A 72,089-nucleotide genomic window follows, 5' to 3' on the forward strand; every position below is an offset into this window, starting at 1 on the left:
TATTCGACACTTGTTGGAATTTATAAATCCGTACTATAGTTTGTATGGATGTCATACGCGAATCCAAGGATTCAAGAATACCTCCTAGATGAATTTTTGGCCAACCACAGAATCTGGCACGTGAAAGTGTCATTGATCATGTTTGCAACTGTCGAGATACACGAATTTAACTGAGCTATGCAGCAGTTTGAGTGTACACTGTATTCCGCCACAACCTTAGAAGCTCGATGACTTGCACAAGATCGACTTACGGGGGAAAATAGACGAAGATTGGACAACATTCCGCAAGAAGTATATCGAGATTTGGCAGCAGGGGTACAATTACTTGCCAATGTGTGAACTATTTCTTGAGCTGGATTTGGTGACAGCTCCGGATTACATGGATTGGTCTAGACATCACGAGAAGTCGTATCTACTTTCGGCTTCAAAAAGTAGCCAACATTGTCGTATGAGGCCAAGACAAATACCCATCAATCTCAAGTTGGGAGGAGATGTTGCGGAGGGATTGACATGTCCGCCACATGCATACAAGGACCCGATTGTCGAGCAACATCTTGGTTAGTATAGTTTATTTATTCTTATCACAAACCCTTTTTATTTCATACCATCATCACAGTACACATAATCATTCCCTGCATCAACACATACAACACCGATTTATTTTACATGAGCACCATATCACGCACAATCGTTCCCTGCACCAACACATTCATCACCACTTTATTTCACATAAGCACCATTACATGAGCAATCTTTCCCTGCACCAGCACATTCATCATAAGTTTATTACACACAAGCATCACAACACGTGCAACCATTCCTTTCACTGACACAACCATCAACAGTTTATTTTTCACAAGCACCATAGCATACACAATCATTCCATGCACCGATACGTTCTCCAACTCTATATGTCCTATAACCACCACCCACTGCATCATATTACATGCCTCATGTCCAGCTGCACGAACACATCTCATATTGTCGATAGTGTCACAAACACCCTCAGTATCGTTATTTTTTCGATTTGGGTCGTCCTCACACACACCTACTTGATCGAAAGGGATGTACTATCAGTAACTAGAACACATTCACAATCATCCATATAGGAAGAAGATGAGATCATCGATCAACCCCGAAGTACACATGAATAGGAGGTTGAAAAGGAGTCGTCAGCCTCAATAGTGTGACGAAACCCTAAGCGTGCCAGACACGCACTCGATTGTAGCACACATTTGGGACATCGTACACCATGAAACCCGGGTCATCTCATCGAACGATGTTCAAAGCTTGACCATTAGATCCACTTTTCTCCAGTTTAGTGAAAATGGGATCTGGTTCTGAAATCACTGTAATTTTCGTACCATTTGATCTGGAATCCTCTATTGGGTCATTATTTATTACTTTATCATCATCGACCTTCTCAATCTTGCTCTCACCGATTGAGGTTGTTGAGAGTAGACCATCCATTCTTATAAATTTGACGTCAGCCTCAAAATCACTTCTTTTTGACCTATCCCGGTAACTTGATGATGTACCCACTTGAGTGTTACTGGTGTTGATCATCGACATCCTAAAGTTAAAATCAAAGGCACTGACGGAATGTTATGCGGGTGTGTCATACACCCGATAACCGAATACACCTAACCATTTTCTAAAATTGGTGTCAAAGGACGAAACAGATGAATGTCTCGCTATTGACGATGGTTTTAACGGTATGAGCTCTGCAGTAATGATGTGAACCCACCGCACAACCATGCGGTAGGACTTTCAGCTCCTTGAATCGGGGTAGAACTTAACAGACACTATGCCATCGAGCTTTGGCCACATTCGTCCTCTTCGACAAAGTAGACATAAAACTCCAGTACAACACTCCCACTAGAGTAATGGGATTTGATCACTTGCTCTAGATCGTTGTCCCTCATGACCTCATAGATGGCATATCTAACAGGTTCTTATGAAGACATATATATCTCAATTTGAGGCTCAAAATTTTTCTCTAAATCCCTATTTTGTGCCTAATCCTTATCCGAAGATCTTTCAATGTTAGGCCGCGGTTGAAAGGCAGATCTTCAGATTGTACTAATACAAAAACGAGGCCAATCTTATTCTCACAATTTTGACTGTTGTAATAGATAACTACTCTGACTCGTCTGTTCATTTCAACAAAAATATTGTATTCCATATGTTTAAAACCAATGAAATAGTAAGAAAACACAGTTCCCATCATCCAAGACCGTAAACTTACATGTAATTTAAAGAATTACATTTGCTTCGACAACAACGTAAGAATGAAATCTAAGCTTGTATGACAACGCTTATTGCTCGTAATGCCAAGTAACCTTCAAAAATTTACTTCAAAAGCCTTATGAAAAACCAAATGCTTGTATTATGCTTATAGAATTTTAAAGGGTAGAAAATGCTGTAACAGCCCAGTTTTAGTTAAATCAGAACAGTGGTTTTGGAACTACAAATCTGAGGTCAAAAAATTATTTTAATATTATTTTTGGTATTTACAACATGTGATTATATATGTGTGAAAGTTTCATAAAGGAATTTTACTGTTTGAATGCTTAATTTGGTAAAAAAGACTAAATCGCGTAATGCGTAACAGTTGTGTTCTATAAGCTAAAGGTGTCTAATAGCTATAGAACATTAAAGTAAAGGTCTTTAAGTGGTAAATAGGCCATTTGTAAGTTAGTGGATGATAGTGGAGTGGCATTTGGTGTAATTACTAATGTTTTTAATGGTAAAATAGTAAATAAGTAAATTACTGATAAAATAAATAAAACCAAAGCTAAAATTTTATCCATCTTTTCTTCCTTAGCCGAATATTGAAGAAGAAAGACACCATTGATGAACACTTAGGGTTCGACACACACATAGCTTGATTAAGGTACGGTTTGAGCTCGATTTTTGATAATTTTTACTTTTTTGAGATCGTTGCTTCGTGTTCTAGCTAGCCCATGCCCTAATTTTTGAATTTGGTTGATGAATTTGTGAGTTTCCATTGATGATAGCTTGATGTTTTTGAATGTTGATGATGTAAAATGAATAATTATTGATAGATTAAAATGTTTTGTGAGTTTCCATTGATGATAGCTTGATGTTTTTGAATGTTGATGATGTAAAATGAATAATTATTGATAGATTAATATGTTTTGTAAAGTGACTTTTGACAAAAATGTCAAATAGGGATTAAATTGTGAAATATGCAAATTGAGTGGTTGAAATGTGAAATAAATAAAAGTTTTGGGCTGCTAGGGGCACTATAGTAATTCAGCTAAGCTTGGGTTATATTGAATTGTGTGAATTTTGTGTATTTGTGAAATAGGGACTAAATTGAATAAATGTGAAACTTTAAGGGATAAAGTGCAAAAATTTCCAAATAGGTATTTTTGGATGAAATTGAATGAATAGGTGATTAAATGAGTTAAATTTGAATTCATATAGATAAAGAAAGAAAAAATCAGATTTAGATTGGGGGAAATCAAAAGTTGACGAGTAATTAATCTGATCCGTTCGTTTCCGTACGAGGTAAGTTCATAAGTAAATAAATGTTTTTGAATTCAAATGTATATGTTTTATATATTGCTGAATTGATTTAAATATAGATATATACATTTCCGAATTGATTTGTATATGTATACATATATATTGCCGAATTGATTTAAGCATTGGATGACTGGTTTCGTACATAAATTGATTTAATTACGAAGTCAAAAGCTCCGAATGAATCTTAGGAAATGTATAGGATACTGATGTCATGATATTAGGACTTCCGAGGTGTGATTTCGTGTAAGACCATGTATGAGATATTGGCATCGAGTGAGAAAACGTGTAAGATCCTGTCTGGGACAGTGGCATCGATATATGTTAATATGTAAGACCATATCCAGGATATGGCATTGTACGAGCTTTATATGATTTCCGTGTGTTCTTAACAATTCCGAATGCGAATTTGAGCTAAATGGTTCAGGTATGTGTGAAGTTTATATCTTTATGAAATAATAAGGTAAGTTTAGTACTTAATGTGATAATATGAATTTATATGATATAGTTAAATGTATATGTGTTTGAGATTTATTTAAATTCGACCTAGTTGAATTGAATTATAAATATCATTAAGATGATTTATTTGCTTATGGCTTACTAAGCTTCCAAAGCTTACTTTGTGCATCCTTCCATTGTATTATAGAGATATATAAAGCTAGCTCGAGCATGGGGATCGTCAAGAATTATCGTCACACTATCAATCGCCATTTTGGTATTCTGAAAGCTTGATATTATGGCATATGGCATGTATAGACTATGGCAATTTTTGAATTGTATATAAGTTGTCATGCGAAATGGCTTGTTAGAGATACTAATTTTTATGTATATTCGGTCATGTTATAAGCTCTTTTGGGAAGTATGTTTCGAGGTATATATGTATGATAATGTTTGGTTATAAGATTCAGCTTGAGTAATGATTTAGTTGGTGGATGTGTTTTGCTATAATGTAATATGATTCGATGTATGTTAGTTGGTTCGAAATTTGAATAGTAGAATGGTTATGACTTGGTTAAATTTCAATGTATGAATTGTATTGTGAAATTGGTTTGCACGGAAAAGAAGTATGATTTGTATATGAGATATGATTAGTAGACATGAATTGTGATAAATGACTGTGTTAGACTGTGTTGTGTTAGGTAATGCCTCGTAACCCTAATTCGGTGACGGATAAGGGTTAGGGGTGTTACAAACGCTCCCACATAGGTTCATTTTTTAGAAATAATAAATTTTATCCCGAAAATCTCGGGTTAGAGAAAACCTCAAAGAGAAAACGCCCCTTATAAGAGGTGTTTTCAACTAATATGTTAGAAATAAACTAAAAATGCCTCCTATAGGAGGCATTTTCCATTAAAAAATGCAAAGAGGAAACGCCTCTTGTAGAAAGCGTTTTCACAGCAATGTCAAACGAAAACACCTCCTGCAGAGAGCGTTTTGCCTCTAGGGGTTTCAACTCCAACCAAAGCTAATGGCTTCTGTGTCTAAGACCTGCAACTTAGGATTCTCGGGATAAAAAATTCACATTTTATCTCGTCTCATTCCCTATATAAATGCACTAAACCTAAACCTAATCACTCATATCTCTAAATGTTTTCATTCTTTCTCCCGTGTCTTAAAAGTTTTGGGTTTGAAGATTTATTTCCCTTGCTTTGAGAGAGACATAATTTTAGTTTTAAGTTATGTTTAGGTTCATGGTGATGTTATGTAGCTAGGTGACCTACAAATTTCACATGTCGTGTGAGCATCAAGCCATCACCCGAGAAGCCAAGATCACATTGCAACTCGAGGTCCAAGTTGGCAGTGATTATACCGTCTTGAGTTGAATTGTAAATAATGCTTCAAGTTTACAAATGGTATGCTGCCAAGGGACGGAGCATAGCTTTGGCCCCAGTAAGTGGTGGTTATACGGACATGAAAACAATTTTTTTCATCATCAAAAAAGAAAGTTATTCGCCACAAAAACATAAGTATGAAGAAGACAAATGCAGTGACATTTTAGTATAATCAAGTAATTCGGTGGACATGGATAAAAAAAATTACTTGATTGTATTAAAATGCCAATGCATTTGTCTTCCTCGTATTTATGTTTCTGTGGTGACTAGCTGTAACACCCCTAACCCTAAACCGTTATCAAAACAGGGTTACGGAGTATTACCGGACAAATCAAATATCTTATAACTAGTTCACAAATAAATAACAGACATAGCATCATTGTATCAAATATGTCATATTAGTTCCATTTCAGACTTGTAACCAATTTAAACATCATTCTACAACCATAATCACAAGACTATTATTTTTAACCTATACATCACCTAGATACATGCCACATTATCAAAAGAAAAGTACATCACTACAATTTTTCTGAGGTCGGGATTGCTCGGATCTTTGGATCGGACAACGGTTTTCTACTAACTCATATCGAAAACAATCGTATCTTTGAGTATAAGTATACTCAGTGGTATTACCATAATTCAAATTTATAACATTAATCAATAAATTATATACATTCAATTTATGCCTACAATTATTCATTAATTATCTCATACTTTAAATCAACTTGATCATTAATATCAATAAGCAATATTTAACTATCTTAATTTCATTGGATTTTCCACATCTCATTCCAATAGTTCATTTCAATTTATATACAAGTCATTCAATTTATCACTATATTCAATATCAACTCTATTGCAATTTGTACTCATTAATATCATATAACAAAAATTTACTCTTAATTAAATCATGAACTTTGGGTTCATGTCTTCAAATCTCATATCTCGATTTCCAATTCACATATCAATTCATAATTTCACTTTCTCATTTCTTTCCATAGCTCAATCAATCACACTTTTCAAATTTTCTCATTTCAATTATTTACCCCTATTAACTTAACTCGGACCTTGGCGGATACACGGATCCAACCAAACACACCAGAATGGCACCCAGTACCTCATCGGATAGTTCAAAGCAATAAAGTGACACCCAGTGTCTCAACGGCAGAGCCGGAGAAAGTTGGTACCCAGTACCTCATCTAATCTATCTGAAGAAATATAGTGACACCCAGTGTCTCATCGACTCGAGGTCGAAGTATCCTTAAACACTTCCAATCCTATGGAATGCCAACTATATCCGACTCAGCCCGACTAGTTAATAGGGTATTCAAATCATTTTTCTATTTCAAATTCACTTTCGATTCAATCACAATTCAATTCAAATTCACTTTCCACTTTCTAATCAATATACAATTCAATACCAATACATTTTCCACTTTTCAATCAATGTACCATCAAATGCTCATATATACATATATATATATATTCATACTTCATTTCAATTTCATTCAATTCACAATTTCTCATGTTCACAATTCAAATCAATTTCTCAATCCTATATGCATTTCAATACCACATTAATTCTTTTAATTCAAATCATATCACTAGTAATTTCCATTCAATTCACATACAATTCAATATCATTAAATTCAATATCGATTTTCACTTTATTTTATTTACTAAACATATTATTCAAAATTCAACAATTGCTATTAATAAATTTAATACCAATACGTATTTATCATTCAATTCAACCTTGATACTTACCTCAATTTGCTTATCATGTATATTAATTTAAATTTTAACAATTAATAATTAAATTCGAATTATGGTAATACTAACCGAAATTTCTCTCGAGTCACTCATTGTCCACCTTCTCCTTTCTTTCTTGGTCAATGACTCTTGCGCGACATTAGCTACGTAATTAAACAATTAAAAATCATTAATACCCAATTTCATTTAAATATTTTCATTTATTCCTAAACTTTACCTAAATTTTAATTTAATCCCTTATCAATACTAATTTTATTTTTCCAATCTAACTCCATATTCTCTCTTAATTCTTACTATAAACTCATTTTAACTCTTCAATTTCACCATAAATCCCTAATTTTGAGATTCTTTCAATTTAGTCCTTACTATTCAAAACTTGCACTTTATTTTACAATTAAATCCTTTACTAACTTCTAATTTGAAATTAAATCAATTTAACCCCTAATTCATCATCTTTCCCAACATGAACCATGTCTAAAAAAAATCTAATATCTTACAAAATTTCAACATAAATCCAAAAATACTTTGCTCTAGGATTCCAAAAATATCAAAATTACAAGAAAAGAGATTAAATTGACTTACCAAATTACCTTTGAACCTTGAAACCCCAAATTTTCCTTTATCTTTTTCTTTCTTTCTTTCTCCCCTGTTTCTTCTCTGTTTCGTCCGTTGCTATTATTTCTTTTCTTTTAGTTTCTGTTTATTTCTTTTACTTAGTTATTTAAGTTATACATATATATAATATAATATAATATAATATAATATAATATAATATAATTAAAATAATACTTGTTTATTAAGTAAATAAATATACTATATATTAACTAAAATATTCAGATATTTCTTTTGTTATGCCGCCTCAATTTAGGCTGATGGCATAATTACCTATTTGGTCATTTTAACTTTTCTTTAATCTATTATTCAACTTTCACCCCTACTTCAATTTAGTCTTTTTCCACAATAACTCCTAATTAAGTCAAATTTACTTAACCAAAACCTAATTAATCACACAAATAACACCGTAAATATTTTTAATAAATATTTACGAACCCGTTTCACTAAAACGGAGGCCCGATAATTCACTTTCCAATGCCTGCACTTTTTAGGTCGTTACACTAGCATCCTTTCTTGATGATGAAAAACTCATTGTTGTGCACGCATAACCACTGCCAACCAGGGCCCCATTTATGCTCCATCCCTTGTGTGACACTCATAACCTGTTTCCGTCACCGGAATAAGGTTACGGAATATTACTGTATATAACAAAACATTTTATAGCCAATAACAATTAATTTTAAAATTAATTTAATAAATACATAAGAAATTAGAAATGGAATATATCATGCATTTACGGGCTGAAAATCGAGTCTACGTGGCCTTAAAATAGCTTTCAAGCCATTAGTGACCAAATTGGAACAAATCAGAACATTTCAGGAAAAACTGAAAAATTTCACCTACAGGGGTCACACGACCGTGTGATAGAGCCCAGATCGTGTGGCTCCAAACATGGTTGTATGGCTATCCCACACGCCCATGTGAATCCACAGACGCATGTCACGCTCAGGCACATACAGTGTGTGACACCTGCTGCAGTGTGATGACCAAAGTGTCTCAAGCCATCTGTGCCCAAAAAATGACCAGAATCATGCTATTTCCTCACCCAATTTCATAGGTACCTAAACCAATTCATAATACATGTTCACAAGTCTATAAGTACACTTTAAAAAACCAAAACATGTCATTTTCAACTACTTAAGATCACATTATAAGGCTCATACCAAAACATCACCTAGCTATCAGTTACAAGTCTCAACATGAATACAACAAACCACTTCAACCATTTTATACCAAGTTAGAATCACACATACCATTTGTAACACCCCCTAACCCCAGACTGTCGTCGGAACAGGGTTACGAGGCATTATCGGACATCTCGAACAATTTACAAATAATTCTTAAATAAATAACAGACATATATAATGTAATCATAAATTCTTACTAATTGACTTAATTCAATTTTTTTTAAAAAAAAAATTCAATATAACCCCTTTATAAATATTGAACCTTCCCTGCAAATTTCAAATCGCAACCAAATCAATTCCAATAATTCAACCAATGCATTTATATACTCACATATACTTAAATCATACTAGACATATTGACTTAACAACTTAATTAATGAAAACCCTATTATCATTTCTAATTAACTCATAAAACTATTCAAGCCATTTCTATTCAATACCAATGCCATAAACAATTATATCATTTAACTAATTTAATCATCAAAACACCAAATACCTTTCTTTCCAACAAAATATATAACATACCAAAATAACCATTATAATCCCTATGTACATGCCACTTTCACTTAATAGAAGAAAACATCACCAAAATCTTTATGCCGAAGTCGGGATTGTTCTGGATGCTGAACCGAGACTCTGAACTCCTTTCAACCTACGCACGGAAACAACTGTATGCTGAGTATTTTATACTCAGTGGTATTACCATAATTCAAATTATAATAGCAATAAAGAATTATAATTACCAAACATGTAACTATCCAATTTCTTAAATATCAATTAATTCTTAAACTTTCATTAATTAACAATAACAATAAATTTTTTTTAGCTATTTTTTAATTTCAATCACATATCACATGTAACAATTTCAATCACTACATGAACATTAAGTTCATGCCTTTCATTTTCAATTTCAATTTCAATCCACAATTTTAAATTTTCTCATATTCAATACTACAATCGATCAAATTCATTTGATTTTCTCATTTCAATTATTCACCCTATTAATAATCTGGACTTTGATGGGATACACAGATTCCAACCCAAACACACCAGTATGACACATTGTGCCTAAAACGGTACATAGTACCTAATCAGTATGCGACACATAAGTGCCTGAAACGACACACGATGTGCCTGATATGACACACGAGGTGCCTAAAATACGACACATAAAGTGCTTAATCGGCAAGGCCGATAAATCTCGTACTCTTCCAAATCCTATGACATGCCAACTATATCCGACTCAGCCCGACTAGTTAATAGGGTATTCCAATTCTTAATTAAAACTCAATTCAGTCACAATTTCTCACATTTTCAATTGAATCATTTTCCATTTTTCAATCAATTTTCAATTCACATATTCCTAATTCAATACACTTTCTCAATTCAATATGCATTTCAATTATTCACATATAATCACAATTCAATTTTCACTTTTATTTCAAGAATTCATTTTCAATATCAATTATATTTTTCCATTCACTAATCAAAACACAATTCAATACCAACACATACTTTTCTCATTCAATTTAATTTTCCAAATTCAAATCATTATCATAATTCAATTCCAAATTTATTTTTCCATTTTCAAGTCAATATTCATTTCATTTATATAAATATATATATATATATATCCATTATTCAATTGAATTTCTTCCAACTTAATAATAGTACTTACCTTATTATTTGCTTACCATACACATAACTTAAATTTAACATTAATAATAAATAATTTGAATTATAGTAATACAAACCTGAATTTGCTCGATTATTCCTCAATAACCTTCTCCTTTCCTTTGTCTGTCGATGCCTCGAGTTCCTTGTTAGCTATGAAAATAATAATAATTTACACTATTAATTACAACATTAATTTATAATAATAGAATTTCTATCTAATTTATACTTTAATTCCAATTTAATCCTAACTAAATTTATTTATTTTTCTAATTTAATTCACACTCTAGTTCTATTCAAATTTCTTCCAAACTCAAATTTATCTGCTAAATTTTCAGCATTTTCATTAATTTCAAACTTTCCTCAATTTAGTCCCTACAACATAAAACTTATAGTTTATTTTACAATTTAACCCTTTTATCAATTCTAACTAGAAATTCTATCAATCAAACCCCAAATTTAACAATTTGTTCAACATAAATCATATTCAAAAATCAAAGAACTTTCAAAATTTTAACTTAAATTCAACAAAAATTTGTTTTAAGACCTCTAAAACATCAAAATTAAAAGAAAATGACTTGATTGACTTACCAAATTAAAGCTTAAAGCCTCAAACCCTAATTTTTCCCTTTTCTTTTCTTTCCCCTTTCCTTTCTTTCTTTTTCGTCTGTTCTCTGTTTCTTTTTACCTATTCTGTTTCTATTTCTCCTTTTCTATCTTTTATTTCTTTTATTTAATTAGTTTAATATAATTACAATAATATAATAATATAATATTATATACTTAAATGATAAGTAAATATGTAATAACTACTAATATATGTATTTCATTTTTCCACATGTCATCATATGCACCATACATTTGTCAACTTTTTTTGTTTATTTAAAATATAATAACATAATATAATATATTTTATAATAAAATAATATATTAATATATTTAAAACATAAAAAATCTAAGATTTTTATCATACTTATGCGCCTCATTTCTTGTTAATGGCTTAATTGCCATTTTAATCCTTTTTATTTTCTATTAATCTATAATTCAACTTTTACCCCCAATTCAATTTAGTCTTTTTTCCTAATTTCTCTTAATTAGACTAAATTCATCTAATTAAAACTTAATCGGACACATTACTAGACTCATAATTACTCCTAATAATTATTTACGAACTCGGTTTACTAAGACGGAGGCCCGATATTGCACTTTTTCGATGCCCGTGAATTTTGGGTCATTACGTTTCTCCCCCCTTTAATAAATTTCGTCCTCAAAATTTACCTGAGAAGAGATGAGGATATTGCGCTCTTATAGTTTCTTCTGGTTCCCAAGTTGCTTCTTCCACATTATGATTTCTCCATAGCACTTTCACTAGAGGAACCCGTTTATTTCTCAACTCTTTTACTTTTCGAGCCAACATTTGAACTGGCTTTTCTTCATAAGTCAAATCAGATCAAATTTCAATGTTTTCAGTAGGAATAACATGAAAAGGATCTGATCTATATCTCCGAAGCATCGAAACATGAAAAACATCCTGAATCTTCTGTAATTCTGGAGGTAAAGCCAATCGATAGCCAACCGGTCTGATTCTTTCCACTATTTTATACGGCCCAATAAAACGTGGACTCAATTTACCTTTCCGGCCAAATCTCAAGACTTTCTTCCAAGGTGACACCTTCAGAAATACTTTATCACCAGCGGAATATCCTATATCTCGTCGTTTCAAATTCGAATAAGATTTTTGTCTATCGAAGGCTGCCTTCAACCCATCTCTAATCTTCTTAACTGTTTCCTCTGTTTCTTTAATTAATTCAAGCCCAATCGCTTTTCTTTCATTCAATTCTATCCAACATACAAGCGATCGACACTTTCAACCATATAAAGCTTCATAAGGAGCCATCTGAATACTAGATTGGAAACTATTATTATAAACAAGCTCGGCCAATAGTAAGTAATGTTCCCAACCTGATTCAAAATCAATGATACAAGCTCTCAACATGTCTTCCAAAATCTGAATTACCCGCTCGGATTGTCCGTTAGTTTGTGGATGAAATGCAATACTAAAATTGAGTCGAGTTCCTAGCCAATCGATAGCTCTCAACATGTCTTCCAAAATCTCGATGTAAATCGAGGATCCCGATCTGAAATTATCGTCAACATGTTCTTGATCTAAAATAATAGCTTCATTCAATTAACTAAATCAATAACAAAATTAAGTCATTTTATGTAATTAAGGCTTTTTTGACATTTTTATAAATTTACCCTAAACATTTCACTTTTATTCAATTTAGTCCATATGCCCAAAATTCACAATTAAACCAATTTATTCAAAACCCATCCTAGCTGATTGTCAACAACCCCCCAATTTAGCCTATATTTGTGATTAGTTCACAAGTCCTTGAAAGTTTATCACTTTAACAATTTAGTCCTTAAACATTAAAATCATCAAAAATTACTTTACAAAATAACCTTAACTAACAATCAAACTCAATAACCATCCATCAAACTTTAAAAACAATCCAAACACATTAATGGCATAATCTAAAACATTTGACAGTTTTACAATTAGTCCTCGGGTTAACTAGATTAAGCTAATACGAGCTTAAAAACATAAAAATTACTAAAAAAAGACCAAGTTTCACCTACCTATTGATGGAACAAAGTTAGCCGAATGAAGTTCTTTTCTTTTCTCTAGGGTTTCGACAAGATAGGAAAAAAATAAAGGAATATGGTTGTAACACCCCAAACCCGTATCCTTCGTCGAATTAGGGTTACGAGGTATTACCGAACAAGACATAGTTTATCACGATCATTTATTAAAATTCATGCACGAAATTATAATGACTTCTTTACAATAGTTATCAAATTCAAACAGCAACCATTCACTTATTCATATATGTCAAATTCATATATATATATATAAAGCACATAACCAATTAATTCAAACAAGCCTTATTAATCATATCACAAATACGAACCATGCTTCAATTTCCATCAACTCAATATACTCCATTCAATCAAAATTCTTGAACCATATGAGCATCACATTCTTGGTATTTGACTATCCAATTTAAACCAAACAAATTTTATTCCAATAACAATCACATATATCACCTCATTCTTTAGTATACATCCATTTCAATGACTAATTATTATACGAACCATTTTATATACCTATGCATTTTCACATAACAAGTTAAAACTAATTATATTATATCATTTATTAGTTAACCAAATATGATTCATTAGAAAACATTAACAAATGGTTAAATATAATCTTTATACTTTACCGATTATCAAAATTTCATGCTTATCAAAATGAACCAAATACTATAGCCGAATAATTTATCTCACCTAATGATCAAAGAAAATTTTCATCATTTACAAAACAACTTACAAGGCAATTTACACATCAAAACATAAGTCATTAACAAGCATTTACACTAGGTAATCATAGGAAGCATGTCCTATTTTGAACAGCTTTGATTTGCGACATTCATACATCATTAATTCACAAATATTTGGACAACAGTAAAAACATTTGGACAACATTGACTTGTACCAAAAAGGGACAGCATTAAAGCACTAATTTGGACAGCATTAATAATATTTGGACAACATAGATTTGTACCAAAAATGGACAGCATTTAAGCGCTAATTTGGATAGCCTTATTATCACACAAGATATACCATATAACATACTTCCAAAATGAACTAATTACATGGCCTAATAGACACAAACATTAAAATCATTATCAAGCCATTTTCGCATGGCTACATATATACCAATCAAAATGAACCATATTGAAACTAGCCCATACATGCCATAAGTCGAAAGTACAAACTTATAAGGTACCGAAATAGCGATCGATAGTGTGACAATGTTCCTGGACAATCCCCGAACTCGAACTAGCTTTCAAAATCTATATAACAATGAAAAGAAACACAAAGTAAGCTTTGAAAGCTTAGTAAGTCATAAGCAATTAATTCATCACAAGAACATATATAATTCAATTCGAATAGGCCAAAATTTAGCTAATCTCATACACATATACAATCATTCATCTCAAATAATCCAAATTACCATATTAAGTAACTTCACTTACCTTATTTTTCAATGAACATGTAAACCTATTACGTACCTGACTCATTTAGCTCAAATTCACATTCGAACTCGTATCGGCATTGCCCGTTGAACCATCCGGAATCGTTAAGGATACTCGGAAACACATATATCACATTCAATGCCATATCTAAGATATAGTCTTACATGTTATCACATCTCGATGCCACTGTCCCAGACAAGGTCTTACAAGTAATGTCATATCGATGCCAATGTCCCAGAAATGGTCTTACATAAAATTATACCTCAGAAGTCCTAATGTCATGACATACGAATCCTATACTATTCCTATGGTTCGTACGGGGCTTTCGGACATCGTAATCCAATCGATTCAAGCTCAAACAAGTTATCCCATGCTCAGATTTATTACATACATTTAAATTTAAAAACATTAAATTACTTACGAACTTACCTCGTTCGGAAACGAACGAATCAGAACGACTATTCGACAACTTTCGACTTTTCCTGATCTAACTCTGATTTCTTTCTTTCTTGATCTAAATCAATTCAAATTTAAATTATTTAAAGACATATTCATTCAATTTCATCCAAAAACACATAAATGAGTATTATTCACTTTAGCCCCTAACATTTCACATTTTTACAATTTAGTCCCTATTTCAAAACAACACAAAATACACAAAATTTCAATAGACTCATGCTTGACCGAATCTTCCCTATGTCCATAGCAGTCCATTAATTATATTTATTTCACATTTTAACCCCTCAATTTACAAATTTCACAATTTAATCCTTAATAAGCATTTTTATCAAAAATCACTTAATAAAACATGATAATCTAACATCAAATATTTATTTTTTATCATCAAACAACAAAAAGCTTGAATATTCATCAATGGAATTTCACAAAATCACCATCAAATTCAAAAATTAAAACTTGGGCTAGCTAGAATACAAAGCAACGATCTCAAAAACATAGAAATTATCAAAAACGGAACAAAAATCACATACCAATTGAAGCTCCAAGTGACCGAACCCTAAATAGCCATGGATGACCTCTTTCCTTCTCAATTTTCGGTAAAAACAAAGATGAACACCACTAATATTTTGTTTTATTTTAATTTATTAACATTAATTCATAAATTACTATATTAACCTTTATTAATTCATTTAAAATCCACTAACATATTTCCATCCATGTCCATTTACTAAAATTATGGTCTAATTACATAATAAGGGCTTTACATTTAATTAATCATAGCAAATAAGCACTTAAACAATTAGTATGCCACTTTTGCATTTTACGCGATTAAGTCCTTTTATCAAATTAAACACTCAATTAGTAAAATTAAATCACGAAAATTTAATACCATCAAATTCACATGCTGTAAATGTAACACCCCTAACCCGTATCCGTCGTCAGATTAGAGTTATAAGGCATTTCGAACATAGCATGATAAAATACAGACATTGAACATTCAATGGACATGAGTTCAATTCAAATTTTATTCGAATAAGTAATAATATGATATGAACATAAATATCTTTTCTATTATTTACCATACAAAACCATTTCTTAACAAATCCAAACATTAACCAAATATATATATCCTTATATCCATTAACACCAAATAGTTATTCAACAATATAACAAATCACAAATCAACTCTCAACCACTTGCATATTCGAATTAAACATAATTTAATACGCTCCATATGTATATTCATTATGTCCAAATATTTAATTAGCACAAACATATTCTTAACCAACTCACGCAAATTAAAACTTGCATCTTCCAATTAATTAAGCAAACCCAAATTTATTTTGTATATTATTTACTAACTTTAGGTTCGTTAAAAGGCAATCATATAACATTATATATAAACCAAAACATGTTTATTTATCTATCATAATCTTATGCATATAAACTATTAATGAGCCATTTCTCAAATAACAATATTTATTTATCATGAACAAGCTAAGTAGTTCTTATTCAATCATTTTATCACATTATTTATAACATATTTATACTATATTAACATTCATCAAATCACATACTTATCAAAATAAGTATAATCACTAAAACCAAATCAAGTTAACCTATACTTCTAAAGTTGTATTCACCCAACTAAATTAATTATCAAGACTATACATACAACTCATATTATGTAACATATAAAACGGCTAGAGATAAGTTATTAAAACTAACTTTAATATGTACAATTATAAACTCTATTTTAATGACTATTAAAACCATATGCATAGACACCAAAATAGATCAAACAAGTAAGCCATTTTTCACATGACTTTTGATTACATTAATAAGTACTTAAACCAAAATCAACCTTTCAACTAAACTATACATGCCATATACTCAAAAACAACTTAGTGAAATACCAAAAGAAATTGTCGATAGTGTGATAAACTTTGCTGACGATCCCCGAGTACGTAGCAATCTCAAAGAAAAATCTATAAAACAAAAACAAATAAAAGACAATACAAAGTAAGCTATCTTGACTTAGTAAGTCTTGAGCAAAATATAATATATTTTATTGAATGAAACAATTTCTTAGATATTTTAATTAAAGTCGAATACAACATATAAGCATTATCAAAACATTCATTAATCTTACTACATATCAGTCATAACTATTTCACATTAAATAAACTTTCAATCTTGCACCTGTCATTAGCATAATGCCGCATATATTCGTCAAATATATATACACATATAAGTATCCTTTTGTTAAATACAATCAACCAAATGTACTTACTTAATCATCAGATGAGTTTAGACATAACGCATACCTGATTATTATACCTCACAATCCCTTTTGACATCGCATTCACATTAAAAATTTCTAAGCACGTATCTTTAAATGACATACCAACACGAAGTCTGTTAAGTCTAAAGCTTACTGAAGTACACCAGCATGAAGCCTGCTAGACAATAAGTCTGAAATAATTCACCGGCATCAAGCCTACTAGACATAAAGTCTGAAGTAATTCACTGGCATCAAGCCTGCTACACATAAAGTCTGAAGTAATTCACCGGCATCAAGCCTGCTAGACATAAAGTCTGAAATAATTCACCGGCATCAAGCCTGCTAGACATTAAGCCTGAAAACCAATTATATTCCAATATTCATAACCAACATACATTCGAATAACCTAACAATAGTTCATACCACTAAATTCAACTCATCAAACTCAATATATACATTTGGTCATTATCTATCTATCTATCTCTATCTATCTATCTATCTATATATATATATATATATATATATATATATATATATATATATATATATATATATATATATCTTATACTATTAGCTTCAAATTATAAAACTCAAATCATACTTTGGCTAGCATACATATAATTTATATAATTAATTTCACCCTTTCGAATTCAATATATACCTTCGAATAACATATATGATATTCATAAAATTTCTTCCAACTTACAAAACACAACACATATATTCGGTTAAATATATATATATTTATACAATTCATACATTTTACTTTAACTTAAAAATTCAAAACATGTTGATATATATATATGTACATTCGGCTAACACTTTTACACAATTCAAACTATTATATTTTTACTTATAGAACATATATATACTAATGCAATGATTTTTAATTTCCATTAGACTTACCTCGGATATCGACGGACACGATTGACTACTCGATTACTTTCGTTTTTCCCCGATCCAAATTCGTTTTCTTCGTTTCTTGATCTAAACATATTCAAATTTAGCCTTTTTAATTATTAACACATTCAATTTAGTCCAAAAATACATAAATGGGAAAATTACACAAAATACCATTTTACCCCTAATATTTACATTTTTTCAATTTACTCCCTATTGCATAAAACACAAAATACACAAAATTTGCCCATACCACAAAAGAGCGGAATATTCATGGTTCTCATACAAGTCCACGCATTTCATTTATTTTACATTTTAGTCCCCATAAATTTAAATTTCACAATTTAGCCCTAAATATTCAATTTTACCAAAAATTCAAATACAAAACATATTAATCTTTCACCTATCTTTCATATTTCATCAACAACTAACAAAAAGCTCAAGTATTCATCAATGGTAAAACTCAAAATCACCATCAAATTCTAAAATTAAAACATGGGCTAAATAGTACATGAAACAACGATCACAAAAACATAAAAATCATCAAAAAACGGGACCAAAATGTACCTCAATTAAACCAAGCAATTGTCGAAACCTTAAAGGCCATGGTTGAGTTCTTCCTAGCTTAGTTTCGGCTTTGGAGAAGATGAATGACACAAATTTTTGACTTTATTTTAATTATAAACCTTAATTTGTTAATTGACCAAATTAACCTTATTATTATGTAATATGCCACCCACTAACTAGTTTATGGACTAATTACTATTCAACTCCTTCCACTTTAAAAGACAACCTCGTTTTAGTACTTTTAAAATTTAACTTTTAAATTTTTATTTTACGCGATTAAACCCTTTTTATCAAATTGAGCCTTCAAATTTTCACACGAAATTTTCACACGAAATTTAAACACATATAACTTAACATGCAATAGACATTAAAAACATTATAAAAATATTTTTCTGACTCGGATTCTTGGTCCCGAAACCACTCTGTCCGATTAGGGTCAAAATTGGGTTGTTACAGTAAATGCCAAAAATAATATTAAAATAATTTTACAATCTCAGATTCGGGGTTTTGAAACCACTATTCCGATTTAGCTAAAATCAGGTTGTTACAATGGTGATAGAATTCATCTTTGTTTTAGTTTAATTAAAATTTATTTAAGTAATTACAACTTTGCCTTTTTTAGTTTGACTTGATATTTTAGCTAAAATAAAGCTAAAATCGCCCACTCACCTCCATAATGGTGTAATTACCATTTAAGTAACTTCCTTTACTTATCAATTATCATCTTGAACCTTTAATTAATGGAACTCAACCTTTGCAGATTTTACAATTCAGTCATTTTTACTTAATTAACAATCAAAATTATCAAAATGATAAAATTTCTTAACCGAACTTTAATACAACACTAATGAACATATAAATATTATCTAATTAATATTTACGAACCCACACTATGGATTTGTGATCCTGAAATGACTATTTTCGACACCATTGAAAAACGGGTTGTTACACATTGATAGGCATAACCTTTGTAAAATTGAAGCCTTAGTTACACTTCAACCGGAGACCGTATAACCACCGTCAATCGGGTCCTTGAGTTGCAATGCAATCTAGCTGCTCGATTGATGGCTTCATGCTCCCATGCCAGATGAAATTCATAAGTTACTCAGCTCCACGACACCACTGTAAATTCAAACATACCTTAAAGCTATAACAATGCTTATCTCGAACATGGGAAAAAATAAATCTAAAAGCTTCTAATTTCAAATTGCAAGAAAAAATAAGAAAAAAAAAGTAATTTAGCAAAGTGAAAAACTGCCCTAGTAGGACGTGTTTTTCTTTTCTCTCTAAAAACAACGTAGATTGGTAAATTTTAAGAAAAATAGCATAGTTTTTCAAATAAATTTTCCAGCATATTTGGGTAAATTTGCCCACAAACGGAGATGTAAAATTTAAGTTATTTTACATTATTTTATATTTTTTATAAAAGTAATATTTTAACGATTCAATAGTTAATTTTTAAGATATTTGTACTTGTCATGCATATAAAAGTTTCGATATTTCTATCATATCAATCTAAAATATTATTTATATTAATATATATTTAATAGTTAAATTCTTTTTTACATAAAATAAGTAGTTAAGTTTTTTAATATATGCCAAACTTTACATCTATGATCTATATAAATGGAGCATGAAATATGACGATTGAATTATTAAAATAAAAGTTACGAAAAAGTGAAATCATTTAAATTTTATACCGATATAAGTAGATCCTCTAAATCTTTTAATTATTTTAAAATGGAAATTAGATAATAAACCCTTAAAAGTATGCTATATTACTGTCAGCTTAGTCATTATCTAAAACATTCAAATGTAATTGAAATTTAATATGAAGGATATATAATGTGTGCAAATTAAATTTAAATATGTATATATTTATTTCATGAATAATATAGATTTTACGAAAAAAAGTAATCATTTTAAATTTTATATATATTTATAATCTGATTAATGTATTTTTTAAGGGTAAAATATCTCAGCTGGTCATCTAACTTTTAAGGTATTTTCGTTTTGGTCACCATAAAAAATTCTTGTAATTTCGCTACCTAACTTTTAGGACGATTTCATTTTAGTCACTCAAGTGTTAAATCCTTAATGGCGGTCGACTGTATGTGCCAAATTACGTCCACAGTATGTTTGCATTTTCATTTTGGTCACCCAACTTTTAAGTCGCTTTCATTTTTCACCAAAGAATATCATTTTTTAAAGCTTTGATCTAGGTAAAAAAAAAATTAAGGATTAAAGTGGAAAAGTGGTAAAAATTAAAATAGTGCATTAAAATTTTGTCAAATCGTACTTGTTTATCCTATAACCGAAAATTCTAAAAGAATTTCAATATTGAAATTTTAAATTTCAAAACATCAAAATCAGTGTAATGAATTGTTGATTTTTATTTATCTTTTCATAATGTCAACTGATTTATTACTATAGTGTTAAAATTAATTAATTTAATCTCCTTCGGATTTTAAGTTTTTATTTTATATTTCCAAATTATCCTTAATCAAATCAACTCATATTTAATAATTGTCTGCGAAACTTAAATTTCTTTTGATTATATAATCTCGAATATTACATAACATAAAATTTTAAATTTTAGAAGAGGATTAAATTAATTAATTTCAATATTATAGTAACAAATTGACTGATACTACCAAGAGACGAGAAATTTTCAACAATTTATTTAATTGATTTTGATGTTTTAAAATTTAAAATTTTAATATTGAACAAAAAAGGGGAAATTTAGAACTTTCATCAAGGGTAAACAATTACAAATTAACAATTTTTAATGGATTATTTTAGTTTTTATCGTTTTTCACTTTAATCCTTAATATTTTTTTTACCTCTCAATCAATACTTAAAAAAAGAAATTTTTTTGAGTAACCAAAATGAAATTGTAAACATAATGTGGCGTGTATAATCAACCGTCGTTAGAGATTTAACACTTAGTTGAGTAAAATGAAAGCGCTTTAAAAGTTGGGTGATGAAATTACAAAAAGTTCTCATTGGGCAAAATAAAAGCGCCCTAAAAATTGAAAATAAATAGTTTAATTTTATTTTTAAATATACTTCCCCATCAAATTTGAAACAATACTTAATGCTGAAAGGCTAAACTAAGATTATGTTTAATAAGTGTTGAAAAAATGTTTGATATTTTATTTAAAATTAAATACTAAATAGAATTATATTATTTGATAAAGAAGTTAAATAAAATAAAAATCATTGAATTTATTCTCTATTAGGTGATAAGAATGTTCTATGTACATATAATTTTTGTAAAAGAATCTATCTAATAATTTTGGAAATATTAATTTCCAATTGATAAATTGTTTCAACAGTTAATTAAAAGATTGGATTGAAGTAATACTATTATTTTGAAGATTATTAATATAATTTGAAAATGTTTGATGTAACCTAAAATTGTAACTTTAAAATATAATAATAAAAGCATATAATTATCATTGTGAAATTTATGTTGAAACAAAAAGAAGAGATTGAAAACATGCGGACAAATTAAAAGCAAATCGATATTTCATGGAAAGAATCTTATTGCTGCACAAATTGATTAGAACAACACATGAGATGAGCATCCCAACTTTACTTTTCACCTTTCTCCCCTTTTTTAAGCAAATTATAAAATAATTCATCATTAAGATCATTTATTTAGTGATGTAACATCATCATTAAATGATGATGTGTCATCCCCATCATTCACATCATTTAATTTTAACCTTTAGATTATAAACAAAAACACACATAATTTACTGTGCAATAAGCTCTAATTTCCTTTATTCATGAAAGAAAAGATTAGAAAGGGGATCCCACCAACGCCGCCGGTGGTCTCGAAAGAGATTGTCGAGAACTGAAGTTCACAAACAACAACGAAAGCACTAAAATTGATAGCGAAGAAGGAAGCCCGGAAGCCATCTCCCATAACCAAATCCCATCAACCCATACTATTGTTGGATCGCCGGCACCCCTATAGCGCAGCGAAAAAAATAAAATTCGGCGATCCTAACCAAGGATTCATGTGTGAGGAACGAATCGGGGTGATAAAGGTTACGAAATTACCGAATGTTTATTCTGAGTAGAAAGCAGCGTCTCAACAACGTGTAGTCAGATCTACTGTCGAACCAAACCGCAATCTATCGAGACCCCGACCTCTACGTAACCCACCCAGTTGACTACGAACGGAAGAAATCAGAAATCCCCAAAACAATTTTGAGAGTGATTTTTCTTTGACGGCTGCTAGACCCAAAACCAAGAAAAACGGGATTCTTATATATCTTTTTATTTTAGGGTTTTTAGGAATTAAAAAAATATAATAATATTTTAAACCGAAAATTATAATTACATTAATTATAATATAATTTCGGTAAACCATATATTTATTTGAATTCATATGCTAACCAAATTCATGTCCTCATTATGCGTACAACAACATTGTACATAATGTGTTGGAAATTTGATCACCGAATTAAATTAATTCTATAATTAATTTAATTCAAGCGACCCCCAAAAACAATACCAACTATGGTTTATTCCGTTCATTTCAACTATAGGGTGTGACCCTGTAGGTTCCTGTAACGTTAGCAGTAATACTAGAACGATTCCAATGTTACAAACAATGAGTGGCATCTAACAATGCATCATTGCTACTTAAGTCACAAGAGATCATGATTCGACATAACTTTTTTATGATTAACCTTTTATGCAATAATCCTTAAGTCCTTTATCTCTGGATTGGACACAAGTCATGGAATAGTCACACTTGCATAATGCATTCCATGTTCTTTGATATCTTAAGCAAACTACGATATACAAATAAGTATGACATCTCATATAAACTTATTTGAGCATGGCCATGCATTTCTAGTCTCACTTAATCAAGTGGCCTAAGATATTACTCCCATTATGTAGGAGGGACTTATTCTATATCGACCAACCATATCCCTTTACATCGATTATGGTATATCCAACATCAGCCTTTATAGAACAACCGATTCACGATGTCGTTTGATATATCAAAATATACTACTCACGATGTTGGGATTATGATGATCTCAAGTCTGAGGATCATATACATATTAATCACTATGAGTAATGTCGTGACAATTACATAATAATCCAAGAAACATACTCATAATGGGTCAGTCCAATATTTTGTTCTCTAACACATATATTCATGCATCGATTCTGACATTCCATATCAATGACAACTCTTTATCATCAGTCAACTACATGTTAGTCTTAATGCATTATCGTTGTCCTATCCAACAATAATACTTGACTAAGGATATTTTAAGAATAATCATATTATTCTTAGGACATTATTATAAAACAGTTTATTTATACACACAGAAAAGAAACTGAAATAATAATGGTAATTCCTTATATTAATAAACATGATAAATCTAGTATGTTATTACAACCATCTCATGATTGATCTTTGGGCATACTCTAACAACTATCTGCTAACTATCAAAACCCTTCACCACCACCACCCATCATCTTCATTTCATCCACTAACACCTTCACCACTACCATGACCTTATTCATGACAAACCCAACAACATCATCCCTTCACCAAATAAACCCATGTCTAAATCAATCAATAACCCAAGCAAACAACCATTAATAAGCCCCAAAGATTAGACTTGCAACAAAGAAAAAGGGTATAAAAGAGAGAAAAATAGAGGAAAAAGAGAGGAGTTAGATTCGGGTCAAGGGGTTGGAGGTACTCCGGCAACTTGCTTGCCAATCCTAACAGTCAGGAAGGAGGTATTGGTGAGAGGAGCACATATCAGAAAATCGGGCTGATTTAACGGCCGATGACAGAGATTCGATCTTGGGTAGTTCAAAAGTTGGGGGTTTTTGATATGTTTTCGAATGCTCTAAATCGAGAGAAGGGTAGAGGAGGAAGAGATCATTTTGATGGCCTCTGATTGGAGCTCCTATGGCGGGTTCGACGGCAGCAACTACAGTTGTAAAGGGAAGACGAGAGAAAAGAAAGGTGGGAGAGTGGGTTTTTTACCCAAATATATTTTTAAAAAAAAATTTAAATACCTAAATAGGTTGTCAACTAAATTAATTACCGAAATAGTATATTTTCTTTAATCGCGCCTATTTGACAGGCGCGAATGAATTTTTTATATTAATTTTTTAAAAATAAAATATTAATTTTTTATTTTTATTAAAAATATTTAAATATATATACAGGTAAAAATACGGTCAATGGGTCAAAATAAGGGTAAAACACGGGTCGAGCCTGTCAGATAGGCGCGACTAATCGCGCCTGACAGGTAAGCGCGAATGGTGCTATTGCAACCCCCTCCCCCGCTCCATCTGCTAGCAGCTGTTGCTGCTACTGCTATCCCTTCAATGGTAAAAAGTTGCAAATGGGAGACCTTATAAGCATGGTTCCCCAAACCCCATCCGGAAGAGAGAAAGGAGAAGAAAAAAGAAGAAGAGAAGAAGAAGAAGAAGAAAGAAAGAAAAAAAAGTAATGTATTATTTTAGTAAATAGTTTTGTTTATAATTTAAAGAGTTTAAAGAGTTTATTATTTTGTACGAATGTAATTTTTTTAATTTTATAATTATTTTAAAATTAATTTGTTAGTAATTTAGGATTATGTTATAAATTTTTGTGTTTGTAATTATTTTAAAATTAATTTATTAGTAATTTAGGATTAAGTTATAAATTGTTGTGTTTAGTTTAGTATTTGATGAGTTTAACATATAAGTTTATAAAAAATTAAAAATCATTTCATTTTGAAAATGAATTTGGACAAATGATGTTTAAGCTCATTTAATTTTTTAAATTCTTTATTAAGTATTGGTATGTTAATAGTTGATGTTAACTCATTTAATTTTTTTATATCAACTTGGATATCAAATTGTCCAAGTTTAATCATAATACCCACAAATATCAATGTTCAAAGTTAAATGCATGTACATGAATTAATTTTATACATGAACATATTGTTGGCATAAGTAATTTAAGGAGAAAAATCATTATCAACCTTGACAGATTGTGTAAACATTTTTCAATCTATATTAGTTATGTGTTTTGTGTTTTTTAGTAATGTATTTTAAAAATAATAATTTTATAGTTATTTTGTTAGTAATTTATGATTAGGTTATATAAATTGTTAGTGTTTAGTTTAGTGTTTTGTGATTTTTAATGTAATTTTTATATAATGTAATTTTATTTGATTTTTATTTATTTAACAATTTTATTGATTTATTAAAATGTTGATTAAATTTGTTGTTATATAATTTTGTAGGTTGTTTGAAATAAACTACTCGGTATGTATCTATTTCTATTTTTATTTTTTAATTGTATGTTTTTATGTTTAAATAGTTTATATTAACTTTAATTATATTATTATTGTAATCTAACATAAATTTTTTTTATTTTAGGTAAATTATGGAAATTATTAGATATTTATCGTGCTTTGTTTCGAAATTTGAAATAATTTATTGTATTTTTAAACAAATTAAATGAATTCATTTTTTAATTACTGATTTGCACCAAATGGGTTCTTTGATTAATAATAATAATCACATATCAAGTACTATTAATGATATGGTAATAAAATTTTTATTTGATACTCATGTTATTTGCTGAATTAAATTATATTGTATTAACTATTTTGCTAATTTAATAATGTCAGGGTTCGTACCACGTATTGAGGGGTCATGTTAATAGTGTAGGGTTTCTGCCAGATGAATGCCTAATACCATACTTAAAGTTAGTCGGTTTCTGCCAGATGTTACACTACAGCTCGGGCTTCCCATCGACGGGAATGCGGTCACGGGCGTAAGTTCAATCTCTAGGCCGGCTACCATTTGCTATGAATTACTTGGACGCTCGCAAAGTGAGGGGAAATTTACCAGTTTGAGATTTTCATGGCTGAAGGCCAATTTTCAGCATTTACTGAGTACTGCCAATGAATGGGAGGTGATGGAGGCCGTTCGAGCTTACATTATGCACCTTATAGGGGGTGTACTCATGCCGGATGCAAACGGCAGTACGGTCCACTTGATGTACTTACCCCTATTATCCAATTTGAATAACACCCGTTCGTACAGTTGGGCGTCCGCAGTTTTAGCCATGCTATATTGCGAACTTTGTCAGACGACAGATCTTTCTACGACGGACATAGGCGGATGCCTCATACTACTGCAATCGTGGCACTTTACCGGATGCCATTCTTGCCATCTATTAGTCACCAATCATATATATTTCCACTCGTTAATAGGTGATGAACTTTTACTCGTTATAAGAATTAGTTGACTTTTTTCAGATTATATTGTTCTAACAATTTATTTTCGTAGATGGAGTACTAATTCGAGTATCAGGAGGTCATACACGATTTCGATATACCGTCTGATGATTGAGAATCATGCTGGAGAGGGGGTAAGTTTTCCAATATAAACTTAATTTTATTATTTTATCTCACTCGACCCGCGTTAATATAACAATGTTATTACCTGTGAAGTTCATTTGGATGTCGTATTCTGTTCCAGAAATTATGGTAGTTATTCCCTCATCTGCCCACGTTTACTCAAACCTATGGTGCATTAGCGCACCCGTTATCAATTTTTAGGTAGTGGAGTGGTATCATGGCAATCAAGTACTCCGGCAGTTCAATTGCATACAGTATATCCCGATTCTACTAGTACGATTGGGGGAGATCCATGGGATGAGCAGAAGGGGGAGGTATGGAAATGATTGGGGAGAATTGCATGAAGAATATATTACGATGTGGAACAATCGATTGGGGAGGGTACCTCAGATGGATCGTGCTTTGGATTTGCAGCCCTCGTTAGAGTACATACAATGGTACTGTGAGATAGGGAAACCATTTTTGTTTGGTGGGTAGTCGATGGTAGTCCCTCCGCATATGACACGAATTGGGCAACCCTTCTAGATTCTCATTATGCACCTGAGCCAGAGCCGGAGGCAGAGACGGAACTACATTCTAGGGTTAGTTATTATCATCCAGATTTAGGGAGCGATGACTATTTCACGGGCTCGTATCCACTGCCGTACTCCACTCCTCCCGGCTCAAGTTCATCGATGGTATTTGAGACATATGGTTTTTCATCTATGTTTCGCACACACCTACATACGAATGATGAGAACGTTGATCACCATAATCGCCCGCAACGTGAACGTCGAGCTCCATAAAAATATACCCCTAGAACCATACTATCAAGCCATCAATTTTAGGGGGTTTTGTAATATAAATAACTTCATATTTAAGTAATGAATTTTTTTGGTATTTTATTTATCAATTTAATTTTATTTTCAATTTAAATAGTCAACACTGTATTTATATAATGACTTTTTTGCCATCTTATTTATCAATTTTATGGTTTTTTTTATTTTTCAATTTCAATAAATAAACTTTATACTAACTATGTAAGTCAAATTAGATTAACTGCAACAAAATGTAAACAAATTTGTGATTAAATCCTCTCAACATGTAATGAATTACATCTTAATTTCTACCCGATTGAGACGATTGTCCAACATGATAGTTTCAGAGCAGGCATTTACTCCAATTATAACCGTCTAATCTGCATACGCCACACAGCTTCGCATTGGATTTCTCCCTAATGTCCATTTCGTTATGGATTCTGGATGATTGCGGACGACCTTTCTAGTTCCTACGCAACCCTTTATCTGGGACAAGCTCGAAGGTCGTTAGAGGTACCTCCCAAGTAGATAGGTCAGGAAGCACGGAGAACTCGTTCTCCCATACACGTAACGTATGTTTGATGGTATGCACTCCATCGATAAATTATTCTTCAATGAGTGAGACTTTACCACAAACTGCCACGACATGTGCACATGGATAATGAAGTGTTTGAAACCTCCTACAGTCGTACCGTCTGTTCGGAGATCAACTCCGTAGGACCTAGGTGGTATACCGAGTCAACAACCAATGGTCTCTGTAACTCAAAATGTTTCATTACGTTGTGAATATATTTCTACTGTCATCGACCTCGCCATCCGACGGTTTGCAATCACTGCATCCCTAACATTTTCGACAAACACGTGTCCCGCCTCCATCTGGTTGACTTGTTGCTGACCCATTCTTGGCATTAAGGTAGTCAACCTGTAGAACGTAGCCGAGAAGACAGATGAAATCGGAAGATGTTGTGTTTTTAACAACACAGCGTTGATCCCCTCCACCAAGTTTGTGGTCATTTGACCATAACAAAAGCCCTCGTCAAAACTTTGAGTCCATTGCCACGGCTTTATAGTACCCAACCACTGTCGGAAAGATGTGTTCGTTTGACCCTCCATGTCACTCTCAAGTCGGGCTATTCTTTGGCGAAAAATGTGTAGCTCTAGCTCGTGCGCTGCATATATATAAAGAAAATGTAAGTTACAGTATTGCTTTAAATCATTAAAACTTATATTGAAAAGATAAGGTAATTATTTACCCATTTTCACAACTTGTCTCTTCCAGTTTACATTCTTATAATCTCGCTGAAAGTTAGCCCCGATGTGCCAGATGCAGTAAACGGATCTCCATGGTACACCGGAACGCCTAATGGCTGCAATTAATCATTTTCCTCTATCGAAGATGATACAAATATTATCGTTGCTAATAACATACCTCCGTAGGTTGGTAAAGAAGAATTCCAACGATTCTATGTTCTCCTTATCGATAATGGCAAATGCTATCGGGAGTACGTTCCTGTTGTCGTCTTGAGCAACCGCAAGAAGTAAGATTTGTGTGTATTTTCCATATAGCCAGGTTCCATCTACTTGTACAAACGGTTTGCAGTGGAAAAATGCGCGCACACATGATCAAACGTCCAGAACATTCGATGGAAAATTCTTTTTCTCGATTGTAGTTGGTCATCCGGCCCGTAATAAGGTCGTGTCTGCAACTCAATAACAGTCCCCTGCACGTGTTCCCTCATAGCGGCTATCCATCCCTGTAACTCATTGTACGATACATCGAAATCTCTGTACAATTGTTCTATTGCCATCTGTTTAGCTATCCATGCCTTCCGGTATGATACTCGATACTGGAATCGTACCTGTATTTCGATAATCAGTACCGAAACTTTAATGGTCGGCATATCTTTCACCATTGGCATGATGCACGTACAGATAGTTTTGGAGTCAAGTTTTCGATGATCTTCTGTCATACGTGTTGAAGTACATGTGTGAGGCCCAACAAATTTTTGTATATCCCACATCTGCGACTTCTGGATAAATGCAACTCGTATCCGCCAATTGTAAGCTTCTGCCGACCTCCAACACTCTCTAATATATAATGTTGGTTTAGACACGACAACTTTGTAGTCTGCTGATATATTCATGCTATACCGCTTAATGGCAAATACATATTCTTCCTTCCTTTTGAATCTCTGGCCTACGAACAACTCTTCAATATTAGAATATACGGCCATCCAGTGAGCAGGTAGTATTTTAGGGTACTCTGAAAACTCGACTGCCCGCGTCACATTGAGGTCTATCCGAGACATGTGTGCCCCAGGATTATTGTGTATCATAATATGACGAATCTGGTTTCCGACTGAAGACGCGTTAACATTTTCATCCTCATTCACGCCTTCGTTGTCAATATCATCTGGGACCTCGTCCACATCTGGATCACTCTCACTATCGACTTCGTGATCAGCAGGATCACTACTATAGTATACATCATCACCAACCACATCAGTCTCAGGTGTAGCATTAAGATCAATATCGATCCCGTGTATAGTTGATAGACTATCAACATACGATATCAGAACCACCATAAACGGCTCTTGAACTCCATCTTCTTCACCTAATGGAGTGGGATCTTCAGTTGCCTCCACACCAGCTAACTCAGCGAATAACTGAATCGGTGCATTTTGGTTGCTCCGAGTTCCACAATAAAGAGCGACCATTGTCTTCACGTCTTCATCGTCTACAAGTTCCATTTCGGTAAATTTTATTGGATTCGTCGAAACTGGAACCTTGTAGAAAAGTTTTGATATCCTTTTCCCACAACGTCTATAAATTTTTTCACTAATTTTTTCCTTCATATCATCAAACTAGATATTTCTATTAAATCTCATTGCTACTTGTTTGCGACATTCAAATATACATTCCACGGTTGTTGTCAAAATTTCTCCATCGAAATAAACGCATACAAAAAACTGGTTCTCCATCTTCAATACTAGATCTGTTAAAGAAACTTCAAAATTCTTAAAACAGTTTTGAAATGCAAAAAAATTACATAAAATTTTTAATGCAAATTTTTTCATTCAGAAGCTAACAAAATTAATAACCTAACAAAATAACTTTCAAGTAATAAAATTACTAACAAGACTCAACATTCTATTTAAAAAGAAATAAACCAAAATACCTTATCATTTTTCTTGTTTTCCTTTTTTTTCTTCTCCCTATCTTCTTATTTCCATTCTGCTAAATTTTGTGTCTGTTCCTCTGCTAAATTTTATGTCTGTGCTCATTTGATTTTCGGGGGTATATATAGGGAAAAAAATAAGCAGCAGTGGGCTCCACCATTCGCGCCTCTGAGATAGGCTCAACTAGTCGCGCCTCTGAGATAGGCTCAACTAGTCGCGCCTATCAAATAGCCGCAACCTGTATTTCATATCTATACCCGAGTTATATACTGATTCGGGAGAAAAATTAATAATATTTTATTAAACGAAAAAAAATAATATAAAAAATTGATTCGCGCTTGTCAAATAGGCGCGATTAAAGAAAATATATCATTTCGATAATTAATATAACTGACAACCTATTTAGATATTTAAATTTTTTTTAAATATATTTGGGTAAAAAACCCTTGGAGAGTCGAGAGTAATGAGAAGCAATAGAAAGACTTAGAGAGAAAAAAAGGGGAATAGAGTAATTTTTTTTAAATGTTAAAAAACATGGTAAATTATGTGGTGATGACGTGGCTAATACATCAACCTTTAGTGGTCTAATTTGTGTCACATATAAGATCACTAACTTCAAATAAGGACAGAGTAATTAAAATGTTAGTAGTCAAATAAGATGGGGATGTAAATCTCAGTGCTATGAGAGGATACGAATAGGTGTAAACCCAATTAGTCGGAAGGGTGAACAATTGGTCCTTAGCTTCCAATACTTGGTTCTTTTGGACTTGGACCTTTCTCTCCGTTAAGGTGACAATTATTGAAAATTCCGATAATAAGTACCGTATACGGATCATAGACTTCCAAGTGTATTGTTCATTACATTTTGGAGAAAAGCTGTCTAACTGCAGTTCTGGTCGATACCCATTTAGGTCCGTATTTGGCCACACAATAAGCGTCAGTAGTTTCACGTCCAACTCTTGACTTCATTGGAACCAAAACACTGGCACCTACAATTCCCAACTCCAACACACCAAGTGCTGGTGGCCACAGCCCGTTAAATGTCGCTCAGTAATCGCTGCTGCAATCAAAGGATCCATCGAATACATGATAGCCACCATCCAAAGATATTCTCACGTTAAGCTTACTAGCAAACTCTAGCTCCTGCACCACATCTCCACCTCCCTCTAGATTGTACCATTTTGCACCAACTGGTTCAGGCAGTCACCTTATGTAGACCTCGGATAGATGAATCATGCACCTTCCGAGGCTAATGGCTAATTTCCTCATTGTTTTTATCTACCACGGTCAGAACCAAATGATCATAGAAGGGCTCTGCTGCAACAAACATCAAATCTTCGTTCCATCTAGGATTCAATGACTTGTCTGCCGAAACTCTAGTCCTCAACTTCACATTCCCAAGAGTTCCCTTGACATAAACCTCCGAATTACGATTCTTGTCTCCAGGCACTACCAAATCCTGTGCTTCAATTATATTGACTCTAAGATACCAAAGTCTAGGTGAAAGGTAGACCTTGGAACAAGTATTCATAATGCTGTCACCAGTCCAGTAACAGTGGCTATATATGAATGCCATGCATCAATGAACACTTCATCAGCTTGTCCATGTCTTTGTCCTCCAATTTATACCACTCTAGGGCAAGTGGACTATCCAGCGGAACTTGAGTGGGAATGTCAGACACGTTAATCGCAATCTTACCTATAAACTCATTGTTTACAAATTCCTTTCCTTTTCTCTCACGGTGATCTTCACAGATAACGACTGAATTCGATCTTCTGTGAAGGCAAACACTTGGTTCCATTCTGGGTTTGGTTTATTCATCTCCAAGTACTAGGTGCTCCCCTTACAGTTTCCAATCTTCATTTCAACAAACGGGTGACAAGCATCACCACCGGCGTTGCTCTTCCCCCACCAATTTTTGGCTTGGTCTCCTTCAAGGAAAAACCTTCCTTCTCTTCTGCCGGCATCCTGCAGTTATTACCATTTGCTGTAGGATTGCGCCATAAGCGTTTTGAATAAGCACACACACATATATATATTATAATTTGCAGTATTCATTAATGTTTTGAATCGTTACTTGTATAAATTGAGTAGCTTTTTATAACATAAGAATCGAAAGAAAAAATAATCTATAATTTTGGCGATGAAAGAACTGCTTTAAAACTATGTAACCCTAAAGCCTACAGAATATAAAAAACAACCAAAAGATCATATGATTAAAAACACAAATAATTGTATACTAATATTGTAAAAGAACAAGAGCCCAAGAACACAAAGGAAATTGATTTACCTGACAAAAAATAGAAAAGAAGCAAAAGTTGAAGGAGGCAAACCACAAATTAAGCTTATGGTTTTTCTTTTTCTAACATAATCATAATGTAAGATACAAATATATAGCTACAAAGGCGTTAAATAGATTTGGAACCTGTTTTTAAAAAAGAAGTTAGTGAAAAAAAAACTCTGTTTCATCCTCACTTGAAAAAATCTCTAGCGATTGAGATTAAAAATTGGCATGGATGGATGCAGCAAATCAAGCAAAAATATCCTCAGTAAGTAATGATTGTTCAAAATCACCAGAATTTGTAGAGGGCACTTGAAGCTGTTCATAGTTGAGCTGTCTTGAAGCTTCATACACAGCAATACCAACACTCACAGAGAGATTCAGACATCTAACATAAGTCTCAACCATTGGAATCCGTATGGTTCCACCACCAAAGGTTTCACTTTTGCAATCTAACAACACATCAGGAGGCAGGCCACAAGTTTCTGAGCCGAATATCAAATAATCACCTTTTCTATACGAAAAGTCCTGCAACACACAATGTCAAGTTATAATTAAAACTAACCCTTAGGATGCAAAATTAACTTTATCATAGTCATTGGTCGCCTAAGAGCATAATTTAACCGGAGCAGTCCATCTACTATAAACATGAGCAATTCAGCTTTAAAGTAAATGGGTAAAATTTCAAATGAAAATAACCTTAAATGGTTAAAAATGCTTATTTTCATGTTTTGACACAAAATAGAAAAAAACCCAAAATTCTAACATTTCTTAAGACAAGACAACTACTAAATTGCTTAATTATTTTCATGTCACTTAAAACACAATAAATCAGCAATTTTAATGTTCAAAATTACAATTGCTTACGATTTTCCTATTTGCTTTAAAATTAAATGTACAAGAACTAGGTTCCTCACTTTCATAGTAGAGTGACTGATTTTGCTCCTAAGCCTATAGTGCAGAGACCAGCTAGTTAGTTAAGTTTAACCTAAATTTTCCGACTCTCCTTTTATCTCGTCAAAAAGGTAGAGAAACAAAGTCAGTGTCATATTTTCACATTCATTATCTAGCAGTTGCAGTGAATTCAATGATTTTCTAGTTACAGAAAATTGTCATTTGGTAATGATAATCAAAGTTAGATCAGTTTATTCCAAGTCATGAAAGATTGGAACACTCGTTGCAACCAAGAACAGACTAGCCCTTGTTTGAATTCATTGACAACCAATGCCTCTGCAAGATTCCAATGACTTATAATAAGCACCAATATAGTACTTAGATGGCTGTCGTCCAACATAGGATAAATGCATAGATAGATCAAATTTAGCACTTTGATTGACCTCTTTACAAGATATTTAAACGAGGGCCATAAAAGATTTAGAGACTCTAGGCTGAATGTTTATCAGGAAACTTAATAGTATCTTAAAGATTGCAACCTAAGTGCTAGCAATTAACAGTAACATAAAATATAGGGTGGAAAAGAACATCAAGTGATGATAGCAAGACAGAAAAAAAAGATAATTCTAGCATTTCAAATGGTCATATCATAGAGTATAAAAAGAAAAGAAAGCATACTGAATGAATTGCTGTTCCTCTTTTAGTAAAAGCCAGCAAACGCTTATCCCCTTCCTTTATCATAGGAACAAATATATTTGGAGGAAATTAATGACAAAAGATACAGAACATTTCTAATCCATTGTTGGGACAGGAAGAGAAAAACCTGTTGCTTGAAATAGTTTTGAAACTCTGCCCATGAGCCATGTACTCTAACAACAACATATCTGACATCAAGTTATTGGTGAAAACAGGAGAGCAGGAGATATTTCAGAGTTGGAAGGAAAATGAAGTGGATCAAATGCGATTTGGGTCAATCTTTGTAAACTATGCTAAATGGGAAGCCTTTGAGGCTATAATTTATATATGAAAACTTGTTTGTGAGGATAGAAAAATATATGCCAAACTGTACTATGAACTGATGAACAATTAGGAAGTGCCCAATTCGAATAGAATCTTAAATTGAAAATAGAGAGAAAGGGTGTCCATGCATTTCATTCAACTGGAAAAAGGGTATGTAGAGAACACAAATATGGGAGGATACGGCCAGTAATCCAGTCCAGCACGTTTTAATTTAGTATCATCCACTTTAAATCCTAATGGCTGAAAAAATACAACAGCAGAAGCATCTTAAATAAAAGGTCAAGGTTGGCAAAAATAAGAAAAGTAAAACAAAAAAGAGAGAAGAGAAGAGGAAAAGATACCCCAACAAGGTGAAGGGCAACAGCTGAGGCAGCGCATGTTCTTGCAATGCAACCTGCATTTCCAGGAATCTGAAGGGATGGGCAAGGGCAGAAAAGGGAAAACAATTAAGTAGAGGTGCTTGTATATGAGCTATAACATGTTAAAGATGAAAAATACAGTAGATACCTGAGGAGAAACTAAGACGACTTGAAGCAATTTTTGTTGGGGGTCAGGGGCAGGCAGAGAGTTGTTCCCATTTCCTGTTTCAACTTCAGCAACAGCCAAGCCCACAAAGAAAGAAGATTAAGAAAGGCAGTGAACTTAATTAATTAAGAACAAAAAACAAGCATATATACATATATCAGTGGAGAGAGAAAACGGTCTTACTCTTAGTCTTAGTGTGAGTGTCAGCCCTGGTATTAGAGAAAGAAGAGAGGTGTGGTATGCGTAGGGAAGAAGGGCGAAAGTTTGGGAATAAAGAAAGAGAAGAAGTATCGTTAATATGTCTTAGGCTTTGAAGAAGATGGGATTGGGAATAATATGAGACTGCTCTCATTCTTGCTCTTATGCTCAAAAGAGAGACAGATACCAATACAGATAAAATGCTACACCTATTGGGTTTGACCTTTCTCTCTCTCTGGGTGGGATCACTGGATAACTTCACTAATACATATTACTTACTAATTACTATCACAAAGTAAATAACCCAGTTTCTCTTCTTCTTTTTCTCTTTAACCCTCTTGGCCTTGGCCTGCTACCTTTCCTAATGTCCTCCTTCCTTTATAAAAATAAAAAATAAAATAAAGGGTTGGAAATGAAGGCTGGGTGGCTCAGATCAGAACGACGATACCCTCTGCCTCTTCCACTCAATCTTAACCAGATACAGGTCTCCTTTCTTTTCTTTTTTCTTTGCTCAATCGAGAAATTTAAGATCATTTTTTTTATGGGTTAGATTTTGAGTAAATATTTTTCTCGACACCCAATGTTATAAAACAATATTATATTAATTATATATTAAATAATATTTATATTAAATTATTAATCTAATAATAATTAAATTTATTGTACAAAATCTAAAAAATTTATAATTTATATTTAATACATTAAAATATTTATTATATTTATTTTAGTTTTTTAATATAATAAAACATTTAATATAAATTTAATTATAAGTATTTTAATGTGTTAAAAAATTATTTTAATCTTTGTTAAGATAATGAATTAATATTTCTTTTTCATCTAAATTTTATTTTGTTAAATCTTTATTTTGAGTTAGATAGTGCTGATTAGAGGTGCTCATGGGCCGGTTCGGGCCGGACCCATAAAAAATTTTGGCCCGGGTTCTAGGCCCTGGCCCAGCCCGGCCCGAAATATGGGCCTAAGATTTTGCCCAGGCCTGGCCCGGGAAAAAATCATAAGCCCGACCCGGCCCGGCCCATTTTTATTTTAAAAATTTTAAAAAATTAAAAAAAGTATTTTTAATATATTTTTAAAATATTTTAAAATTAAAAAAATTAAAAAAGTATTTTTAAAATATTTTAAAATTAAAAAATTTAAAAAAGTATTTTAAAATTTAAAAAAATTAAAAAAGTATGTAAAAAATATTTTAAAATTAAAAAATATATATTTATTAAATCGGGCCGGGCCGGGGCCGAAAAAGTTGTGCCCGAGGCCCGGCCCATTTTCTAAACGGGCCTCATTTTTTTGCCCAAACCCATATTTCGAGCCTATATTTTTACCCAAACCCTCTCATATTTCGGGCGGGCCGTCGGGCCGGGCCGGGCCGGGCCTGGCCGCCCGGCCCATGAGCACCTCTAGTGCTGATTGACTTTATTTTACTATTGTCATGGTACTAATTTAAGTTATCTACTTTAAAATAAATCGTATTGATAACGACTCCTTAACTAATTTTCCCATTCATTCATTTTAGAATACCAAATGATTTCTTTTTCTTTTAACTAAGGTATTATATTTTTAAAAAAATTAAATATGAATAAATTGGGTCGGACCGAATTTGTTTTTTCGAGCGAATTTAAAAAAAAAAAAAGTAAATCTAGTTTTTAGGCTACCCTGACTAAAAAAAATTAATCTATATACTTTATATAAACCTCACTCCAACCCAACCCAACCCAACCCAACCCAATCCATCAGCGGCTAGATCGACTGCGCCCCTTTTATCCCTTTGTTTTATTTTCTTAGTTCAGTTTATCTGGATTAAGAATGCTTTTAGTTGTCTTATTCGGGCGTATCGGATGCTACCCATGCTTCATATCTCTGCTGTTAATTTACGAAGAATTATGTCCAGCTAAATGCTAATGGTTTATCTGCCCTTTGGGTTTTTGGATGGAGAAAAGTCAAATTGAAGTGTTGTTTATCTGACTGATCAGACACTGGTTATCCTCGAGAACTGGGAATTTATCGATGTGCCTCTTTAGTTCTCAATTCTGCTTTTGCCAAATGTGTGTATGTTTTATTTGAAGGGTGAAACATTTTGTGTAAATGTAATACCATCTCTTACTCTTATTATAAATTCAAACCTTAAGACCTACCGCTGCAATATCTGAATAGCTCAGAGCCTTTACTTATCCAGCAAGTGTTGTTGGCTCTTTCCCCATGGAGAAAGGAGTGCCATCTAGCCTTTTTGTTAACGATGGTTCCTTTATGGAGAGGTTTAAACAGCTTCAACAACAGAAGGATGTAAAAGACAAGGCTGCAGCTTTAGAAGAATCTAAACCCCCCAAATTTGTAAAAGGGTCTTCAGCTTCCAAACCTGCCATTGCCCCTAACAAAATAGCCATGGAATGTAAGTCCAGTGATTCACATAAGACCACCCAAATTTCTTCCGGAGGCAAACTTGCATTCAGCTTGAAGCAGAAACCAAAGCTCGTGGCACCTCCTCTCAAGTTGGCTGCAGATGATGAGGAGGAGGAGGACCAAGCTGCAGGGAAGTTTTCAGATGACAGACCGCTTAAACGGAAAAAGTTGGGTCTACCAGATGCCTCTGGACAAGGATAAAAAAAGTGGATGGTGGTAATTTCTGCTTTTATCTATCTTGTTGTGTTGCTTTTTATGACTTGGGTAGTCCTTTGGGAGTTTACATGCTTAGGCTGCATGTCTGATACGATGCCAAGTTTGCAACTAGAATGAGTTCGTGAATATTTGAATTACTAATCTATATTTGTTCTCATTAAGAAACGTTTTATCGGTGTCTGAGTTAAATAGTCCCCTTAATTAACTGCTATGATTTATGAAGTCATCTGGCGGTAAGTCTTCTCTGAACTGAAAGTGGTTGAGGAAGAGAGCAAAATTTCTTGAATATTTCTCATCTCGTGAATGCATCTTATGCCTTAAGTACCAAACAACATTGGTGGAAAGAATGTTCAACGAAAGATTTGGAATATGTCGCCTGCCTGCTACAAGAGTAATTTGCATTCTCTTCTTCATTCTCTTGGTATTAATCAGTTTTATAAGTGACGTGCAGCACCACCTTCCCCAACCGATCCTATTGTGAAGAAAGTTGCAGACAAACTAGCAAGTTTTGTTGCAAAAATGGATGGCGGTTTGAACATGTTACACGTCAGAAAAACCCTGGAGACACCCTTCAAGTAGGTGCACTTTTGCATCATTTTTTGGCTCATTATGCTCTGTGCCTACGTGTATGAATGCATTCTATTTGTTCCTTTCTGCTTCCCTTTTTGGTTCCTATGTTTTGTGTATTTAATATTGTGGTCTCCAGGTTCCTTTTCGACAAGCTGTTCTGATTACAAATACTATGAATACCGGCTTGCTGAAGAGGAAAAAGCTCTTTTACAGAACAAGGAATCGCAAAGTGGTATTATTGTCTTTCTCCTGCCTTGGTCATAAGGTTAGGTAGCAACACTTTGAGGTTGGCTGCTTGGAGATCTAAAAGCATTTTTTTGGGTTCTCTTTGAAGTGAAAAGTTTCTTTTGCCTTGTTTGCCTTGTTCTTCACTTATTCTGTTTCTACGCCAGATAAAATAGATAGAGGCATGAACAATTAGGCTAGGAAATGACTTCACAGATCTTAACAAATATCAGATTGTTGAATATCTAAAAGGGATATTTTTCATCCTTCTGTACTGACTTGATAAATGCTTTATCTAGGTGGTACTGGCATTTCAGCTTCAAAGTCTAAGAGCAGCTCCTGTAGATCAGTTCTGCAGCAATCAAGCTATCGAACGCCTGCCTCTGCTTTGTATGAGAACAATGAGGAGCCTAGATCTTCTGTGACATCAGTAGGAAAATCAAGTAAATAATGCATGAGATACTGCTGTTAGGTTTTTTAAGTGATACATCATCACCTTAATTTGGGAATGGACAATTTTGTTTGCCTGATGTTATATATACATTCATTTCTAAGTTGCAGGTCCATCCAGTGCACCACCAGCCGCAGATCCAATAACAATGATGGAGTTTTACATGAAGAAGGCTGCTGAGGAAGAGAAGATGAGACTGCCTAAGCAGCCTAAAGATGAGATGCTGCCACCTCCTCCTCTTCAAGGTGAATTTTATCCCTGATTGAAGTGTATTCTTTGTTTTGCTCCTTAGACACATTGCTTTTATTTTGCTGGCTTAGCAGATGCTCCTATTAAGAAAGGTCATCACATGGGTGATTATATCCCACCCAAATAGCTTGAAAAGTTCTTGGCTGCCTGCAATGATGCTGCCGCATGAAAGACTGCTAGGGAAACTGCGGAGAAGGCAAAGATTCAAGCTGATAATGTTGGGCATAAACTCTTATCAAAATAGGTTGGAAAGAAGGTGCTTTTTTTTATCTTTACTCTCTCTTGTATGCTTGTTCAGCCTGTGTTAACCCACAGTTTTGAATTCTGTTTTAAATACTGGTTTAAATAATGGATTATGGTAATTGAGTTATGACAAATTGCCAAAGATGAATGATGTAAGTGTTTGTGGAAATTATCATTAGCTTAGCAGAGGTGACCTTGACCTTATGCTCTTTCTGCAAATCTGCAATGATTTAGTCCTTGGACTACTGCTGCCAACAAAAGAGATACCTTTTGTTATGAGGTGCATTCATTTTTCCCTTTGTGCATGGTTTTCAGGGGAGGGATTAGGAAGCTCTAAAAATGGTATTTCAGATCCAATAATGGCTGGTGATGTAAAGATGTGCTCATCATCCAGGAGAGGTGACTCCATATGATGATATATACGAGCAGTATAAGAAGCGGATGATGCTTGGTTATCGATATAGACCAAATTCACTGGTATTTGCTTCTTATTTGTTTTTCATTATAATTAAAAAGATTTGATCTAACCTATGGTGCAATTCCTACTATCATGGCTGTCTAACAGAGAGTTAATGAGGAGGCATATTTGGCTAAGGCTTGATGTAATAATAATTTTGGCCTGTTTTATGCAGAACAATCCTCGAAAATCATACTATTACTTCATGGAACCACTGGGAGGCTCAAGGCGGCTGTGTTTCAATAGAAAGAAAGCATATGCTCAACTCGGTAGTTGTTTCTTCCTTTTTTAAGAAAAGGTTGCCATTTGATTAGGGCGGGGTCTTTGATTTGCTTATTTGAACACATAAAAGCACATCTCATTATCCCAAAATTGTCATTAGCAGATTCTTTGTTCATTTGAAAAAGTCTGTCTCAATGGGAAAAACGTTTGTTAATTTTACGTAGGAATTTTTTTCCTCAATACTAATTCCATCAAATGATATATGTAATTGCCCATTTTTGTCCGGGCCCAACGAAATAAACCAAAAATAAACAAAAGACCACAGTCCATTACAGCCCAAATTTCCTATGGCCCAATAACAGAAACCCTAGCCCAAATGCAAAACAAACTTTCAGCAAAAAAATCCCTAGCTGCCGCTGGCCGCCGCTCCTGCCTCTGCCCAGCCCCAGCGCCGCACGCCTCCTGCGCACGCCACCGCAGCTGCTCACCTATCGTCGGCCCTCCACGCGCGTCAGATCACCTGCCAGAGAGAGCCACCCGCAACAGCAGAAACAAAAAACAACAAACAAATAGCAAAACGACAAAAAAATTATGATCAGAGAGTTTGTAATCAGGCTATAAAAGCCCTAATCTGTGACTTATGTTTTTTTTACGCACATTAGAAATCAAAAAAGCATAATAGAAGTTTAAAAGGTTGCTGTTCTCTCTTCGTTTTTTCCTTTTTATTTACTTTTTTTTTTTACTAATTCTTTTTACAAATCATCCTAAAACGATTAACAAAGAAATAAAAAAGGAGGAAAAGGGAAGAGACTACCTGGAATGGTCCCACAAGCCATCGCCGGAGGCCGTTTTGGTCGCCGAAATCGGACCAAAAGGGGTGTGAAACCCCCTTTTCCTTTGGCCTTTTGGGTCAAGAAGGCTTGTCCTTCGAGCGGGATCTAAAGCGGGGCTAAAACCGCCCTTTCGCGCAGCGCCGGCCACCGGCCACGGCGGCGTTACGGTGGCAACCATGGCCGGCCAGGGGAAGGCTGAGAGAGACCAAGGGAGACTGAGAGGGCTCTCTGTTTTGGTTTTTTTTTTTTTAATGAAAGTTTAGCTTTTTTATTATTATTTTTCTATCTTTATATGGGGTCAATACGGCGCCGTTTTGGACTTTAGCATCAGTAGCCAAAACGACGCCGTTTTACCTAAGACCCGAAAACCCGACCCAGCAGTCCACAGGATCCGCGTGTTTGCGATGAATGGGCTATTCGCGTGATTGGTCCCTCGGATTTTGCAGCATAGCGTGATCTGGTCCTTTTTAGTTTTTCTGATTTTGGCTGCGAATTTTGCTTCTGTTTCGATTTGGTCCTTAGACCACACGCAGTCCCTCAGCTGAAACGCTACGTTTCGGGACTGGGGAATTTTTCTCTGAAAATCCCACGCGCTTTGAGCGTGTTTCATTTCAGTCCCCTGGCAACCCTGTTTTATTTATTTGCAATTTAAACCTTGAATTTTATACTGATTTCAATCCGGTCCTTGGCCTGTTTAATTAAATTTTTTATTTTTTATTTTTTTAAAAAAGAAAAAAACAGTTTCATTAATATTTTTTTTGTTTGTTATTTATTTATTTTCAATTTTTAATCAAACTTACACCATTATTTTTATTTATTATTCATTCTTTTAATATACGTGTATTGGTTTGTTTATTTTATTTATGTCATTATTATTACTATCATTTCATTATTTAGTTACTTGCCAATTTTCAAATATTTTCAGATTCTTTAGTATTATCTTTATCGTTATTGTTATTATTGTTATTGTTATTGTTATATGGTTACTTGTATTATTATTCATGCATGTTAGCATTAAGATTCATTGGTACCAATGCTATATGTATATTTTGTGATGCATATTATGTTATAATTATTGTGAACGTATGTTACTATCGTTACGAGTCATGCATAACCTTTTTGTACATATTGAACGATTTCTTTTAAAAGCATAATCAAATAAATTACGTGCATATTGATAGATATTTCATCGACTTTCACTCATTGTTCAAAAAAAGGAAAAAGTTTTAAATTAAGGTAATATTTTGCGTTTTTGAGATTCGAGAAATTGTACCCTAACTTACTGGGTCTCAATTTTCTCGTTAAACCTAAATAGCAAAATATCCTTTTAAATTTCCAAACACATAAAATTTCAATAAAAATCAAAGGCAAATTCATTCTCGAGGATTCAAATGTCGTGTCCTAACTTACGAGATGTGACATATTGTTATCGCGGGACGAGTAGACCTTTGCTCCTTAACTCAAGCGTTTTTTAAAGTTAACATTAATTAAGAAAAGATCGTGTCCTAATTTACTGGGCATGATCCATTTTTTTTAAATCCGAGATAGCTAAATATTTTTTAAATAAGTAAATTTTTGGCATCCATTCACGCATCGGAAATTCAAGATATTGTGTCTTAACTTACTGGATATAATTCTTTCTCTCGATTAACATGAAATATGTCATTTTCTCGAAAATTTTCAACATTTCAATAAATGATCGTATTTTTAAAATCATTCAAAATTTTCAATCTTCGACACACGCTAATTAATCAACTAGGTACCAATTTTTGGGCGTTACGAGGGTGCTAATATTTCCTCGCACATAACCGACTCCCGAACCCGTTTTCCTGAATTTCGTGGACCCAAAATCGTTGTTTTAATAAAATCAAATTATTTATTAAAAACAACCACTTTTCGAGGTGGCCCGATCACACCTCATAAAAAAAGATTGTGGCGACTCTTATTTTCGTTTTTATTTTTAAAATTCAAGTCGACCCCGTTTTCATAAAAAATAGTGTCAACAATATAAATTGTTGAAGGTTTGAAACAGACAACAATATATTAAATTAATTAAGGAATTGAGACAGAATGTATGCCTGAACCAACATGCGAGTTCCGGTCATTGGGCTGCCCCACAATTTAAGCTAAAAACAACAGAATTATAGGAACACGCTTTTTCTGTGGCTAAACAGTGGCATGTATGTACTAGTAATTATTATCCGGAGTTAAGTCATAATTAATTAATGTAAGGTTAAAATGTGCCACATACTTTTTCGAAAATTAGAAATTTAATCGCTCTATTTTTAGATTTTTTAATTCAGGTCTAATTATTAATACTGTTAATTTTTTTATTAAATTCAAGTTAAATGAGATTTCATAACAACAAATTTTAAAAATTTAAGAGTGTTAATAGTTGAATTTGAATTTTAAAATTTGAAAAATAGAAAAATTAAAATTAAAAAAGTAGAAATATAGAGATTAAATTCTTAATTTTGAAAAAATAAGGATTTATGACATATTTTAACCTTATAATTACTAAAAATAAATAAACAAATTATTAACAATAAATATGCAATTCTTTTTAGTTATCAAACAATAAATATAGTTTACCTTTTAAGTTACATCATAGGTAATCCATACATAATTATCTACCTAATTTATTTAAACAAATTATTATTTAAAATGTAATTACCTTTGTATCATTTTATGGCTCACCCAAGGTCCCAAACTATTACCCAAATTTTAAATTGGTCTATAAATTATTAAATTTCAAAACAAAATGCTTATAGTATTAGTATTTTATCAATTAAGTTCTTTTATTAGACTATTTGTCAATTCAAGCATTAAATGTTAGTTTGAATTTGGCATGAAATATAACATGCAATTCAAATTGTAAATATGTATATACCAACCGCATAAACAATTTAAATTTAACGCGTTAAAAAAATAATAAAAAAAAGTTGATATTACACCATCAAATTCAAGCTCTCCATGTCGTAAATTTAAGCAGGCAATTAACGTCGGATGGAAGAGGATTCAATTAGAATGTTATATAAGTTTTGGGGACCAAAAGTCAAAATTAGAGGATGTATAATAAAATATACCCTTAGTTTATTGTTGTTGGCAGATAGTGAGAATCCGTCGAGTATTTTTTTTCCCTTCGACCCGGTCGCTAGAATGTCGATTGTCCAAAGCTCTTGTGTTTTGCCTTGACTTTCCAAGAAAGTGGAAACCCCAAACTCTTTTTTGTCTCTGCTGTTTGTTGGTAATAAGAGTCGTCCGTGAAGACTTGTTGTTGGAAGTTAGGGACAGGGTCAGTTCGCAAATCCTGGTGTGGGTAGATCGAGAAACTCTTTTTTGAGCTTTGCTGCCAACTGAAATAGAAGAAATGTCTAGTTTGCAAAGGGGTTTCGATCAAAAGATAGATTACGTGTTCAAAGTGGTGCTGATAGGAGACTCTGCTGTGGGGAAATCGCAGCTCTTATCCCGCTTCACAAGAAACGAATTCAATATCGATTCCAAGGCCACCATCGGCGTCGAATTCCAAACTAAAACTTTGCTTATCGATCATAAATCCGTCAAGGCTCAGATTTGGGATACTGCTGGTCAAGAAAGGTATATATACTTTATACATACAAACCCTTTTCCTATTACTCATTTTTACTGCTATTGTTTATGGGAATTGGGACGATGCCCCTTATCAACCATTGAAAATATCTATGTTGCTAAAAAGCTTGAGACCTTAGATTAGAGGATTGGTTTCTCTTTGATTTCTGACTGTATTTGGTCAGTCATAATTGAACTTGATAATAGGTGAAACTATGTATATATATATATGTACGGTATGTATGATATGTTGATAATGGTGGTTGATGGAACACAGGTACCGGGCGGTAACAAGTGCATACTACAGAGGAGCAGTGGGGGCAATGCTGGTGTATGACATAACTAAGCGTCAGTCATTTGATCATGTTGCCAAGTGGTTAGAGGAATTGCGTGGACATGCTGATAAAAACATTGTGATTATGCTTGTGGGCAACAAGTCTGACCTTGCCTCCCTTAGAGCTGTTCCCATAGAGGATGCTAAGGAATTCGCCCAAAGGGAAAGCCTCTTCTTCATGGAGACTTCAGCCCTTGAGGCCACTAATGTCGAATCGGCTTTCCTTACTGTTGTAACAGAGATTTACCGAGTCATCAGCAAGAAAAACCTGGTAGCCAATGATGAACAAGAAGAATCCGGGGGTAATGCATCACTTCTCAAGGGAACCACCATTGTTGTCCCTGGTCCCCAACCACAATCTGGTTCTGGAGGAAAGAGTTTCAGTTGCTGTGCGTCATCATCATAGCCATAGGGGGAACTGAACCCTTCTCTATGTGTTGTCTCTTCTTTCTAGCAGGTCTTTTTAATCTTACTTTTATAAAATCACCCCTTCCTTGTCTGCCTGATCACGTGTAGAGTTTGTATTGCAACACCCCTTCCCCTAGTTGATTGATATATATATATATATATATATATACACACTCACATAGAGAGAGAGAGAGAGAGAGAGATGTATAGGTTTTTCTTCAAAAATTAAAAAGATGTAATGTATTGACATTAAGATTTGTCTTGTACTCTCTATCTGACTCGAAATCTTGTGTGGTTCTGATGGTTTGGTTTAGCTGTCATTGTTGCCAAAACGGCAAATTTATTACAATTATACAAAGCATTCTTATTTCCGATGTTCTGGTGTAATGGAAATAATTGAAGTCTATTATCTAGTCTAGTCCAAGTCTAAGATTTTGTTACTGGTCTACGGCAGAGGGTTGAGGAGACATTTCAAGTTTTCTGCTTCAATAAATTAACCGCCATTGGTGAATGGTGATAATTCCATCCATTCCGTCCAAGTCCAACTATACCCAAAAAATAGTTTCTTTTTTGTCTGAGACTTTACGGTATATATAGCCACATTAGATTCCGACTAAATTTAGAGTTGAACCTCTAAAGAAAGCAAAGTTCTTCTATCATTGTTTTTCCATCCACAAGACTCGAATACGAGATAAACAGCAAAGTTTATGAATACAACCAGAATAGCACTCTCCAATATAAGCAAAAGGGCTCCAAGGTTGTTAGTTGATGGTTTAAATTCATCAATATAAAGTATAGTATCATAGTTTGACAGAGAAAGAACACACATGCATGTTTAAAAGAAAAATAGTGGCAATGAACTGTCTATTATAAAAGGAAATATTGTTTAATATGCAACTAACTAAGCAATCTTTTGATATAATATATGAATCTTTTCATTTTTGTGCAATCTACAGATAGTACGAACAGGGAAATGTTCTGATGAGGAGCTCTGCACAATTTTATTCTTAAAGAAGTCAGACATGCATCTACTTCATTGCATCACCTGCGCATGCATCAGAAAAAAAGATTTATTACTTTGTTGAAATATGCAAGGAAAAAAAATAAATCAAGTGATTGTAAAGAGGGTGAGGGGAATGGAAGAATACATGGTTCGAAGTTGGCAGTACATTTCTGAGGCAGCTGGCGGGCCATGTTCCGATCCACACCAGTTATGGGAGGACCATTAACAAGAACACACAGACAAGGTTGTCCCAGAGCTTTGATGGCATTGCAGCAAGTCTCACTTGGTGGAATACGGCTAAAGGGAGCAACTGCTGCTCTGCAGGGTATTAACTGCACCAGTGCTGACAAGAATGTGCTGTGACAAGTGGTGCCCTCGCCTTGTTCCACCATACCTGTAAGGACCAACACAAACACCATAAAAGGCACAGCCTTGGACTTGGTGTTGGAGTTGGACCCAAAAAGAAGCAGCAGCGGCTTCATATTTGATTTTTTGATCTTATCTTTATCTCCACTCCCTTGGAATATTGGAAATGCTTAGACTTCCCTCTTTCCTCCTACAAGGACTATATGTTTCACACTTGCACTTCAAATGCAGGTGTCTATATATCTATATATACATACATGAATAACAGTCATTCCATGTCATATCATGCCATTAGGTACCTCTATCCTAACCACATATCACACAGTTCATGCCATCATCTCGCTTAAACTTCTTGCAGTGATGAAACTGAAACAGTTAGTAAACCAAACTGTCAGGACCTTTTTTTTGCCTAAACTTGTGAAAAAAAGAGTTCAGCTCTGAAGCATGGCTTTCATGTCAATCACGGTAGTGAATTTTGGTGCATCAAAAATGTTTGCAAGTTGCCAGCCACATGATATAAAGTTACTTCGTCTCCTTGAGTTGTTTCTGAATTCTAGTGCTATACGCTCTTGAAAATAATTCAATGTAGTGGTATGAAGTACGAATTGATGGGACTGCCAAATCAATGGCCTGACTGGATCTACCATCTGGTTCTTAAAATTTTACCTCTACTTTTATTTAATTAATATTAAAGATAAATTTCAAAATAATTTTAAAATGTTATAATTATTTAATTTTTATTAATTACAAAAAATAAATTTAATTGCTCCTATTGCACGGGTTAATTGTATGTATCAATTAAATACATTTAATTATTTCTTAAATTTTTCATAAATTTTATAATATTTTGTTCGTTATAAAATTAAAACATAATAATATATAAAGTTTAATTGTATAAATATGATAATTTATATTACATTGAATTTAAATAAACAATATTTGAAATTATTTTTACAATATAAATATTACAAAATAGATGGCATGAAATATTTTTCTATATACTTTCTAACTTAATTTTAATTATTAATTAGTGAATGTAGATTGTTAATTAATTTTAAATATTGTGACCTCTAAATAATTTATTGTAACATTATTTATATTTTTAAATATCTATTTCAGTTTTAATAGTGTATTTAATTTGTAAAAATATGATAAACTTAAAAATATTAAATAGTTTTAAAATTTATTATGTAAAATTGTAAATTAAATTATTAAATATAAGTAAATTACAAGGACTTATTATAAAATATAACTTGTAAAATACTATTAAAATTATATAAAAGGAACAAATATTTACTTTCTTTCCTTATCACATGTTAAACTTGCATAATGTGAACACATAAAAATCTTATAATATAGAATATTTAAATTTATTTTTAAAATATAAATATTATTGCAACATATATGATCTGAAATTAGATATGGATTTTATATTAAATAGCAAGTTATGGTATACCATTTAAAAAAAAATACTTTTTGTCATGACCCACAAATTTATCATTTAAAAATAAAAGAAAAATAAATTTTAATGGAGTCTAAATACTTAAATAATCAATAATTTAATAATTAGTTTAATTGATATAATTAAACCTAAATCTAGTTATTTAAATTTTCAAGGTAATATTTAAATATTTTATTATTTAACCAAACTAATTATTAACTCATATAAATCTATATCAATTTATATAATATATCATTTGGTAATTATAAATGTGTACACTTAACTACTATTAATAAGATAAATAAAAATGTTTAAAGGGTATAGAAATAAGGATTAAAAGAAATTTTAAAAGCTTAAATTACGATTTAGCGAATTGTCAAATAAAGATCAAACTTTTCTAATATGCTTTAAATAAGAGCTTTTCGAATGTTGTATATCATGTTTCAAATTATATTTTTATTTTTAAGTCATATCTAACTCAATGGCATATGCTTTATTATTAACACAACAATATTCACCTAATTTTGTACTACAAATTAGAGTGAAGTGCATTAATATTTCATTTATTTAAGCACATTTGAAAATGTTTGGCCCTTAAGTGAGCAACCTTAAGTTTGACTCAATTTAAGCATTGGCATAATGATTTTTTTGGCCCTTCAATTTTACAAAAAATAGTCACTTTAACCACACATTTAATTTTTTTTGCCTCTTTTAGCCATTAAACTTGTATTCTTTTTGTCAAATCACTTCAAAATAGAGGAAAAATTTGTCATTTATTAACTTTGTTGGCGTGACATGCACGTGGATAACATGTCATCATTTAATTAATTTTTAAAAATTTTAAAAATAGTTTATACTTTTTATACTTTTTTCAATAATTTTAATGATTATTTGTACAGATAATTTTTTTAATTAACTAAATGCTGACGTGTCATCCACCTGACAATTCACGTGTATGCCACAACAATAAAGTTAAAAAAACATGAATTTTTTTCATCCATTTTAAGGTGATTTGACAAAAAAATACAAGTTTAAGGGCTAAAAAGGTGAGAATTAAATATAAGACTAAAATAATTTTTAAAAAAATTAAAGGGCCAAAAAAATCATTAAGCCCATTAATAATGATTTGTGATGATAGTGTATAAGGATGACTTGAAAGCTTTTTAATTCCACAAATTGGATTTAGAAATCATCACATGCTTTTAATTGGTATTAAAAAAGCACATGATATAATGAGATGAAATATGTATTTGATGAAGAGAGAGAGATTACAAGTATCAAAACTAGCTAAGTTTTTCTCGTAATGGTAAAAGCATGAATCGATAAACATATGTATCAATCTCAAAAAAGAAAATAAAAAAACAAAAAGGCAAGAACAACACTGTATTCTCTCCAAACTAGAAAAAATAGAGGGAAAAACCAACCCAAATCACTTCTGAATTCTGTGCTTCGAACATATAACGATTTCAACATGCATCAATTTTCTCAACTCACTACTTTTAGAAACTCCATCCTCTCTTTCCGACTTCGTATGATGAAGATCAAATAAGAAAACACCACCCACTTGAGTGACTGAGATTGCTAGTGTTTTTTGCTCTAAAAAGTATGGTATGTACCGTTGACTTTTCGTTATCATGTATTTTTTTATTCTGCCAACCACAAAGCTCTAACTGTAATTATTAGCTTACCACATTTGTCTTCATCAGCTTCTTTGAATATGTCAACTAACCAGTCTTGCCCGGTTTCCAGGTTATTCCCGACAGTTCCTACGTGCATGTTCCATCGTTTCACCGACATCATTGCATCAAGGACTATTAGAGCTAGTTCAACAACAGAATCAGTTATATTGTTGATGATTTTGTTACCCCGTTAGCAGCAATTTATATGTGTATAAATTCATTCTTATGTATTAGAAGTAATCAAGTTATTTTTTCAGTTTGTTAATGAAAAATCAGAGTATATTGCTTCAAGGTTTCTTGTATTTTTTTGTGAGATTCTATCTGTTGGATCGCCGGTACGCCCATTGACGCAGCGAAGAAAATATTCCTGGGATCATCAACTATGAATCCATGTACGAGGAATGATCGGGTTGAAACAAAGGTCAAAAAGATACCTTTTCAAAATTGAAAGAACGACGAACAACATTGTTGATAGGATCCCTTTGAACAATGTCGATCCCAAGCTGTAACAATAATGTCTCGGCCTCTACGTAATCCACCCAGTCAAAGAATGGACAACAAAATTCTCTTGAACTTTCCAGAGAATATTTTCAAGAATGGCTGCTAGACCTTTTGAATTTGTGTTTTCTTGGTAACCCTAACACACTAAGGAATTATTTTCCTTTTTATTTTCTTTGATATCACTATCAAGAAAAAAAAAAAAGAGGATTATTCCCTTACTATTAGAGAAACAAATGAAAAGTCAGAAAAGAAATTATATTCTTTTCAAAAGAATATCAATTTCCATGTCTTTTATATTTTGACCAAAATTAATTATTATAACGGTTTATATTAATAATTTCAATAAACTATATGCAATTAATATTTTGTATGAATCAAATTCATATATTAATTTTATCTATGCTCTCTATTTGTGTAGAACAAGTTTGTACATATAATATGTTCAATATTTAATTATCAAATTAAATTAATTCAAATACCAAATGTATTTGGATTATGTTCGCTTCAACTGTAGGGTGTGACCCTCTAGGTTCTTGTAACGTTAGTAATAATACTAAAACGCTTCTAATATTACAAGTAATGAGTGACATCTAGCAATACATCATTGCTACCCAAGTTACAAGTCGTGATTCGACATAACCTTTCTGGGATAATCTTTTCATGTATATATATATGCTTTTACCCTTAATATCTAGATTGGGCACAAGTCATGGAATGGTCACACTTGTATAGTCCAATATCATATTTCTTGATATTCTGAGTAGACTACAATAAATAAATAAGTTGATATCTCATATCAACTTATTCCAACATTGTAACCTCCCAAACCCGACCTAGACGTTATGGTCGAATCATGAAGATCACATTGGTCACCTACACGACAAAACTACCTTATCGTTCATTGAAAACCTTAAGTACCCTCTCTTTTAGGAAAAATTGCGGTTTACCTTTGTTAATTTGGGAAAACAACTTATTAATTAATTCAACCAATCTTAAGTCATGTTATTAGAGTCAACGTGGTTTAGAAATCACATTGCTGACCGTTACTCTACTCAAAAATTTGTTATCTTTGGTTATAGCAGAAAACTCAATTATAATTGTTTAATCATTAAGCCAAGTAACATGCTCTGCCCAATTTCAAGATGTGTTTATAAATCAATTTAAAGTATGTCAAGTATGCATGCATGAAAACCCAAAACAGAATAAAAACCCAAACCACGGTCTAAATAACTTTACAGTCCAAGAACCAAATAAATTTATTTAAAACTCTAGCATAATAATAATTAAGTCCAAAGTCCATCGTATGTCCCACATGCCATATCCGATCCTAATCACGAGCATTACTTGAGGAGGTTGAAACTATGAGGTGAGTTAACTAGCTCAGTGTGAGTCTAAACTATAGGAACATTCAAATATTCATTCAAATATCATTCACCATTAATAACATTGTATGTAACACCCCTAACCCGTCTTCAAATTAAGATTAAATCATAACAAATAAACTAATATTTATTCATGGCATAAAGATGGATACTGACCTTAATTCAAGCTTACAAGGTCATAAAAATAGGTTGGGAACGTTCAGGAACTATTTTGAAACAAATTAGGAAATTTTGGAAAATTTTGAAAAATTGGGAATCAGGGGTCCCAAGCCGTATGGGTATTCGAAGTACGAGACACACGGCCGTTGTAACACCTCTTACCCATATTCGACATCGGAATAGAGTACGAGGCATTACCAGAATACATGCACTTGTAAACGTATTGAACCGAGTTATAAAATTCCATTAATGATTAAAACTTTCAAATTATTAACATGCTTTTATAATTCTTCATAATATAAATAATACAACATTTCCTACCAACCACAATCGAGCTTCCAATAATCATCTCATTACATCTAATAATTGTACATATTACCAAATATAATTCAATTTCAATAATAAAACACATATCTATATAATATTCATCATCAAATAACATTCACTTTAATTAAAATTATACGAATATAGTTCATATGAACTCACCAGGCTAAATTGCGAAATACCAAAATCTAGGGACATTTTGGAAATTTTCTATTTTCTCAATTTCCATCCAATCTTGATCTAAATTAATATTTCCTTCAATTTAATAATTTAAATAATAAAACAATTCATTTTATGCAATTTGATCACTTTTTGACATTTTACAAATTTACCCTTAAATTTTTACATTTGTTCAATTTAGTCCTGAAACATATAAATTGGTCATTTTAATAAAAACTCATGCTAGTCGACTAATCATATATTTTCCTCCTCCTCCTCTCCATTCCACATCTTTAATATATATAACATGCTTATATGTAACATTATCTATAATTTCACATTTATTTATATTCATTCAAAGCTGTCCACTTGAGTCATAGTCACTAAATTATTTATATCTTGAGCTACAGAACTCCAAATTGATATCCGTTAATTTTATCTAAAACTAGACTCACATATCTTCTTACCATAAAATTTTCATAATTTTTAGTTTATTCAATAAGTACAGTTTATTCTTTAAAGTCATCTCTGTTCTGCTGTCTGACAGTTTCGACCCTTCTTCACTAAAAATTAATTATCTCATTGTACGGGATTCGGATGATGTTCCCGTTTGTTTATATTAAAAATAGACCCATTAAGGATTTTAATCATGTAAATTTTAACCACTAATTATTTTTCTCCAATTTTTGATGATTTTCCAAAGTCAGAACAGGGGAACCCGAAATCATTCTGACCTTGTCTCACAAAATCTATTATATCTCATGATTTACAATTCCATTACTTACACAGTTTCTTCTATGAGAAACTAGACTCAGTAAGCTTTAATTCCATATCTTTTTAATCCTCTAATTTCATTTCCACAATTTATGGTGATTTTTCAAAATTAACCTATTGCTGCTTTCTAAAACTGTTTTAGTGCAAAATGTTAATGACTAAGTTTATAACTTTCTTATTCCCTTTCTCTATAATATTTCTCATCACTTTCACTTATTTCTCTTCACTAATATATCAAGAACATAAGACCTTATATAAGAAAACTCTACTATAACATTAATTCCATGCTTTTTCAATAATATCAAACTTAAAATATATTGAAGTATTGATGTTCTTATCTTGTACTATTGATTTCAATCTTTAACTTGATTTTCTCTCTCCTCCAGCCTCTATTTCTTGAATCTAACTTGATATTCTAGCTCCCCATAGTCTCCTTGTCAATTTTCTCTCTTGGTGGCTATGGAAATTTCTTTGATTTCTAAGTGAAAATGGTAGATTTTTTGTGAAAGGACCAAATTGTAAAGAAAACAAAACTTTCTTTCTTCTCCTCTTCTTCTCAGTTAATGCATACAAAAATGGTGGGGATGGATGCTTTTCATCCTTCTTTCCACATATATATACTAAATAAATTAATAATAAAATAATATCATTTAAAAAAAATCAAATTAAAATATTAATAAACTAATATTTATTTATTAATCTAAAATATCTCTAACATCATCATTATCTTCTAGATTTCTCTCTCTTCTAATTGACCATTTTGCCCTTTATGATCTTTTAAAATTCCATCCTTGAGTCATCACTTAATTTGGTAAAATTGTGATTTAGTCCCCCAAACTTCTTCACCTTTTTCAATTTGGTCCCAATCCATCCATTTTTCTTAGTTTCTAGATTATTCCACCCTTAAAATATTTACACAATTGGTCCTTCAAATTTTTCATATTTACACTTTAACCCCTCAACTTTTGAGTATTTACTCTTAGGTAATAAAACTTTTCTCACTTTTACGATTTAATCTTTTCTTGAATTAATATGTTATAATATACTTCCCAATATTGTTATAACTCAAAATTACCCCTTTTTAGCACTTTATTTCCTTATTTTACTATATTAGAGATATTACCTTACTTTCCTTATTGTAGGAATTTTCGGGGTATTATAGCCGTGTCCCAGCCGGTGTATCCGCCCATGTGGGTATTCAAAATAGGGTCATATGATCATGTCGCAGGCCGTGTGCTAGACCATGTGTGCATTCGAAGTTTGGTCACATGGTTGTGTCGCCAAACCGTGTAACTCTCTATGATCGTGTGGTTCAACCTGAACCTAAAATTTAAATGACACAAGGCCGTGTGGGGTGGCCGTGTGCGGCATATGGCCATGTGGCAGCCCGTGTCCCAGGCCATGTGCTCCATTTTTAACCCTTAATGCAAGTCAAAACAAGTACTAATTCTTGCACACCAAGAAACACCATACATAGCTTATTTCACATGGTTAAAAACACATTCAAACACAACAAATGTGTCAAATCTCACATCTTATGCGCCTAACCAATATGCCCTCAATTGGCACCACAATTCATACACAAAATCAATTCAAGAACAAAGTTACAACTCCACACATTAAACACATAACATTTATACCAAAAAGACCATTTCATTCTCAAACTACATGACTACCTCCAGACGTACAAACATCCAGAGTGTAAATACTTCAACTAACAATATAGATTTCAAGCGATGTTCGCAAGTATATAGGTCAAGTTGTAATCTAGTTACACGGAGTAGGTAAGTACTCCAAGGATTGTACCTAATGGATTGTAGTTTGGGGAAGATTATTATCAAACCAATTACGAGAAATAATTATTAATCTACTTGATTTACGAATTAGTAGTGTTAACATGAAAGCAAGATGATAATAATGTTAATAAACTAAATAAATTGAATTAAACCTAAATCTACTCCTAAGTTCATGTATCGGCTTCTCCTATCCCTTATTTTGACTACGTGAGTTCCTTTAGCCTAGATCCAATTGCTTTACCTAATTAATTATTAATGTAGGGTTCTAATCAATCAACTAGCTGATACCCTACTAGGGTATTTCTATACGTTTACTAGAATAACGAGTCAACAAGTACTACTTATCTTTCGACCTCATAGTCTAGACCAATTCGAGGTTAAGCTGTTCACGGATGGACTATAACAATTTTGGGTTAATTCCCACCTAAATGACTTCCTAGGGTTGTCAAACCTAGGGTTTAAGTTCTCCCTCTCCCAAACAGCTGATCCGCTAAGAAATTCTATCCTTCAATCAATTAATAAGATTAGAGCAGTTGAAATATGTATAAAGCATAAATTGATTCTAATCTTTACACAGGCATTCAATTAAACAATGTTCAAGAAATAGATATAAAGACTAGAATAAAGTAAAAGAGATGCTTGTGGATTTATCGATGAAAGCATGGCTCCAGAACAATCTCTACTCGTGAGAGTCTCACTTCAAAATAGGACTTTCTAATTACAACATAAAATACCCTAAATAGAAACTAAGAATAAAATAAAAACCCTAAATATATTTTATGTATCCTTAAAAATTGTGTGTTTAAACTTATTACAATGGCCTTTATATTGGCTAAACTCGGAATATTAAAGTGCCTAAAATATTCTTGAAGTCCTTAGAGTTCAACTAGGATAGATACTCCTAATTTTCCTAAAAAAGGTAATTAAAACGTGCAGGAGTTTTTGGGTTGCACAGGGGCTTGGTTACAACACCGGCCTACGTTTTTGCAACCAACCACAAGGGGTATGTCACAACAGAGGATGGCTGTGTCGCGACATCAAGGGCAGTTTCGCTCCAGAACTTGTTTTTGGCTTCTGTCTTCGATGTTGAGACATCAGTGTCTTGGTGTCGCAACATAGGCATCAATTTTGGCCCAAATAATCATCTTTAGCTCCCTACTTGACCTACAAGATCATTTAACCTAATTTAGATATATAAAATATAATAAAAACTACTAGAAAACATAAATTACTACTTTAAGTATGAAAACCTAAATATATACTAAGATGCTTTGATTTAACTATTAAACAAGGTAAAGTTATGTGTAAAAAGGATGTAAATAATAGTGTAATTCGTGGCAGATCACTCTCTCACACTTAACTTGTTGCTTGTCCTTAAGCAACTAAAACACATATATTGGAACAAGAGAAAATTAAAAAATTAAAAAATTAATCGAAAATTAATTAATTTCTATCTTTAAATAAGCTAAAATTAGTGAAGATGGATGTAAATAAGAACCTCAAACCTAAACTCCCCCACACTTAACTTTTTGCTTGTCCTCAAGCAAACCAAGTCTAGACACATAGCATGCAATAAGAAGGTGTCCCTTGGATTTTACTACTACTATAAACATGGTTGTCAAATATTAAATGTATAACAATTCTTATCTCACATGTAACTTAATCTTGAAAATTTTTAAAGTAAATTAGGATTAGATTACAAAGTTTCATTACTAAGAAATTACAAATAATTTCCATGACCAAATGTTTAACAATATCACCATTAACATAATCAAGCAAATATGTAGTAGACACAATCATGTGAATCAAAAACATTCATTAAATAAAATTGTTAACAATTCTGGAAGATTATGCATAGAGAATGCTTAAGTCACTTTGATCTTTTAGGCTTGTAACGTTTTGAGGCTTAGGACAATATGAGTTCAAAGAAAAATATGGCTCAAAATGGTTCAAACACTAGAAATAATTAGGCATGGGACTCTTCCCCCTTAATGTCTCATCCAAGCTCACTGCCTTTTGTTTACCTCTCTCACCTACCTTATCTCTCCATGTAGAAAGATACAATGTAATACTAGCAACTATTGTCAGCTTAACGAGTTTTGGTGCACTGATGACTATGTTTTCTCACTTTTGTGACTTTTTGTTTTGTCACTTGACTTTTTACTCTTTTCTTAGTCAAAGTGCTTTTGTTCGATACTTTTTCCACTTATTTTTACTTTCGACTTTTTCTAGATTTTTTTTCTTTTTCGCATATTTTTGCTCGACCTATAATCATTGTATCACTTTGTTTCTTCTTTTTTTTTTTTGAAATCACCGTAATGTATCTACCTAAACCCTTAATATGTATGGCCTGACATCTATTTCGTAATGTATTGAAGGACCAAAGATAGGCAAAAGTTCAAGTTTTATGTGTGGCCTTTAGGTTTCAATTTTGTTGGTTCATCAAAAAGTAGTTATCATGCTCAAATAAAGAGACCAGAGATTCATAACATTAAGGTGTGGTCATTTGAGAACTTGCTATTTAAACAATGCCTTAGGTCATCCCTAATCATCCCACCATACACAATTTCTTTCATGCTTTGAATTAAATCGAATGAATTATAACCAATTCAAGCATTCATATCTTTTATGCAATTTAACTAAGTAACCTAATCAATTCCCCTTTAAAACAATCAAATTATCTCATATCAATCAAAAATTTCATGCTTGACAAAAATCATTACATGCTTCATTATTTTCAACCTCTATTCACAGTGTTAATATAATCCAAGCACCATGCAACAAAACAATAATATATATTTTTTTGTAAATAAATAATAAACTAAAGCAAAGTAAAAACATAAACAAAAACACATAAACTAATCATATGCACTTTCCCGCACACTTTAGAACATGCATTGCCCTTAACGTAAAATGATTAAAGTGCAAACAAGAAAACTTCCTTGAGTAGGTCGGTTCCTTGTTGTTATGATAATATTGGGACTTGTGTGCTCCAAACGGACGAAAAGGTACCTAAAAAAATACTACGACAAGAAATATGAAATATAATATAAAGAAAATAAAAAGAAAACAAAAAAGAAAACGAAAAAGAAAAAGTGTCAATAATAGATGACAGAACGTCTACAAATATTTGGATGAACTCGGGACTTCAATGTTGCAAGGTGCCTTCTGTCTAGGATGTCGCAACATTAGGGTGCAATATCGCGATATCGATCCCAGTTTCCGACTTCTTAAAAAAAATTAAGTTTTGCCACTCCATGATATCCACCTTACTGTGAAAAAAAACTAAAACTAAATAATATTAATAAAAATAAAATAAATGAATAAAATAATAATAACTAACAGAATTTAAAGCAAGAAATAAAAGTTCTTTAAAAATCAGGATGATTCGTGTCGCCACCATAAAAGCTGGTTCTCGACACTTTGATTCAACTTTTGTTCCTTTTTCGATATATATGAACTAGGCCCTTCGGCTGATTCTAATGATGTTACCTTATTTTCGACCAACACGACATCCACATTACAAGTTATTTAGTACCGAATCTAAGCCAACCCCAAATTTTTTTCAGGGTATTATTGCCTTGAGCTTCCTCCCATCCATGTCGCGTGAAGTTTTGGTCACTCAAGCTTTGCTGCCCTTGTTGAATGAAAATGAGTCGAACTCATAGATCTCTTTAGCTGACACCTTCTCTGCTATGGCCAGAAAGTGTATTGGCTCTTCTACACTTTCATTCGGAATTAATTTAAGCTCTATGTTAGTGGTTACTTCTATTTTTACGTCAGTGGCTGCATCTACTTTTATGGTTGTTTCTATGTTAATTGGATCGGAGACCGCTTCAGCCATATTCAATTCATCCCCATGATCTCCAGTTCCAAACTTTTGTTGACTATTATTGTCTAATTCAAGGTGGTTAACAATAAAACAAGGGTCCTTTGGATCAAGGTTGGGAACATCATGCACGACCTCTTCTGTTGGAGGTAGCGCCTCAAATATCTCTTGGAGTATTTTCCTCATTAGTTTTATCATGTCTAACATGTTTGATAATCTTTCAGAATTGGATGGCTCAGCAGTTTCACATGAAGGAGTCTTATGCAGATCACAAAGAGATTCATCTGAATGTTTGGATATATCATTGTCTTTGTTTTATGACTCATAAAGAGGTTTGTATAAGTACTCATTGTCCTCTCACCCATTAATCATCGCTCCATTGGTTCGTCGTAGCTTCGTTTGACCAACCTATTATGTAGTCCCATTCATCATCTCAATAGGTCCTTTCATCATTAAACCACATGTAATCAAAATTTTCCATAATTAGATCGTATAGTCAAAAAAGTGAACAATAAATAAGTAAATAAAATTTGAAAAAGAAAATAATACAATTAATGAAAAAAATTAGTACACTATCTAGCTTGTTCGTCTTTTGACTAATTTTATTCACAAGTAATTGATTCAATAACAATTATCACCGTTACAATCCTCAGCAACGGCGCCAACAACTTAGCCACATTCGGACGTACTAACATCAAAAGTGTGAATAATGCAACTAAAGATATAGATTTGAGGTAGTGTGTGCTATCACACGAGTCATGTTGTAATATAGTTGCAACATGGTAGATAAGTACTCCGAGGATCATACCCAAGAGATTGCAATTTGGGGAAGATTGTTATCAAACCAATGACAAGAAATAATTACTAATCTACGTGAGTCACGAATTACTAGTGTTAATATGGAATAAAGATGATAATAATATTAATAAACTAAATAAATTGAATTAAACCTAAATCTACTCCTAAGTTCATGCATCGGCTTCTTCTATCCCTTGTTTCGACTACGTAAGTTCCTTTAGCCTAAATCCAATTGCTTTACCTAATTAATTATTGATATAGGGTTCTAATCAATCAACTAGTCGATACCTTAGCAGTATCTTCTAATACGTCCACTAGAAAACGAGTCAACAAGAACTACTTATCTTTTGACCTCACAGTCTAGACCAATTCGGGGTTACGGTGTTCACGGATGGACTATAACAATTTTGGGTTAATTCCCACCTAAATGACTTCCTAGGGTTGTCAAGCCTAGGGTTTAAGTTCTCCTTCTCCCAAACAGCTAATCTGCTAAGAAACTCTATCCTTCAATCAATTAATAAGATTAGAACAGTTGAAACATGTTAGATATGTATCAAGCATAAATTGATTCTAATATTTACACAAATATTTACACAAATATTTAATTAGACAATGTTCAAAAAAGAGATATAAAGAATAGAATAAAGGCAAAGAGATGGTCATGGATTTATCGACAAAAGTGTGGCTCCGAAACAATATCCACTCATGAGAGTCTCACTTCGAAATAGGATATTCCGATTACAAGAACATAAAATACCCTAAGTAAAAACTAAGAAAAAAATAAAAACCATAAGTACATTTTTGTCTCCTTAAAAATTGTGTGTTTAAACTGATTACAATGGCCTTTATATAGGCTAAACTCGGAATATTAAAGTGCCTAAAATATTCTTGAAGTCCTTAGAGTTCAACTAGGACAAATACTCCTAATTTCCCTAAAAAAACATAATTAAAACGTGCTAGATTTTTTAGGTTGCACAAGGGCTTAGTTGCAACACCGGCTTGCGGTGTTGCTGTGACACCCCAAGCCTGACCGGGACAGACCGACCTGAATTTGAAGCTTTACATTAGCCACCAAAGCGACTCTCTAGCTGACGACCACTCGACGCACACTCTAACCTTATAACACCTCATTTATGACTAATTAACTATCATTTATTAATGCGGAAGTAATTTGTGAATATTTTTTAAACATTTTCTAAGTATTTAAACCTATAGGTATTTTGGTCATTTTATGACATAAGGTTAAACTATCCCGGTTTTATTTCTAAATAGTTACTAACCTTCTTTTAGTCAAATTATGCAAGCCCTAAAATTTTCAGCTTAATTCGAGTTCATTTACTATGTCTAACTCAAAATTTATTATTAGGGACTAAATCGTAACTTTTACAAACTTTTAGTATATTTTCCAAATTAAAAATTAAGAGTGTTTCTACCAAATATTAATATTTAGAAGTCTAATCCTAAAATATTACCAAGTTTCCCTATCATTAAAGGTTTCAATTAATCTAATCAAGTTTTACGACTAAATTATAAATTAAGCAAATTAGAATACTAGATTACAAAAATAAAAAATCAAACCCTTGAAAACCCACACGGCCGTGTCCCCAGTCTGCATGTCGTTTAAAACCTGATTTTACATATTTTACTTACCCATTAAACTTGAAATAGCTACAATTAATTACCATAAACATCCACACATCTCCAATTTATTTTATTTACAGCAAATATGCAACAATTAATCAAAATTTAACACTCAATTACATGCTTAGCAAACACCAAATAATTCATACAAGCTACATACATTATTTGCAAGCAATCCACTCTATGGTAAGCTTCAATTAAACATCGTTAGTATAAAATACATGCTTTATACACCGTGTTATGAACTACCGTACAAACACTCATCAACATACGATAAATCAAACATCAAATAGACATAAAATCATGTACTAAAGCAATTATAAAATCACCAAAATTAAAGTCCAAAACTTAATGTCCAATGTCCATTACAAGTAAAATAACACTATTCCCAAAAGCATCACAATGCCCCTATATAGTCTCCAAAGTAAATTTGTTAAGCCACTATCGACCCTTATTCTCGGATCGCCCTTACACTCACTTCTCGACTCCTTACGCCTGAGAATTATCTGCACGAAATGTGAGGGTGTGAGCTTAAAAAGCTCAGTGAATAATAGTAAAAACATCACATAATTTGCACCTAATCATGCATAAATCAAAGCAATTAAGCATTAAATTTTCAGTCACAACATGTTAACATTTCACTATAACATCACATGCTATTTCAAGAATTAAGAATCAATTTTTCAATGGCATGTAAAATCATCTTTTAACACATAAACATTCAATTATATTGGCAAAATCAATCAATTATATTGGCATAATACATTCATGGAAATAAGTAAACGTGTGATCATACATTGGATAAATGAATCTCCGAACTCCCACAAATCAAATACAGTCCTCTGAATTGAGCAGGCCGAAGCCACACACTCCCTTATAGCGCATCAAATAACTCAATGAATGGAGACTTAAGCTTAAGACTCCCTTATCTGCTCCAAACAAATCAGTCCATCAAGAGCCACATGCTTACAATATCACAAATAATTGTGAGTACTCACAAATCCTATGGTATGCCAACTATATCCAATGGATCCACCATGCAATGTTGCTAATATAATCATGCATACAAGGCATAAAATTTGTTGTTTAGTCACTTAATTTAGGATGTTAAAATGCAAGTAAAAGCATGTTGCTAAGCAATTTTAACATCAATAAAATTAAGCATAGCAAATATCATTTTCCCAATATTCATACATCAATAAAATATAATTTTAACATCAAATGTTCAATAAATCAGCAATTCATGCTCCAAATATCAATTTATTCCATAAAATTTAATCATTCTAAAAGCATAATACACAACTTACCAAACCAATTGTCATTTTGCTCTTTTATAAAATAAAACCTATTTTTGCAAATCCAACCATCCAATATGCAATTAAGTCATTAATAACAATAATTAAACCTTTAATTTAACACATAATCAGGCTAATTTACTAAATTGCCCTTAGTATCACTCACCTCTACACTTAGCTCTTTAAGCAAAAAAAAAAGTTCAAATAAGCAAGTTTGAGCTTCAATTCTGATTTGCACATTCCTCCTCTTGATGTGAAGCTTTAATAGAGACAAAATATCCATTAAAAACTAACAATAGCAACAAGAAACACAAAATTTGATGAAGTATACGAATCTAAATCATTGCTCTAAACTACCTTACCGATTTGCACAACTAAGCCGAAATATGGAATTCCTCAACTAAACTCCCTTACTCAAACCACTTCCAATCTTCATTCCTAGTCCAATAACATGTATTCTAAGTGTTAATTTCATCATTTAATCCGTTTCATAATTTTCTAAAAAAATCATCCATGTTCTTGATCAAATTCGAATTTCTCAAAATTGATCCATAAAACATGTTTGATCTTTTGGTTTAAAATTAAAAACCTCTTATTAGACCTATTTTGAGCTTAGACATCCATTAATATTTGGATTCCAACTCAAAATTAAAGATCCATCATTGTTGATCCTCAAGTTCATGAAAGAAGGAATTAAAGTTGAAAATTCATTATAATCACTTTAATTAACAAATAATGATTGAAATCAACTTAAAAACAAGTTTAGAGATGAGGATTACCTTCAATTGAACTCAAATAATTGATTTGGAAGTTTGAATCAAAAAGATTGAAGAAATTCAGATGACTTTTTGCCCAACGTTGAAAATTATTTCAAGAGATTTTAGAGAGAATTTTGGGAGAGAGAATGTTTAGATCTATTCTCTGATATTTGGTTTATGAAAACAAGCAAAAAACACGAGAGAAAAAGCTCTGAATTTGGGTGAAAAGTGAGGTAGTTGCAGAGTTTTTAAAATTGAAACCCCCACCTGATTTTCAAATTTTGGGGAATTTGCGATCAGGCCACTCCTCATTTTCCCTTGTTTTACAATTTGCTCATTTCCCTCCAAAATTTTGAAAATATGGTTTATTTTCTATAAAACCTCTTGCACATTTCACTTGTTTTTTAAATTAGTCCCATTTAATTAATATTTTAAATCACCCAATTAAACCCCCATTTTAAATTATTTTTAAATTCTAATTTAACCCAAAATATTTATTTACCCAAGAATCATTTAAAACTATAAAATTAATTTTTAAAAAATATTTTTTATTTTCAAAATATTATTTACCGATTTTTAGATGAAATTAAGCTAACTAATTAAGAATATAAATTGCTAATTAACCCGATTAATTCCCAATTTTTCACTCGGAACCCAGTAAACTTACTCAAAACTACTAGACCTATTTTCGAGGCCTTACAGTTGCAACCAAACACAGGGGGTATGTGGCGACATAGGAGGGTTGTGTTGCAACATTGAGGGCAGTTTCACTCCAAAACTTGTTTTTGGCTTCTGTCTTCGATGTTGAGTGTCTTGGTGTCGTGATATAGGCATCAGTTTTGGCTCGAGTAAGTATCTTTAGCTCCCAACTTGACCTACAGGATCATGTAACCTTATTTAGATTTATAAAGTGCAATAAAAACCACTAGAAAGCATAAATTACTACTTTAAGTTTGAAAACCTAAATATATACTAAGATGTTTTGATTTAACTATCAAACAAGCTAAAGTTATGTGTAAAAAGAATGTAAATGTAACACCCCCTACCCATATCCGTTGTCGGAATAGGGCACGAGGTATTACCAGAGTTTACTGAACATTTTCAATAATTCTGAATCATTTATTATTCATATTCTGAAAATAATCATAACGTCCCTCTATTGGGCTCTCGAAGCCCAAAACATTTATTAGGAATCTACTGGGATTAAATCAGAATCATAGGGAATTTTTCGCAGAATCATAAATATATATATAGATTTTAAAAAAAAATTATTTCCGAATTAGGTGCAGGGTTCATACGGGCGTATCACATAACAAATCTTTTCATAAGAAATTGCATAATTGAAACCTTTCCACTCTTTCATAAGCTCAATTATATTTTCATCTAAGCACTTACCATTCCAATGTACCTTATAATTAAACATATTACCATTCAACAATAATTTGGCACTTGCCAAACTTCAAGCAACAACATTGGTTAGCATACTTTAATATTGACAAACTTATTTTCTCACCATGTCTCACTTAAATTTATTACTCGTCTTAATACACATAATTTTCCTTGTATCAATGTATCAAAGATAGTCTCATATTTACATGTCATGATACATATCATTTTCTTGTTGTTTCTTCTTAAATATAAATTATTCAATTCATTATGACAATATTTCATGTACCATAATTTTTTATAAGTTCAATGTATATTTATTCGGTAGCATTTCATAATCTTGAATATGCATAATTATCGAGCAAGTTTCACATACATATATTTTCCATGTCATATTTTAGTATATCAATTAAATATAATTTCTATGTATTTCAAGTTTAATTTCATGATTTTTTGTACTTATCATTTTCTATTTTTATCCCGTTGAATTTCTCGGAATTTCGATGGATTTTCAAGGGTACACTTTAGTGTACAAATTTGGGTCTGTCAATTCGTATTCATGTGCGCACATTTTTCAATTCAGAGAGCACACTCCCGCGAACCTTATTTCTTACAGCGGGATTACCAGTCTAGGCTAAATCCCCTATAATATAAACTCATAGAGTATTGTCGGGATTACCAGTCCAGGCTAAATCCCCTGCAACGACAATTACTCTAATGAGCTTGGATCTGAATTACAAGTCCAAGCTAAATTCAGACCCTAATTCGGATTATCCGTCCAGGCTAAATCCATTTTCCACATATTCTTCGGGAGGGCTATATCAAGATCACCCGTCCGGGATAGATCTTTTCACACATATTCTTCGGGAGGGCTATATCAGGATAGGATCACCCGTCCGGGCTAGATCCTTTTTACCGTCAATTCCTTTTCAGAGATTCATCGAATTTTCCTTCCATTCAACCGGGATTTTTTTTCTTTTTATCAAATATATCAATGTTTCATCAATAACATACATTTCAAGCATCAAAGAATATAATTCAAGTTACAAGAACTTATCGGTCTAAATTGCAGAAATATCAAAATTCAGAGACATTTTGGTAATTTTCCATTTTTCTCGAATTTCCACCCAAATCTTGATCTAAATTAATATTTCATTAAATTTATTAATTTAAATGATAAAACAATTCATTTCATGCAATTGGTCATTTTGACATTTTACAAAATTACCCTTAAAATTTTACTTTTATTCAATTTAGTCCTGGACCTAAAACATGTAAATTAGCTATTTTAAAATAAACTCATATTAGCTGAATATTCACATATATTATTTTTCCTCCTCCTCTACTCCATTCCACATCCTTGACATATATATTACCACTATTTACTTGTTTACTCATAACAAGTTGTTCACTTGTGTTACAGTCACTAAATTAATTATATCGTAAGCTAAAGAACTGCGAATTGAGATCTGTAAATTTTCTATAAAACTAGACTCACATATATTCTTACCATAAAATTTTCATAATTTTTGGTTTAGCCAATAAGTACTTTTTATTCTTTAAAGTCATCCATGTTCTGCTGTTTGACAGTTTTGACCATTCTTCACTAAAAATTAATTATCTCCTTGTACAGGATTCAAATGATGTTCTCGTTTGTTCCTTTTTAAAATAGACTTATTAAGGATTCTAATCATATAAATTATAACTCATAATATTTTTTACAATTTTAATGATTTTCCAAATTGAGCAGGGAACCCGAATTCATTCGACCTTGTCTCACAAAATTTATTATATCTCATAATTTACAGTTCCATTGATTACACGTTTCTTCTATGAGAAACTATACTCAATAATATTTAATTTTATATTTTTTCATCCTCTAATTCAATTTCCATGATTTATGGTGATTTTTCAAAGTTAACCTCTGTTTACATCCAAAATTGTTTTAGTGCAAAATGTTGATTACTAAATTTATAACACCCTTATTCCCTTTCTATATAGTATTTCCCATCACTTTCTCCTATTTTTCTTCACTAACATATCAAGAACATAGAACCTTATATAATAAAACCCTACATTAACATCAATTTCATACTTTTTCAATAATATCAAACTCAAAAATATATTGAAATCTTGATGTTCTTACCTTGCTCTATTGATTTCAGTCTTTTACTTGATTTTCTCTCTCCTCCAGCCTCTATTTCTTGAATCTAACTTGATATTCTAGCTCCCCATAGTCTCCTTATCAATTTTCTCTCTTGGTGGCTATGGAAATTTCTTTGAATTCTAAGTGAAAATGGTGAATTTTTGGTGTGAGGACCAAATTGTAAAGAAAGCAAAAATTTCTTTCTTTCTCTCTTCTTCTCACGTTGATGCATGGAAAAATGGTGGGATGATAGCTTCTGTCTTTCTTTCCACATATATATATATATATATATATATATATATACACTAAATAAAATAATAAAATATCATTAAGAAAAAAAATCAAATCAAAATATAATAAACTAATATTTATTTATTTAATCTAAAATGCCTCCAACATCATCATTATTTTCTAGATTTCTCTCTCTTTTAATTGATGAATTTTCCCTTTAGATATTCTAAAATTCCATCCTTGAGTCATCACTTAATTTGGTAAAATTACAATTTGGTCCCTCATAATTCTTCATCTATTCAATTTGGTCCCAATTCATCCATTTTCCTTAGGTTCTAGATTATTCCACCCTTAAAATATTTACACTATTGATCCTTCAACTTTTTCATATTTACATTTTAACCCCTCAAATTTTGAGATTTACTATTGGGTAACAAAACTTTTCTCACTTTTACAATTTAATCCTTTCTTGAATTAATATGTCATAATATACTTCCCAATGCTGTCATATCTCAAAATTCTCCTTTTTTTCACTTTATTTCCGTACTATATCAAAAATAATATCTTACTGTAAAAATTTTCGGGGTATTACAGTAAATAATAGTGTAATTCGTGGCAGATCACTACATGACCATAACTTTCCACTTTAAAAGCATAACCAAAATGACCATAGCCATATAAGTTTAAACATTTACAAGCCAAACCAAACCATATATACAAGTAGATACAAACAAGACCAAAGCACACCATATTCACAAGCTAGTCTAAAGCATCTATTACATGCCATTTATAGCCTTGTACCAAGGTAACCAAAAACTACCAAAATGATGGAAGGATAGTGTGGTCGTGCTCCGATGAGATTCCAATTAGAGGTGCTCATGGTAGGGCGACCAGGGTTTGGTAGGGCCCATAAAAAATTTGGCCCTACCCAAAATATGGGCCTAAAATTTTGCCTGAGCCCACCCAGGAAAAAATCATAAGCTTCACACTTTGCCATTTATTATTTTATTTTAAAATTTTAAAAATTAAAAAGTATTTTAAAATATTTTAAAATTAAAAATTTAAAAAATATTTTAAAATATTTTAAAATTAAAAATTTTAAAAAAGTATTTTAAAATATTTTAAAATTTAAAAAATTAAAAAGTATGTAAAAATATTTTAAAATTAAAAAATAAATATATTTATTATATCGGTAGGTAAGAGCTCAGGGCGAAAAAGTGGTGCTGAGGCAGACACATTTTCTAAATCAGCCTCGTTTTTGCCCAAGCCCATATTTCGAGCCTATATTTTACCCAAACCCTCCCATATTTGGGGGTGTCGAGGCAGTGCCGCCCCGACCATGAGCACCTCTAATTCCAACCGATCGAGCTTTCGATGATCTACAAAACAAAGAAAACAACTATATAATAAACTAATGCTTAGTAAACTCGTATAACAGAAACTTAAACTTACCGAATATATATACATGATTAAACCATTCAAGCATTATTCATTTCAAAATGTATACATTTCTTTCCTATTCACACCACTTCACAAAGTTAGTAGATGTATTAAATATCATACCAAATCAATTGAACATGAAACATGTCATAATAAGGAGTTCAATATATGATTCATCCATCAAAAGCTCAATTTGCTTCCTTCTCATTTCAAATACATATATCAACATTTTTCATTTCATGTTTCCACAACAGAGCTCATTTTATGTACATATCCATTCAATTAAAACTTTAATCACCCATTGAACCAAATAGAATACATCCGATATTCGAGAATGCTCACACAAAGTGTGCTTGTACATGTAACTGTAACCATATCTGTAATGCTCACACGAGCTGTGAAACAGGCCTACTCACACGAACTGTGGGTCAAGATGTTAAGCTACATGATGCTGCTCACACGAGCTGTGGAGAATCCACAACAAACGCAAACGTCAACCATCGATAAGACATCCAAGACCAGCACTCGAAACCGTATAACCCCTAATGACATGTCATTTGTATCCTAAGTATTCACAAGGTCCAAACAGGACATTTTTCCATATCAATCCTTTACCTTCTTTCCATAATATCAATTCATATAAATACAAGCATAAATCTAACATTTTTCACATATATTCAACAATTGAATAACCATTACAATTACATCCAAAACAACTAGTTAATAGTTTATATTCAATATGAGTTGCTCAAGGTATAATATTAATTAATCATTTATTTAAAAATAAAAATTAATCAATTTACCATTATACGAATTTATATAGACTAACACGGTTGTAAGTAAAGCCGATGACTAATCCGACACCTTAACTTTTCCTCGATTCAAGTCCGATTGATTCATTTCTTAATATAGATAGTAATTTAACTCAAATAAACAATTCAAATAGCTGAAAACAAATAATTCAAACCTATAACCCATTTTGATGTGAACTTATGAAATTACCCCTAACATTTGAACTTTTGTGCAATTTAGTACTTAAACACTAAACTTGTAAATTAACCACTTTTAACAAAAAAACCATACTTGTTAATTTTTAATAGGTTCACAAACAGCCGATAACTTTCACCAATTCACCCAATATTCATTGAGTTTTACTATTTAAACAATTTAATCACTAAACATTAAAATCACGAAAAATTACTTAACAAAATGAGATTATTCATATACCAGGCTTAATATTCTATCAACCAAATTTAAAAAACATTCACATCATTCATGATAAGTCCCTAGAATGTTAACAATTTTATAAATTGACCCCCGAGCTAGCTAAATTAATTTAAAACGATCAGAAAAACATAAAAATCATTAAAAAAAGGGGATAAAAAACATACCATGCACCAAATACAAGCTTGGCCGAATGATTCTTCACTTAAAAATGGTGGTTTTGGCAAAAAAAAAGGAAAATGAAGATGATGATAGCTAATTTCTTATTTGTTTATGTTATTTATTATTAAATTAACTTTTTAACCTTAATAATTAATTAATAAACAACAAATCTTTGTACATAGATGTCCGTTACACATTTATATAGCTTAATTACGATCTAATTTCATTACTTTACATTTCCTTAATCATTAACCCATTTAACTAATAGAAACCCACTTACGCAATCTTTACGATTTAGTCCTTTTAATTAATTAACTAAACATTAAAATTTCTTAACCAAATTTTAATACGACCCTAATATAACCCTATAAATATTAAATAAATAACTATTGACTCTTTCGTCGAAATTGTGATATCAAAATCACTATTCTCGACACCACAAAATTATTAACAAAGCGAAATAGTGCAAGATCTCGCACTAGTTTGCAATTTGCACTACCCATTACCCATTCTGAGTTGTCGGATGAATATCTTCGTTAATTACTCAATTAGGAATGCCCAAATCAGATCCAAATAGAGGGGAAAATCCAAAAACTTACATTAGTAGGGGTAGCAATTAAAGAGAAATGGTAGTTGATCTGCCATAATTCGGTGTAGCATATTAAACTTGTTTTCTCACTTTAGGAGCTTGAACATAGGCATTTTAGTTAAATTTTAATTATATTTTCATAAGTTTAGGTAAGTTCAATAAAATGTGTAATTTGAGTCTTTTGTTGACCTTAGGGGTCGAATGAGGCCTAAGGGTGAGCTAATACACTTTGGGAGCGTGCAGGAGACCATTAGAAGGTGCAATAACTCGATATTGGTCACTAGGTTGCAACACAAAGTACTAGATGTCATAACATAGGGAGCAAAATAAAAGAATTCCAAAATTGCCTTCAATGTCATTACACAACCTAAGGATGTCGCGACATACCCCTGAAGACAGGGGGTGAAACTAGAGGGCTGGCAAGGGCCCCGGGCCCCCTAAAATGGAAAATTTTCCATTTAGGCACTTTGAAATTTTTAAAATTTTAAATTAGTAAAAGTAAAATTGCACTTTTCCCCCATAAAAATGATAAATTTTTTATTT

The 72,089-nt window shown here is 32.2% G+C and overlaps 4 protein-coding genes, 3 long non-coding RNA genes and 1 pseudogene across 9 annotated transcripts; 2 read left to right on the forward strand and 6 right to left on the reverse strand.

Moving 5' to 3' along the window:
* Positions 1-9,390: 9,390 nt before the first annotated feature.
* On the reverse strand, positions 9,391-13,117 carry LOC128043135 (uncharacterized). The gene is made up of 3 exons (XR_008198920.1): positions 11,915-13,117; positions 10,717-10,789; positions 9,391-9,614 (listed from the first exon to the last, which is right to left on the reverse strand). It is a non-coding gene; the product is annotated as an uncharacterized LOC128043135 (long non-coding RNA).
* A 3,789-nt stretch (positions 13,118-16,906) lies between these two features.
* Positions 16,907-19,020, reverse strand: LOC128042871 (uncharacterized). Its single transcript, XR_008198364.1, has 3 exons — positions 18,950-19,020; positions 18,389-18,469; positions 16,907-17,837 (listed from the first exon to the last, which is right to left on the reverse strand). It is a non-coding gene; the product is annotated as an uncharacterized LOC128042871 (long non-coding RNA).
* Positions 19,021-31,840: 12,820 nt separating this feature from the next.
* Positions 31,841-33,506, reverse strand: LOC105793372 (FT-interacting protein 3-like; annotated as a pseudogene).
* Positions 33,507-33,655: 149 nt separating this feature from the next.
* LOC105791793 (uncharacterized) lies at positions 33,656-36,785 on the reverse strand. 3 transcript variants are annotated; one of them, XM_012620024.2, is made up of 7 exons: positions 36,241-36,785; positions 36,040-36,113; positions 35,874-35,942; positions 35,714-35,772; positions 35,336-35,396; positions 35,191-35,244; positions 33,656-34,146 (listed from the first exon to the last, which is right to left on the reverse strand). In XM_012620024.2, the coding sequence occupies exons 1-7, from the start codon at positions 36,407-36,409 to the stop codon at positions 33,868-33,870; spliced, it is 765 nt and encodes a 254-aa protein (XP_012475478.1). In that variant the 5' UTR covers positions 36,410-36,785; the 3' UTR covers positions 33,656-33,867. The 3 variants fall into 3 exon arrangements, with proteins under 3 accessions (XP_012475478.1, XP_012475477.1, XP_052491194.1); XM_012620023.2 differs by having other exon boundaries at positions 36,040-36,122; positions 36,241-36,777; XM_052635234.1 differs by lacking the exon at positions 35,191-35,244 and having other exon boundaries at positions 36,040-36,122; positions 36,241-36,780.
* A 1,203-nt stretch (positions 36,786-37,988) lies between these two features.
* On the forward strand, positions 37,989-41,523 carry LOC105793373 (SURP and G-patch domain-containing protein 1-like protein). Its single transcript, XM_052634955.1, is given in 11 exon segments — positions 37,989-38,883; positions 39,325-39,394; positions 39,397-39,462; positions 39,590-39,685; positions 39,978-40,121; positions 40,234-40,374; positions 40,453-40,617; positions 40,620-40,634; positions 40,937-41,000; positions 41,002-41,098; positions 41,254-41,523. Coding segments are annotated over 11 exon segments (1,392 nt in total). The 5' UTR covers positions 37,989-38,466; the 3' UTR covers positions 41,371-41,523.
* On the reverse strand, positions 41,496-42,388 carry LOC128043091 (uncharacterized). Its single transcript, XR_008198754.1, has 2 exons — positions 42,115-42,388; positions 41,496-41,820 (listed from the first exon to the last, which is right to left on the reverse strand). It is a non-coding gene; the product is annotated as an uncharacterized LOC128043091 (long non-coding RNA).
* A 2,865-nt stretch (positions 42,389-45,253) lies between these two features.
* LOC105791794 (ras-related protein RABA4c) lies at positions 45,254-46,837 on the forward strand. Its single transcript, XM_012620025.2, has 2 exons — positions 45,254-45,730; positions 45,999-46,837. The coding sequence occupies exons 1-2, from the start codon at positions 45,504-45,506 to the stop codon at positions 46,459-46,461; spliced, it is 690 nt and encodes a 229-aa protein (XP_012475479.1). The 5' UTR covers positions 45,254-45,503; the 3' UTR covers positions 46,462-46,837.
* A 568-nt stretch (positions 46,838-47,405) lies between these two features.
* On the reverse strand, positions 47,406-47,948 carry LOC105791795 (protein LIM1). The gene is made up of 2 exons (XM_012620026.2): positions 47,612-47,948; positions 47,406-47,508 (listed from the first exon to the last, which is right to left on the reverse strand). Exons 1-2 carry the CDS (start codon positions 47,946-47,948, stop codon positions 47,492-47,494), a joined length of 354 nt encoding a protein of 117 aa, XP_012475480.1. The 3' UTR covers positions 47,406-47,491.
* Positions 47,949-72,089: the final 24,141 nt, after the last annotated feature.

This window comes from Gossypium raimondii, chromosome 8 (assembly GCF_025698545.1).
Source record: "Gossypium raimondii isolate GPD5lz chromosome 8, ASM2569854v1, whole genome shotgun sequence".
Taxonomy (NCBI): Eukaryota; Viridiplantae; Streptophyta; class Magnoliopsida; order Malvales; family Malvaceae; genus Gossypium; species Gossypium raimondii.

What these genes read in the sequence shown, in the direction of transcription:
- LOC105791794 (XM_012620025.2), top strand. Translation starts at nt 45,504, where the DNA reads ATGTCTAGTTTGCAAAGGGGTTTCGATCAAAAGATAGATTACGTGTTC. An exon ending in GATACTGCTGGTCAAGAAAG is followed by an intron (nt 45,731 to 45,998) that starts GTATATATACTT and finishes GATGGAACACAG; the next exon opens with GTACCGGGCGGTAACAAGTG.
- LOC105791793 (XM_012620023.2), bottom strand. Translation starts at nt 36,409, where the DNA reads ATGAGAGCAGTCTCATATTATTCCCAATCCCATCTTCTTCAAAGCCTA. An exon ending in CACTCACACTAAGACTAAGA is followed by an intron (nt 36,123 to 36,240) that starts GTAAGACCGTTT and finishes CTGTTGCTGAAG; the next exon opens with TTGAAACAGGAAATGGGAAC. An exon ending in GAGGAACAGCAATTCATTCA is followed by an intron (nt 34,147 to 35,190) that starts GTATGCTTTCTT and finishes TGTGTGTTGCAG; the next exon opens with GACTTTTCGTATAGAAAAGG.
- LOC105791795 (XM_012620026.2), bottom strand. Translation starts at nt 47,948, where the DNA reads ATGAAGCCGCTGCTGCTTCTTTTTGGGTCCAACTCCAACACCAAGTCC.